Source organism: Temnothorax nylanderi, unplaced genomic scaffold (genome assembly GCF_030848795.1).
Source record: "Temnothorax nylanderi isolate EJ_2023f unplaced genomic scaffold, tnyl_v1.0 TNYL_tig0008_pilon, whole genome shotgun sequence".
In the NCBI taxonomy this organism is placed as follows: Eukaryota; Metazoa; Arthropoda; class Insecta; order Hymenoptera; family Formicidae; genus Temnothorax; species Temnothorax nylanderi.
Genome location: NW_027249070.1, coordinates 868,215 through 925,804, shown reverse-complemented (window position 1 = coordinate 925,804; position 57,590 = coordinate 868,215). Strand labels below are relative to the sequence as shown.

Sequence of the window (57,590 nt, the reverse complement as noted above, 5' to 3'; positions counted from 1 at the left end):
ATACACATGAGTGAAATTATGAATTTACATAGTGATCTACATATCAATCTCTAACTCATCTCGTGACATTTACGATCGTTATACTGAAGCTATAACATTCGATTACGCGCAAGTAGCTTTTGATGCAAATTGGCCGATTAGAAACGTCGTCGCGTCCCATTCACTTTCGCTGAAAGTGAGGAGGACAAGTACATGTATAAGAAGCGACAAGTAAAAGAAATAAGAGACTTATACTTCTGAGACCGCATTATATAAAATTTTACATCGCACGGCGATCGCGTGGCGCACGTAAATGCAATTAGAGGCAAATATTTAATCCAGTCAAACGGCTAATAAAACTGGATTACGATGTAGATCTCAACTTGTTATTATCTTAATTAAGCGGCATATCGAATGAGCCAATCCGACATTCGTGCTCGCGAAAAAGACGAATGTAACATAACAAAATAAATGAGTAACATGCTAAAAAAATGTGCGCGAAGACACAGAAACGGCCTGCCTTTATGTAGTAGAACGAAGATAAGAGAAGTAGTTTGCATTTTATGAATGCACCGCCGCGAGATGCATTTGCGAGGGTAATTGACCATTCACGACGCCGTGAAGACGTAAGTGGAGCGAACACCAGAGTTATCCCTCCGAGATTCACGCGTTTATCGATTAGAAAGCCGACGATAAATGCGTGTAACGAGCGATGAGTATTGGAAAGAGACCGTTCGAGTAGAAATTAATCAACACAACCAAAAATACGAAGAATACTCAATATGGAGAATTTAATGTGTTGCTTTTTTTTTATTAAGTTTTTCCTGAGAAAAGATGGGTTTTAAATTAAATTTATTAACAAAGTGCGAAAGAATTATCAGTCACAGAGATAACACTGCGGTTAAGTAACCACAGATTGCACATCGCGCTTTCGTATCAGTCGTAATTTTTATCAATTTTTATCAATTTGTTTATATAATTAGCGGCACACCGCAGGCAAAGCGCCGTGCAACACAAGTAGCGGATCGAGTGGTAAGACTCTTCAAAGATCGCTTAATCCTATTTGGGACCTACTTTTAAAACGTGCGGGAGAGAAAGTAAGAGGAGCTGCCGATGGAGTGACGCCGGTCGCGTGCTTGAGAAAGTAAAGTCCCTTTCGCGCATAGAGATGTACACTTGCGTATACACTTGCGTCGATATACGCGGCTGTGTACATTCGCCGTACATATTCGCCAAGCCGATCTATATGGGTCGCGAAAGGAAGTTAGTGTGACTAGCGATGCATTAGAGGATTGGAGTTTCATCTTGACTTCCTCATCTCATTAAAAGATTATTTACATTCTACAAAATTACTTTAAATTAAATTCTAATTTATTATGATATACAAGAGGAGAAATCAATGTAATAAAACAAAAACTAAGATGGAAATAAAGTAGATCTGAGATTAGTTAACCGTTTGATATCATATTAAGAGCAATTCGCTTTAGTACTTTATTTAAGATCACCCGTACGTTCAATATTACATTTAACGCACGATGCACAATATTTTACAGAGTTTCTAACAGAGTTAATACATCATTTATAAAGCAATAAGCCTTGCAAATTATTGGAGCAAATACGAGGAGGAGTCTACTCATAATAACACATTTTCCTTTTACGAGGAAGATTACATGCAGATTCCTTTTAAATCGCTCTAATTAACGTCACTCTTATGTGTTGCACATACAGTAGTAGCCACTTAAGACGATTGTTTTACGATTTTTGAGATAAAGAAGATTTTCTTTTCATAAGCTTGATTCCTAGAATTAAACTTACCTAATGTATCTCGAATATAAAGTAATGTTACGCTTTTTAACTTTTCATAGTCTGATCTTTATTAATTTTTAGTCATTAACAAAATTATGTTATGTTATTACTCTTCATAATAAGCGATAAATAATGGATTTAAAATATATGAATATGATAAATTAATTTTAAAAAATAAGAATTTTTTTATATTTCTGATATCATCATGCGATCCTAAGTGGTTGGTCACCATTTATATCCGGTTTTAAAGATATATACGCGCTTATCGTCTGCAACATAGATTCTATTCTAATGACGCGCAAAAGAAGTTGCTAACAAGCTTATCGCATTATAAGTTCGTCAAATATACATCCTCGATTTCGACAGAGGATATACAACCGCATTCATCGTCTGTCTTTTTTTCTCTCTGCGGAAATGATTGCTTATTAGATAAACTCGTTACTCAATGCTCGCCAATACATCAGTGTAATGACGTGTGTTGTACTTACGACGTCATTCTTTTAGCCACGCATCATTTTCGCAATGTTCCTCCGGTTAATATTACTGACGTGCGTTAGCCATTACATTCCATCGATGTTTATCTATTCACGTCACAATAGTTGCCTGGGCATGTCGTGTATGCGCAAAAGACTGTGCAATGTCGCACCGTCGCCTAATTACATCCTGGCATCTTGGGCTTCCTTTAACGTTGCACAATAATACGTGATCCTGTTTTTCCCTTTTTTTCTTCTTTTCTTTATATTAATATTTTCCTATATTAATTGTCGAATTTGCACGCGTCTGAAACAGCTAACAATTTGTGCATCGAGCTTTTAGGAGTTGTGGATTGCATGCGATCCGATATAACTCTAATTACAAAATAATGCCTAAAACATTTTTAAGTACAGGCATTTTACTTAAAAAATACTGTAATTGCTTTTAGACAAGTTTAAAAATAAAAGATAAACGTTTTGATATTCCAACTTGTTTACTTAATTATTACATATTACAAACATGCAACTCTGAAAGATCTAAATTTCTCTTTCCGCGCGGGGTAATAATCGTTATAGAGAGTGATATCTAAAGAAGAGAAGAAGAAGAAACTCTCCAACTTCCGGCGGTGAGAGACATAATTTGTTCGTGAACCTGTCGCGGAGTCGCGATAAACGCGATGGATACACCGGACTTTCGAAGTTCACGGAGAAAGTTATACTTGGTTGACTCTAGAAGCGGGTGCTATAGGCGACTTATCTAGACAAATAAAAGAAGCATCGATGATTTCGCGATCGTACTCTCCGGTTTTGACCAAGTTCTTGCACACCTTGCGTACATTCCCAGTCGCGAGTCGCTCTCTACGACAGAATCTGGTCGAAGAACACTTTCGATTTTAATTCAGCACATTCTTCATGCCGATTTTCCTTTTTAATAGATGCAATTCACTGCTCACGAGCCTCATTAATTAGATTTAATTAATACATTTATCTTTATGTTGTGTTAAAGCAAGCACACGAAAGGCATCGTATATTTGGCGACATTAAAAATTAATTAAAAGTTGAAATGTTACAGCAAAAAGATCGAATTGAAATAAAATTTCTAATTACGAGCAATAGGAATTTATCACTTCGCTGAAACTCGATCTCGCATATTTAATGGTTCATTTTGTCACTCTCACTAATGCGGATGTATAGACATTTCAAGCTTGCTGTGGTCAGCTGGATCGTTTACACAAAGAGTTAGTTCATGTAACAAAATACAATTCAATGTCTTAGTCGGAGGTCGGAGGTGTCAAAAAGGAGAAAGGAGCTAATAACACGTACATGACGTATGTAACATCGCTTACTTTCGTTTTCAGCTAGAATATAATTTGCATAAATTTTTAACGTTTATATACACATAAACCGTACAAGTAACGATTTGTGCTTCCAACTTTTTATAGTATGATTTTTCTATTTTATATTGCTAATAATTGCGTTAATTTTTTGCAACAACTCTATAAGTCAGATATCTCCACGATTCTTTGACTTACAATTAGGAAAATTGTCTGAGATTCTAAAGTTATCGTATACCTATATATCGATGAATCAACTGATGAATCAACGCGCACACATTTTTATCATAAAATATCACTTTCTCGGTTTTTTTATGGGATTAACTCGTCGTTAAAAAAAAAATTGATTGCCACATTCTCGTCTTACGTTCTTGCAATCGCAATATTACCGAAACGGATCCACGAGATCCGTAATTTACACGATCAGCGCGCAGGAATGTTACGATAATCGACGGAAGCCGATCTCAAAAGTGATTAAGACTGTTTGTCATCGTTCGTCGATCGCAAAGTTCTTGAGATAATCGCAATTCGTCTCCGTGCGAATCCAAGCATGACAATAGCACATTAGAGCACTGCTCCGAAAAATAATCTTATTGTAATTGTCCCATCGCCTTTCTTCAACTTGTCACCGACTTTCTCCACCGCTTAAATAATAATTTACCGCGCAACGATTTCCTGATGCCCATCGTAAATTCGCGAGAACGGGAATATCTCGAATAAAACGGCACCTTCTTTTTTCTAATAGATCGAATTGTTGGTCTTAACGAGTTAAGGACTTGTCTAAAATCTTAAATCGACTTTACAAACAATTCCACTAGAGATTTAAATAGCATTAACTCAGATCGTGCGAATGTTTTATTAATTATCTTAATTAGACTATTAATCTATCAATCTGAAGAACGTGGTGGATGCAATTACTAAATTGCATTATTAAATATGTATATAATAAGAACGATACTTTATTTGTAACACACAAATTCAAGTTTCCTCTTTTTCATGCTCTTTTTCAGTAAAACAATGGTCAGTAAAACAACGCTCATTCTCAGAACATTCTCGACTGCAGTTAATTGTCTTGATCTGCTTCCTAAATATTCACAGCGACCCAGTAAAGCGTGGAGAAATATTACGAATCAGAGATGTATTATCTTTTGAACTTTTAATGCGGTGCAACAGGCGAATCAATTTTAAAGTTATAGTTAAAGAAGTTTTATTCTTATATATGACATATAAGACATTCGATCACTGTTTGACTAATTCTTCGGATTAGATGTTTGATAAAGATGGAATTTATTTCTGCGTAAAGATTTCTATATAATATTCGTAATGTATTATACTTTCATCCGTGCTTTTTGGGATATTCGCGTGAACTCTCACCTCAATTAATAAAATAGGGATGTCAGGTGTCTGTAACTTTCTAGCATGTCAGAAATTAGGTACCTACACCTCGTTCATCCTACAGGAGTCATTAACGAACAAAAGAACAATGCGGTGAGAGATTAGACAGACCATCGTGGGTTTTGGTGACACTCCAATGTTGTTCACCTTTTGTAAATTCTAGGAGGTGACATCCCATTTTAATCGCTTGTTTATGATGATCAATATTGTCTATTTATGCCCGATGCTTAAAATAAAATATAAATATACGGTGGCGTTGCAAATGCATTATCATCTTTATATATGAATATATGTGAACATATACCTTAATTTTATAAATCGAGAATTTAAAAAGAATTCTTCTTTTTTTCTTGCTATTTGGGTTGTATATAACATATCTGCTTTTAAATGAGGCATAGATATCCGATATATATGCAAAATCAGATATCATATCTGAGATAAAATTATCCTGGCTTTTTATAATCTTGGAGATGTCTCTGGGATATTCTCATGCGCAATCAGATATTCCGTCATTCAGATATCTTCTAGGTATCTTGGTGATATATTTTGCTGTGTGGGTAGGGAAAGAATCATTCTGGATCATCGAAGGACAATCGCGAGTCCTACCCGTGAGCATCGGTCAGTCTTTTTTTTTAACTCGAATGCCAAGGATTGATGGCGGCGCCGGTGGCTGTCGCCTCGTACGCATAGTGGGGAAACGCTGCGAGAGAGTTTTACGTACCGAAATGAAACTACTCGACGGAGAAAGTGAGAGCAGACGTAGCGGTGCCGGCAGACACCGACGACGAGCAGGCGAGCAGGCGTTCTTCGGGGCCCCTCGACGAGAGAGGATAGAGACATGGTGCGAGCCCTCCACACGGCGTGGAGCTTCGCCACCCTGTGGTAATCGACACGCTCCATCGGTCGTCCACGAAGTGTTGGATTTTCCCATCAAAGAAGAATTTTTTTTTCGGAATCAGATCGAAAGATTGAAAAATCTCCGATGTGGAAGATAGGATCGGTTGTCTGTCGAAAGCAAGTGCAAGTGAAGAAAAAATGAAAGAAGCATACTCGCGACGGCGGCATTTTGAAGATCTGGAAAAGGGGAATCTCAAAGTTTGACGGGAACCCCGATCTGTGAAGAACCCAGACGGCATATTGAAGATTTAGCGGAACCTCGTTAGTCACTGAAGTGACAAGACCTTATCGCATTGCGATAACGCGCGAATACGCGAAGTTAGCTTCTCGTAGTAGTTTCGGAAGTACAACCTCAGATTCTCGTCAGTTGGTCCTCGCTATTCTGGATATATAAATCGCGAGTGCACGGGCGTTTCGTGAGACGTGATCGTGGAATTGGAGGATAATCAACGACGAAGAATATCTCGCGGTGATATTCTTCGAAGCAGCCACCCGTCGCGACGGTACCTTCAATTGTGTTATGGTGCTGAGGACTACCTCGGTCATACGAGGCAGACGAAGAGGTCGCAGAAGAGAGGGCGGCAGGAGTAGTGCCCTGGTGGGTTCCCCTTGAGAAATCGCTCGCATTGCTTTGATCAGCCGAGGAGAAATCCGGGAAGGTCACGTTTGGTGAATCGGTGAGTGCAGTCTCACGCCGATTTGTCTCTCCCTCTCGTAGACTGGTCTATTTTATTTCTCGCGTTTTCTATTTTCTAATCTTAAAACGTTGATATAAGAAAAATACGCGCGGAATCTGGGAATAGTTCGCATGAATTAGACAGAAACAAAATTTAATGAACACTGTAGCTTTGGTGTGAAGATTAGAAAATACTTCTTAAAACTGGAGCAGGGGAATATTACTTATTTAGCAGAGAGAAAACAATTTGAAGGAGAAAAGATTGTGCACTTTTGTAACAAGATGTAATTTCAGGTTTATTTAAGATCGTACAGTTCATTATAGTGTATAGTTCATTATCACGGAGAAACAGTATTAGAGGCAGGTGTTTTCTAAACACATAGTACAACGTACTGAAAGATCTATCTCACGATCAGAAACATGTGTCTTCTTTTTTTTTTAACAATACAAGTTGGTCCGCATAAAGTGATTAACTCAATTTCGAAAATGAAAACTTTCTCCCGGGGCGTTTCTTCGCGCGCTTAATTGTACGAACGATAAATCGCATACACAGAGAACACATCTCAAAGCAGATCAAATTTATTCGATTTATTGTCTGAATCGGCGCGATGGATGAAGGCACGCAGAACGGAATGCTCAGTTTCGTTTTGTTTCATTAAGCTTAATGTGTGATTAAACGGCAGTTACTATAAAAGCGGGGAGAAAGCAAGATCGGCTTCGTGGAGAGCACCTATCTTTCCAAAGAGAGGCTATCAGCCGTTTCTTACATACCGTATAAAAAGTGTGTTAAGCGAAAAGCGCAAGCCGGTGCGTGCGGTGATTTTGATGCATGGAAGCAATCGGTGCCAGATTCTCAACTTGGATTTCAACATAATATGACATTAAGTTTAATAATCGTTATATTAGTGGTTTCTTAATAATAGGCTTAATAATAGAAGGCTGTTAAGAAAAGAATGCTTCAATTGAAGATCAATTTTAGATAATTCGTAATTATATTAAAATTGGTTTTAAAAAAGTATCTTCTTATAACTAAATAATTGATTTTGCGTGACTGGATTGTCTATTAAATCTCCCGCGCGGAGATTTCACCTGCATCCTCCAACTTTATCAAGCAATTGCATTAATTAACACGATTTATACAGATATTTGTTCCAAAGATACAAAATGCTGGTCGACAAACAGTCACGAGAGCAGTACATTTTTCTTAATTTTATACGAAAAGAAAGTTTCGCTGATTTCGGAAAGAAGACACGGTTTTGCAAGAGCGCGTGATCGCCGGTTTAAAGCACGAATTTCGCGTCACATGGCGCCTCAGAGAAGGTTTTTTAAACTGCCATCCTCGTAGGCAGTGAAAGTACTTCCGTTCTTTCTCAAAACGAAACGCGACGTCGCATTGAGGATGCACGCTTCGGTACCGTTGTACACGCGTTGCCCAAACACTTCTCGTGGTTTACGTAACAGAATTTGATAGAAGTCTGAAGAGAGAAACGTGGGCTCCGAAGAGTCGTTGGACGAGTAGGCTTTTAACTCACGTCATTTAACTCTTCTAAGCGTCGCGTCGTGAGAGCAAGTATATATCTTGCAGTTCTCCACAAAGCAAACAACCAATAGAAATATTTCGATTAATCGTTGTTTTGATTTTTCTCCTTCGGTACGCGGTTTTTACATAATTGTTCGCTGAAAAGCAATTGCTCGTTGTTATTGCACATCCATCATCTCCGAGCCTGAAAATGGCCCAGAAACGAAGCCGCTAACGAGAAAAGATTCGTTACACAATGGAAAGTGTTCGTCACGAAAGATATCGGTGAATTAGACCGCGAAAATGCTTACTCTTTTCAAGGCCGTGAATAAGATCAGCAGTTGCGACGTCAAGATTTCTTCGGAGAAGAAACCGGTTTCTATCCTCCGAAAGGAAACTCGGATGTGTTTTCGAAACACATTAAGCACAAAGACGAATTTCGAATATCTATATCGGGTTATATCGGGGTCCGTTCAAGGTTTTTATCTGCGGTTTCTCATCCTTTTGCTTCGACAGAGAAAAGACGAAAAAGAACAAAAGCTGCCACATATGCTATATCCGGTGCGATTACAGCAACGAATGAGCGATTGGTAGATAAGGAATCCTTCCTTTCGATATACGTGAATTTGAAGGTTGAAGCTTGGTCTACATTTTATACAGCTAGAGTATATTATCAGCAACATTAAGAGTTAGCTTTTATCTAAATGGTAATTAAATATGACAGTTTAATAATTGTTGATTTATAAGAAAAAAAATTATGGCAGAATTAGAGCGACAAGTGACAAGTGAAATGATCCTAGAAACGTACTTAAATAATTGTAAATTCCAACATTATCATTGCATATTATTGCTATCATTATGGAGAACCTCGGCTATATGATCTTCATTAGATACGTGTAATGATTAGAATACTTATTGATGAAGTATATAAAATACACAATTTTGAAATATAATATTTTTCGGTACCGAATTCAGAATTATTCTCTTATGCATTACATTATACGGAAAATTAATTCCGCGTCGGTAATAGATACCACTGATACGCTTAATAACGCGCGCACGATGTAATGCGCTTCATTTTTCAGCGCGAGATGCGATATTATTTAGTTTTATTATATAATTCCGGATGCGTATGTGTATTATCGTCGACATTATCGTCGTGGCTCGGCGGCGCATGCAAAGCTTTTCTCCGTAATGCTTGACCGATTCTATTGTTGTTAGCTATTAGGGTGTATGCGATGCGTCCAAGGAAAATCGTAACCGATCCTAGCTCAGCAGAACGTGCACGAGAGAATAATTATCCTTCGATTTGGTCGAAAGTAATGGCGAGCTCCCGCGCGACGCCAGGAGAAAGTGATAGGTCTTCATGTTCTTAACGTTGATTCACATACGGAATTCGATATGCCGCATCGCGCGGGCTGCGCGTGGACCGCACGGGAAAAGAAAAGGGATGTGATCGGAGATCCGATCCATGTGGGTGCTTGCATATACATACGTGCTTTCACTGACAGCTGAAAACGGACGCGGTAAACAACTGATGATATAGAGTTAGCGATTTCATTAACTGTTGCAAAAATTAATTGTCTTTAATTTTTAATGAATTAAAAGGTGAAGTAACATTAATAGTAACAAAAACAAATTAAACTAAATTATTAGCAAAGTATTTAGCATCGAGAGAGAAAAGAAGTATAACGTATATAATATGTCAGTATACACAGAATGCGTGTTCAACATTACAGCTCGATTTCACAATTTAATACACTTTTATCTGTCTTTTACATCCATTGAGATACGCTTGACGGAGCTGGAAATCTAAAAAGAAAATCATAGCATTTCGTTATCTGTAATTCGCGAGAGAAAGAAAAACAACAATGTCGGGAAACGCAAGTTAAAGATCTGGGCAAAGGGGATCACGTTATAGTAATCGAACACTTTCACGGTGAAAATCATCGTGTGCAACGGATTCGCGTGCATTCGCGTGGCGTTTCGCAGGGAACAAAGGGAATAAATAGAGGGAACAAAAGGTGGGAGGTTTTGAAGAACGATGTGAGCAGCGATTTGTAACTTCCGTCGTCGGGGCGGCGGATGGCACTGCGTGAACGTGAACTTCACACTGTCGTGCACGCAAGACGTATACTTTCACTTCTGGTGGATCCATGCGACGTAGAGCCAATGACCTACTAACACATCGAACCGTTCATCTTTTCTGCCACGATTGGCGCTGGCCCGGCAAGGCCGTCCATCAGGATTATTTAATGAACAATTATATCCTTCCCCTTTTATTTTCCTTTTTAACATTTATAACGGTTTGATAGCCGCTCTCGATTTGTCTGCCAAACATGAGGTAACGATCAATCAATATCAATCAAAGGCGCGTGAAAATTTGGTTTTTGAAAGAATCTATCTGGAAAAAATCTATTCATTATATTTTTATCCTTATAATAAGAATCTATTGATTATTTAAGTAATACAAAATTAATTATTTTTTAAGAAGCTGATGCACTAATGTTTTAATTACATGAGCGGTTAAAAATAGAGATTTACAAGTTTCAGGCTTTAGAGGAAGCCTAATGTACGAGGAAGCCTTGCTAAAGTTTTTTTAGCACGTCGTTTTCTCTCGCTAATGCCGTTCGTAGGCGATAGTTTCATTCGATAGAGATGTTGGTGAATTTAAGCACGTTTGGTGAATCTTTCTCATTTATAAATGTCATGATCTTTGGTTCCGGGTGAACCTCTTTACTTTCACTCGTTACGAAGGAGCGTGACGCAAACTGGATTTCGTCCCCATCCTGTCAAGAGGAATTCACGCGGAAGTTGTTTTCCACTTTGTTTCGTTTGCCTCTAAGCGTTGAGTCATATAAGATCTAGTTGTCAACTCTAAATTGCAGATAACAGAATCTAAATTTAAAAGAAACAATGGTTCATTCTTTGCTAAGATGTTGAAGAAACTTTTCGTTACAAGCGATTGTAGATTATATTTTTGAGGAGTTTAGTAAACAAAAGTATCAGTAAATGGAAAAGAAAAAATCTCTAAAAATTATCATCTTCTAAAAACATCCCACGTTATCTACCTCTACATCATTTTTATCGTTTCATAAACGAGAGCATGTGTTCATGGACGGTTCAGTGCCAAAAGAAAGTTCTTCGATTCACCGCGAAACCGCTATTTGTGTGAACCGATAATTATGTGGGTACGAGTAGCGTGGCATTCCTCGAAGTTGGACCAGAATCATCGACGATTCCACTTGGCTGCGAGTTCGAGCGATGTGCATTTCCTTTCGCTAGGAATCAGTTCTAATATGGCGCCCGATGATGATTAACGACTCGTGAAACTCGAGGAGAAAATCCTCGGTCCTGAATTGAGTAGTGACAGATTGTCTAGGATTCAAATATTATAGCATACGGAAAGATCGCTCAGACACGCGTCTCTTACCTGATACCGTTTAGAAATATAAAATATATGCAAAATACATCTTGTTACAATAAATCTTTTTATAAATAATAATTTATATTATGCGTTATATGTTATTTAATTTTTTAAAGTTTAATGACCACTTGATCTTGAGCAATAATTTCTAATCCTCCAGTAAAACGATGGGTGCATCGAGGCCGCGTCATTGGCTTTTCGCTGCAGTCGTCCTGAGTCTTTTTTCGAGCTTGATGGCGAGCGAGGTGCGGCGCTTCAGGAACTCCGATTTCTCGGCTATCGACGTGCGAAGAGATGGGGGGAAATCCAATCGTACCGGGTTCGTGGCAATCCGCCGACGGAGATACGTGCGATATCCGACGGGATCTGCTTATCTCCTCGAGAGTGGTCCAATATCATCACACGGCAGGAATCTTGGGGCACATCCGGTCGCGCGTTTCGTTCCTCAGGCTCAATTCCCCAGTTCGTGGAGGCAGCACAAATCTCTTTGGGGAACTCCCGCGATCGCCGATTACAATAGACCGGTGATGTCCCATCGGACGCCGCGATTGATATTTCGCGACAACGATTTCCTGCCGCCGATCGGAGGCGGCGCGGCATCTTTTTTCCAGCAATCCAATCAGCTGCCAGATTTCGAAGATGACATCAGAGGTAAGAGCCTTTATGGGATAATTCATTAACACTTTAATCTTTATTTCATCCAATTAAAAAACCTACATTTTTATATTTATAGATTAATATACTATCAATCCTCTCTATAATTTCTACTGGAATCTTTAAAATTAATTTTTTATTAACAATTAGAAATCCGTTTTTGTATTGTATTTTTCATCCCTATTATAATTTATTGGTAAATTATAAATTGCACATAATTTCTAATATTTAAATAGTTTAAAATCGTGCATGTCAAATCATGTTCTCGATACTTTAAATGCAGTATTAGAAATTATGGGTTAGAAACTTACACTTAGACATATTGAAACGTTTCAGGCTTTATTTATCGCTGCTTATTATTTTTTGAATGCAAAATAAATACATTTCCCTTTTACTTTCTTCCTTTTCTTCGCGCGCTCGTGTAATCCCGTCACTTCTGTAATTCGGTTTGCTGTGCAAATAGCGCTTCATCGGCGCTTTGAAGTGTTTAGAGAAGCGTGCAAATGCAAATGAGATATTATATGAAACTTTCGAAGCATTTCAATTGTAAACGAACCGACACTTATCTCCGGCGCGATTGAATGAACTAACTCGCGAGCATATAAGCGCATAAGATGTGTAATGCCAGCGCAACAAACCGTAATAATCACTAATTTATTATTATAATTAGTGACCGCGCGTGTACATAAAATATCAGACGGTATGTTTTAAATCTTAAACAGCTATGAATGGAGTTAATTAATTCTTGTGTCAATATTTTTTTCTAATTTTAAATAATTAATTCGATTCTTATGCAGATCCTATGCGAGATTTTTATGCATTTTTTTTTACTAAAATTGAACGGTTTCATTTTTTTGTAGGAAACGGTTTTTTCTTTTGTTTTACGATAATTGCGCTTTTCCAGAATAGCATCTTATCTTTATTTCAGATCTCCGGAAACAGACGCCGGATGATTACCCCAGATTGGAAACAGGTACGTGCAACTTGTCAGCGGAATCACAAAATTCGAATTAGCCGTAATGACGTTACTTCTGGAATTTTTCGATGCCTTCCACAAGTTCGCGATTTCTGCTTAGTTGTCGGTTTACTTGATCGCCTTGGTAACTTCGTCCTCTCGCGTAAACTCGTAAAAATCGGACGGTTAGTCGCGCAACGTCTTCTTAATGGTGCGCGAAACTTATTTCCATTACAGTCGACGACTTCCGTCGTGGTCCAAGACACGGAAATCATTACGACATCGTCGACGTCGCGCTTTGCCGCCGGACGGTAGATCGTTGTCACGCTGAACTGGTACGAGGTCCTTTTACGATTGCCCAAATGTTTCTCTATAGAAAGTCTGTCGGAGAAACGGTTAATATTACCATGTCGATATTTTTTTACACTTACCTTGAGCAGTTTTATCCTAATAGATTCCAGCAAAATCGGTTTAATCCTTTTCTATTCAATACTTTATTTTCGATCGGATTGAGCTACAATTCTATAGTAATCTTTATGTGACGATTTTAACTACAATGATCCTGCTGGAATGAAAGTAGATATATGTTCTTAGATTTTCCAAAATTATATTCTTCAAATAATTTATGCAAATTTAATTTAAAATATGGTCTTTAATTAAAGTAAGGATCAAATAGTTAAAATTGTAATATATTCTTTTGTTTTGCTACGATCGTGCTGGCTTTAAACCAGTTCCTGGATTTTAACTCGCGGCCATTTCGTCTTTCGAAGTTAGACTTGGAGTAATCGGCGAAGTAAGAGAAGAGCGGCGACCTCCTTCCTTCTATTATTACTAATTGATAATTGCACTGAGCATTAGTAATTGGAGTAGAAACTTGATCAGAAAGATTTGCATTCTGTAAAGAGTTTCAATTTCTTGTACTAGCATTAGGGTTACACGTGTTATTCAAAGTGTATTAATATATAATAGTTACAATTATGTCTAGTTAATTAATTAATATTGATAATTTTTTAATTTTTAACAATCAATGTCTCTGATTGTGAGAAGAATTACGTTCTATTGGAACAGTTTCTGTTTTCGGCTAATACAGTTAAATAGATTGATATTAGATTAGTAACCACAATGATGCCTTTCTGCGAATCTTCTTGCGAACTGCGAATCTTATTTCCTCTTCGACCGGACGGAAATGCGGTCGCGCCGCTCATAAGTAGCTCGACAGTCGCTCAGGACGATTACGTAACTTGACAGTCGCGGAAGACAAGAGTTTCCATATTTTCTGCAGAGACGCGCCAACAAAAAAGACCGCTGTGGAAAGGCGACGATACATTGTGCGCGGACGGACGGAGCTGCGAATTTTTTCTTATGTGCTGGATGACTGCTGGCCTATTGGACGGCAGCTGCGGTGGCATTATGTACGCGTGTTGTCAGCGGAAAGACCCTAAAGCTCTCACTGATTATAACCTGATCGAGTCGCCTAGAGATCAATCTCGGCCGCTTCCGCTGGATTTGTACACGGAGACCGCCAGCGACGATCGTAAGTCCTTCCTTCGAAAAGCATGCCGTCCGTACTCTAGCACCGCACTTGAAAGCATGACATCTACTTTGTCTCTTTATTCTTCTCTTTTTTTTCTTTCGACCTTCCACCAATTTCCTGTCGATTGTTTTTCTCTTCATTAATTATTTCAAGACTATTTCACACACTTCACACATTCGCGTGTATTCCAAGCACGCACTCGGTCCCACTTCTTCTTCGCACATTGTTTATCACCCGAGAAATTGCACAGTTTCCTTACCGGATGCTTCCCATTTATCGTCTCGAATCTTTTCTTTTCTTTTCTTTTAATATCACGATTCTTTCTTCTTTGACATACACATATTTTATGTTCCTTTGGCCTTCTCCGTTTTCTTGATTTGCATGCACGTGATATACAGTCCAAGCATATTAAATAAAATCGCATGAATTTCTATCTTCCCATGCATGGTTGTCCGAAAATGATTTTTATCAGTATCGTAACATTGTGTTTTCCGCACAATTATCCGTCTAAATTCCCATAAATGCCTATTAACGATTATGAATGGCCGTCTCCTTGATCTCGGTCCCTTTGCATTTTTCGCGACGAGATAAAAACGGTCTTGTAAAAATCAAGTGTCCGCTTCAACGAAGAAGTACTATCCTTGCTGAATTAATGAATGAACAGCTACACGATAGAAATCGTAGATCAATTCTTACAAAGGGATAATACAAACTCTTGAAATTGGTAGAAAGTGCAGCAGGCGAATGGATGTAGATATCATAACAGCTGTCGTCGTTCATGGATTAATTTTCTAAATGGTGAAACGTGTTTTTCTGCATCGCCATCGGCTCATAAAACTTTGGCAATCCGTGCTCCGTCTCTTTCTCATAATCTACGTGATAAACGCTTCACTGCATTCATCAACAACCGTTTTTCATAAGGGATCACTTTATATAAAACGATGCACTAATAAGCGCATGAATTTGTCAGCGACTAATTATAATTTAAAAAAAACATCTTTGTAATATTCTTTGTAGTTTCAAGTAATCTAACGAATCCAAAAGATTTTGATTAAAAAAATAACGGTGTCGCATGTTTACACATGTATGGTTACATAAAATAATTATCATAATAGTTGTCAAGGAAAGTAATTTCAAACTATTGATTTTATAATATATTATATATCAATCTACGCTTATGCTCTTATCGAAATATTTTTTATCAACAGCTTTGACTTAAGGGCTTGTATGAACAATCATGAATAATGTTTTTCTTTTATCTGTCGGGTAATGTTTGAGTAAGTGATCAATGTAACGCTGAGAGTTACTCAATTACGTTGAAATTACTTGGTTACGAGCAATGCAGGCCAGGGTCCAACATTGAAATCGGATAGAAGAAGCTATTAAAAAAATCATCGTATTACTCCAAGTCCAATTTCGGCAAGAGAAGAACGGAGAAGAAACTTTTTTGTCGCTGTCGATTGCATGCCTTCGACAGTTCGCGTGTTCGACTCCAAAGGCGTTGATTGTTATGGAACTGCGCTTAAGCGTCATTGTGCGTTATTGTAATCACAGGTTGCGGCACACAGTTAGGATTGCCAGATGTTCTGTACACATAGAATAATTGAGGATTCTTATTTGTTTTATTTGTCGCCAAAAAATGGCTTTGCGATTAACTACTTCATATATAAGCATTATTTTACTACAATTACTGTCTACAAGAGTTCTACCGTTCCTCCGGAATTAATTTACTTGATACCTACGTTCTATTTCAGAAACGAAAATTTGGCAACTCTAGCGCAATTCGTCACGCCAAATAATTAGACCCGACAGCCACGCTATATATAATTATAACGGCGACACTTTAATTGCATGCGAATCCAGGCAATTGCGTTTTGCAGGTTGCGGCATACCGGTCGTCTCGAAACAAATCGCGCAGAGGAGGATTGTCGGCGGCGACGACGCCGGCTTTGGCAGTTTCCCGTGGCAGGTCAGACACGATGGCAATGCTGGATACCTTAGCTCGGCTTTCGAACTTATCGTTAAAATTAATTTCTTGTTTTAATAGGCGTACATACGTATCGGTTCCAGTAGATGCGGCGGTACTTTGGTCAATCGGTTTCACGTTGTCACCGCTGGGCACTGTGTTGCGAAGTGAGTGAGAAATAATCTGTCTGCATATATGTTTGTTTTACATATATGCAATTATTAAGCTGTAAATATAAGTCGATACTAATTAGCATATTTAATAAATTTTTTGAATGTCAGAGCGTCGGCGCGACAAGTCCAGGTCACCCTCGGCGATTATGTGGTAAATTCCGCGAGTGAATCTCTGCCAGCTTATACTTTTGGGGTTCGAGAGATCAGAGTACACCCTTACTTCAAATTCACGCCACAGGCGGACAGGTACGTTCGCATGTGTTACTAGTTTATTATAAATAAAATATGAATACTTCGAATGCACATCTGTCAGCGCTAAATAGAGTAAACTTTGTCGCGATTTCACATCTCCCATATTCATTGTTGTTTATCAGGTTCGATGTGGCTGTGCTTCGATTGGATCGACCGGTTCACTACATGCCTCATATAGCGCCTATATGTCTACCGGAGAAAAACGAAGATTTTCTGGGACAATATGGTTGGGCCGCGGGATGGGGTGCTTTACAAGCAGGTAGCGTTTTACTTGTGAAAAAATTGTGTTATACTTATCCATTAATATAATTTTAAATTTCATCTCTCGCCTTATAAATTTTGGATCCAATTACCAGAATATTATTTCTTGCAATATTAATATAACAAACATTGAGTCACACATATTTGAATGGAAAAATACGTACCCTACACTCAACTCTAATATTAATTTGCTATAGATAATTAAAATCTTGTTATATATTTTTGTCAACTATTTATCTCATTATACGAATTACTTTATTTAGGTTCTAGATTGCGACCCAAGACGTTGCAGGCTGTAGACGTGCCCGTGATCGATAATCGCCTCTGCGAGCGGTGGCATCGGTCCAATGGCATCAACGTCGTCATTTATGACGAGATGATGTGTGCCGGTTACCGTGGCGGCGGTAAAGATTCGTGTCAGGTAAGCGATTTCATCATCGTGGGTGTGTACTGTTTGAACGATGAATCGTCGTTCCGTTCCCTTGTTCCTCTTCTTCTTCTGTCTCTTCTTCTCCAGTATGTTTTCTCAGGAGTATGAGAAAGCCATTTAATTTTCAGGGTGATAGTGGAGGTCCGTTGATGTTGGAGAAAACTGGTCGATGGTATCTTATCGGTATCGTCTCCGCAGGTTACTCTTGCGCGCAGCCAGGTCAACCGGGGATCTATCATCGCGTAGCCAAGACCGTTGACTGGATTACATATGTCATAAATTCGTAGCGCGTCCTCAACCGCGGGAGAATTATTCTCAGAAGGATCTTGAGAATTCTGAGCCGCGAACTTTGAATGACACAAAGTTCGGGCATCCTTCGTGTCGGGAAATGATTTCCGAGGTCTAAATCACGTTTGAGAAATCAGTGTGACACGAAGACAAAAGCATTTAACGAAAGGAATTATAATTTTAATTGACTTCGAGAGAACGGACCATGTCTAGCGAAATTAAAGCCATTTTATTTTATGGGAATGTAAAAGTAATTTAGGGTGAAATCCACGTGTCGTAGACGTTTTCGTAATAAGCGATTTCGTGTTTCCGTCAATATTGTTTCGAAAGTGAGTAAAGGCTTGACGTTCCCTATTAAGTGTAATACGATATTATATAAGAAGTATCTCTATTGACACAAGCGGGTGGCGCAAGTGTGTTGTAATTATAACGTTGTGAATGTATTGTAAATTAAGCGTGTATGATATGCGTATGAATTTGCGCTTAATAAATACTTTGTTTTTGATTTTATTATTGATTGCATTATTTTTTTCAAACAATTTCAATATTCTTAACTAATTCTATAATAATTATATGTATAATATTACAATTATAATTTGATACTATATTACCAAAGCAACAGATATAATATAAAATAACTTATTTTAATGTCACTGTGATTTCCTTTCATTACGCTACAGAAAAAGCAACGATGAAATGAATAAACAGTGTCTACATTAAAAACATATTTTATTTGACAACCGCTACTTTTCAACACGAACTATAGCGTCGTAGGTAAACCTACGCAATTAAGTATCTATATCCGTTGCGCATATTTTGTAAGTACATATTTTTTTTATCTTGATATAGTTATTTAACAGTACGTAATCGGCTCCGAGTAGCGACAATAGTTTATCGCTGTCGGTTTAGCCTATTTTATAACGTCGCATAATATTCAAGATAATTCCATTACTTAATGTAATACGCCTAAATATGTCACCAAACTCCTCGCACAACATCATCTCTGGTTCAAGTCAAATTTTTCATCGTGGAATGACTTTCGAGATGAACGTTTAACAATATTAGCAACGAATCAATTTCGCAATCACATTGAGCCACAATCATCATTCCTAATTATTTCTCGAATCTCATCGTTTCTTAAAATGCAATGCGCATATGTTATGCGCTATAAATTACTTATGTACAATCATGCTATTTGAATAAATACAAATAAAACTCGGGGCTATAAAAAATGCATCGGGGAAACAAATCGGGAAATAGCGGCCAGATAGTTAATGTCAATTTCGTCCCAGCTAAACGTACTTTGGAGGATTAAGTCGCAAGTTAGCTTAAGTATTCGTTCGAATCGCAGTGAAAAAAGATATTATCACGCTGACTTATTCTCGAAGTTCACGCTTCACTTTAAGTTCATGCGCTAAATGTTGTCGTATAAACATTTATATCTTTAAAACATAATACCCTACGCTCCGTCCAGAAGGTTCTGCTTTGCATATCATACAATATACAATATACAATTTACAATTTACAATTTCTCGTTTTCGAAGATAAATAACAATAATACTTTTCTGCTTCCGGATTCTAATAAAAGAAAGGAGGAAGAGGACTAGGGCATAAAGGAGGAATGGGTCAAAAGGGACCCTGGCCTGAGTCGAAATATAAATAATCCTAAGTTAGAAAGCGATTTATACGATTAGGAAATTAAATAATAATTATATAAATTACATATTGATAAATGTAATAAATTACATATGCAAATACGCAACAAATTACATATTAAATATTATAATTACTTCCAAGCGAAAGAGGAGCTGTTCTACAAAAGAATAATGAGATAATAAAGTCTAATTAAATAGCGAGAGATCGCAAGTAATGACTAAACAGCTTTAATGCCGTTCTAATGTCCGGTTTATTCCTACATAGTTTAAGTAACGTCACTAATCCCCAAGTCGTGGATACTATTACTGACTAAATACATCGACTCACAGAAATCGCCTGATCAAGTATGAAATTCAAGTCGGGCGCCATTCACTTCTTACATAAAACGAATTATCATCATAATTGATATCAAATACGTATTCTGGCTATCACAAATACCGGATGGAAGGAGAGCTTATCGAAAATTGAGATTACAAGAGCATCAGGCATTCAGAACACGAAATTGCTGTGTCAAAGATCCGGGCTTTTCAGATTATGTCTCATATCGATCGTAATTATCGCTTCGATGCCCTAAATGCGTCGATTAGAAATGAAGATTGAATAATATTCTGAATTAATTAGCTATTGGATTGATTTCAAGGTACTCAGCTACCTCTCGACCGATCTTTCGAGTGCTTTGAACCTCAGGACGGCAGGATATCTAATTCAAGCACGTTCTTGGTGTTGGACACTCGATCGTCGCTCTTGTGCACTAAGACATCCTTGAAGTCTCTCAGCTTCTGCGGCTGAGGGGTTGCGTTAGGATTTCTGGGAAGCGTGGCAATGGGATTGGTATTGTGATTCATGTAGGGTTTCTCGTAACGATTGATGCCATTTGCCGATTCCGAGTTGTGTCGTCGTTTTACTTTAGTTTCTGCATCCGGTTGTTTCATCGACAAGTCCTTGTCCTCGAAGCACGGCACCGTCTGCATCGACACCGTGTTTCGACAATCGTCGAAGAGGGATCTGGGATTGAGAGTAACTTCGCGGGCGGAGCCGAAGTGTTTGAAACCGGCGCAAATCGGCGAGGTATTCATGAAGCTGGTATCGGCGGGAAGGCATGACTCGGTGATCCGTTTCTCAATTTTGATCTCAGTGACATTCTGCCGAATTAATAAATTCGGCGCTACTTCCGGAAGTGGCTCCTGGGAAATCGGCGGCCACTTGGAATCGCGCGCCATGTCTCGTTCGATGGCTAGGAACTTCCGTCGAGATTTATCCACGTCGTGCCAGCGATAGCGCAACTTGCCGAACACGAGGTACTCCACAAAGAGATACTCAATCAGTAACGCAATCACGAAATTTACCACGCCATAGCCAACCAGAATGAAACGGAAGCCCAGATCGTTGGGCAGAATGAGCTGGAACCACGTAATTAGCCATTCGAAGGGGCATATCGCGAGATAAATGGAGAAGAGGCTAAGGAAAACGAAGGAGGTGAGTAGGCCGTAATTGGTGAAGAGAGACTTTCTGTACGGTGGTCCTTTGGAGAACGCTACCGCCAGAATGATGTACTGCATAGAACTGACGATGAAGACCGTGTAATTCTCCATGCAACCCACGTCATCCTTATCCTCAGTTGCGATTGGGTTGAATGGCACGAACCATGGCATCTGACGCAGATGCCAGAGACTTGTGTATTGGAAAATCGCGACGATCAGAAGTTGGGTGATCAAACTGAGTATCGGCGATGTGCTAATGAGGCTGTTGAGCGGCGCCATTTTCACCAACGGGCCCTCATAGGCCTCGGTGCGACCGAAGAAGAAAGCGAATATGGAAATGATGAAGAGATCGATGTACAGAAACTCGATGTCCGTCAAGTTGGACTCAATGCTGTAGAGGAGCATCACCGAGATAAATTGAGTGAGCGAGTAGGAAGCCATGTATTTGAAAATGCCAAAGGAGGTCACCAGCGCGGCGCGACCCTCGCGTATCACCGTTAGAACACTGGAGATGTTGGTCTCGCGACTGGTGAAGGGCGAGGCGACGGAAGATTCCGTGTCCGATAAGGATATCCCGGTGTGCGCCGCTTTCAACGCGCCACAATCGTTAGCACCATCTCCCACCATGGCTGCGGAAAAAGAAATCTTGTATCAGATTATTAAGATTTATTGCGAGTTATCACATTTATTTGTCGTTCCATTAAAGGTGCGTTGTACTTTTGAACATAGGCTTTCATTATGCACTTACCAACGTAGTATCCTAAGGACTGTAGTTCTTGAATTAACTGCTGCTTCTGATCGGGCGACATTCTTGCGAAAATGGCACCGCGGGTGACCACTTTGGGTATTAGTTCTGGGTAATACTGCTTCATCAACGCCCACGTTTTTCCCGTCAATGCAAATACGTATTTATTCTTTAGGTATTGTACACTGCAATTATCAGATAAATCGTAAGTTTTATTATTACCTATATATATTTATTTTAATAGATCTCGCGATGCTGAAAAATACTTACTCGTCCGATAAATAATTGATATCGTCCTCCAACTTGGTGTTGCCGAAAGAGCCGCTCTCGACGGTTTCCAAGCTAACCACGCTGTTCAAATCGGTCATTTCGCTAAGATCGGGCTGACCGTTCGGTGAAGTCGGTGATGGTTGACTATCGCTCTTCGTGAAATAGATTTGCGGTTTCAGCTGATTCTGCTGATTCGTCGAGACGGCGACAACCGGCGTGCCTGGCTTCACAATATCGCAATCTCTAGCCACAGAGAGTGCGGTCAACATATTATCGCCCGTCACCATCACCGTCTTGATGCAAGCGGTGTTCAGTTCGGCGATCACTGGCGAGGTTTCGGGTTTCAGTCGGTTCTCCATAATTATAAGCGCCAAGAATGTCAAATCAATCTCGGCGGCTTCACGACTTATGCGTTGCACTTTAGCATACGGAAGACGGTTCAGAGATTTGTGCGCGAGGGCGATTACTCGATAGCCCTCGGACGTGTATTCTTGTAGAACGGCCGCGAAATCTGAAGGAACTAAAAAAAACAAGTAGAGATATTATAATTTTAATAAAATTAAAATAATAAAATTAGATAACTAATTAAAATTACACTGAATTATGCAATCGTAAAAACTTACTAGATTCTGCTCTTGAGAGACTGAGGATCATCTCTGGACTACCTTTGCAATAAAGTTCATAGTGATTGGCGCCCAATGTCCTGGTGATCACGCTCATCCTCTGAAGACTCGATGTAAAGGGAAATTGCCGTACAATGCCCACTTCCAGTCCTTGTTCCAGTTCCGTCGAAGAATCACCGAACGTAGCGTCGTGGAGGTTGCTGAGAGATATTCCGTCCATTACGTCGGAAGACACGGAGTTTTGTCGACTGAGCGTACCGCCCAAATCGTTGGGCAGTTTCTTGAGAAGCTTAGAGTCCTTTGCTGGCCTAACGATCGTCGGAAAAAGCATGGAGAATTTAGATGTATCGGATACGTCAGGTTCCTCCAGCGTCCAACCAGTGGATTCAAACATTTTCAGATCGAGCGGGTCTCCTACCAATTGGTTGTCGATTATCGTGATTCCGTGGCATGTAACCATGCCGATAAGAACCTCGGACAACGACAGACTAGCGATGTCCTTGACAGGCAACTGAAACTTTCCGTCAGATACGCTCACCACACCCCACATATCCAGACCGTCTTCGGTCAACGTTCCAGTCTTGTCGAAGCAAATGCAATCGATGGATCCTGACACGTTAATCGTTCTCGGGCTCGTGCAGTATATTTTATTATTTTGCAATCTACGTTGTGCTACGAGACGACCGACCGTCATGGCAGCTGGTAATGCCGGTGGCACTACAATAGTGATGAGATCTAATGCTTCCAGAGTAATATGACTGCCGTGAACGCCTCTCATTATTTTCGTTACGATTGTGTAAACGACGCCGATGCTGGCTATGCACGCTAACAATATAACGAATTTATACGAGTCCTGTTCAAACTTGAAATCCACGGGCGGAGGATACATGATGGATCGCACAAGATCTCCTTTGCTGGTATTGAAACCTGTCCTGATGACCACAGCCAATACCTAATGTCACAGCACAATTATTTACATTTAGAAAAAATTAAAATATAAAAATAAAATATATATTTGTGAAGTTTACCTTCTCACTACCGTAATATCTTGTCTGTATAATTCTGGTACCGCAGAAAAGCGTATGCCTAGCATGTTCTTTGGTATTATATATCACATCGTTAGAAGAAGGAACTGGTGTTTTCGTGACAGGTACAGATTCTCCCGTCAGCATGGACTCGTTGAGGATACAGTTGCCGGTCAACAGCACGGCATCGCATGGCATTAGGCATCCATGAGACGGAATGACCAAGACGTCACCGGGTACCAAACGTTCGGTCGGCACTATTGCGGTTTGACTGGTCGTACGATCTCGCATGACCGTGGCGACATCGGACGAATGCACCGTCGAGCGCAAATTATGCTGATTCTAAGAAGAACAAAATTCGATCAGTTTAATCATGACACGAAATAACAACTAGAAAAAAAGGAGAAGTGACTCACTCGTCGCGTCTGAAAGACTGCCATTATAATTCCGGCGCTTGACATCGTGAGAATGACCATGGCATAGTAATAATAGTCGTCTGCGATCCACAGACAAAAACTAAATAGTTGGAAGACGTAGAACGGGTTGAGCACCTCGAGGCAGAGTAACGTGAATATGCTTTTCACCGGAATCACGATCTCGTTGTTGCCGTAAACGTTGCGCCTGTCGATGTAAATCGTCCAGTTAATTAATTATCATAATTGATACGTTATGACGCTAAGTTCCCGTTAAAAGACGTTGGAATTGTTCGACTTTTTTACCTCATGTACTGCTCCTGAGAACTGAGACCTTGTGCTTGATGTAACGTGGACGTAAGAACGTCGGTGTCGAGGCCACGCAGTTTCAAGAATTCCGATCTTTCCGGGTCCCAAACGTAGGTCAACTTCTTACAATTGAAGATGGTTATGGATGGCACCTCTAAAAATATTTTCTCGTGATAAAACTATCCTATATTTGAAAGGCACAGATCTCAAAGAAGCATACTGATTCTGACACTCACGTTTGAATTGACCCCCGGAAAGATGCACGGACAACATCGGGGAGGTTTCCTTCTCCTCTCTGGCGGTTATAACACTGCCGTCCCATGCTTCATCGATTAGAGATTCTTCTTGGAAAGATTTATTACTGTGGAATAAAATAATAACTAACGATATCGATTTCGTTGATGCTGTTGACGTTTACAAGATGCATTGAAAAGATTACTAACATAATCTCCTGAGCGGTCAAAATCCTCAACTTCTTCACGTAATGACTCGTGTGTTTTCCTTGAAACTTCTCGATCAACAAAACGGTTTCCGCTTCTTCCAAAGAGCACTTGGTATGAGTGGCCAAAAGCATGAGACGTGGCACCCAATGGAATATCAGCCTCAGGAAGCCTCCGGTAATGATAATCAGGAACCAGATAATAACGGTCCGCACGCGGTTTCGTCTATAACTGTAACGGATAATGAGCGGAAATTAAGTGGATTACGAAATTCAAGGAGAATTCACCTACGATTATGTGCATACGCAATATGAGTGACCTACCCGTAAATTTCCATCTGGTCCTCTTCACCGGGATTGATATAATCAACGCCATTCTTCAAATGTAGAAGGCCGTTGGCTCTAGTACCTGAAATGACGTCAATATCGTTACAACGAGGGGTCATTCGCATGCCGATCGTCCTGAACGTTCACCAATCGCGAACTTAGTCCGGGTAACGCTTTCTCCGCGACGTTTCGTAAGATTCTGTTTGTTGTTAATGATGCGATGTGAGGCGCGTGCAGAATGTGCCGAGTTTCTGACGACAACGATGCCGCTCGTGGCCTTTATAACTCCGATCTCGTCAAATCACGAGGGGAATGAGAGAGAATGGAAATTGTGCGGTCATCGTCGAGGATAATCGCGGTAAAGTAGCGAGGTAGAATGGGACAACGCGTTTATTTAATGTCGAGCAGTATCAATGACCACGAAACGAATTTTGTCGGTAAACGAAGAATGTGATAAATATTTTAGAGAATACAATAGAGATATTTCTTCCTTGTTCCTTACCCTCCAGCAATTCCGTCTTTTGCTCGCGCTGATGCTCGTTCGCGGTAGCTGCGCTGCGACTACCGAAAACACTGTAAGCATTTCTGGTGAAGCTCAGGTTTAACTTGTTCGGCGTAGGCGGCATGCTCGCGATTAAGAAAATGCAGCTCAACCGAAAGGCGATTCAAGGGAAACTGGACTAAAATTCTCGAACGAACGGAATTCTACCTTTGATAAGTGCTTACACTTGATGCGGTATCTGTTTTTCTATATCTTTATCTTTATCTTTATTTTTCTCTCTTTCTTTTTGTCCTCTCTATAATTCTTTTGAGAATCGTAATTGTCAGATGTAATTATTAGAGAATTTTTCCGTTAGACTCTCTCTTGACTCCTGCCTCCTTTGTTTCCCTTTATCTGCTCTGTCCTTTTTACTACGTATTGTAATTTAACACTAGCCTTAGTACCTAACGAATTATTGTCTGTATACGGGCGCTCCTCGAGGCTACCTCGGATCGCTCGATGTGAGACAGAGTTTCGTTATAAGCTATGATTAAAAATTCAGCCGGGACATTGAAACACGAAGACGAAGGGGAAGAGGGAGAGAATGCCGAAGATGACCGGTGAGCTACGAGGTACGACGTGGGTGCCGTTTGAACGTTTTTGCGCTCTTCGGAACGTTAACCCCGTCTGCTACCGACACCGATTGCCCGCCATTTCGGGATCCCTCTTCAAGGTCCTCGCAGCGGGTCTTAGCGGTGCGTTATCCGGCATCTGGCCGGCATCGAGCTGGCACGGGAGATGCGACAATGACGATGACGACGACGACGACGACGACGTCCTACGGACTCTGAAAGCCGTCTCGTGGCTGTGCCAGAACCATAGACCGATGTCGGTCGTCGAGAGAGTGGCAGGAGAACGAGGATGCTGATGAGCGAATAGCGGTAGTTGGTGCTATCGCTTCGGACCTGCCCTCGGCTTCCTGGATTCGTGTCAGTCGCCAGGGTCGGTGAGCTTTCGCCAGCCGATTCGTGGCGTGATCGCCGCTCGTTCACCCTCGCTCATACCGCGTTTCAGGTACACCAGGTCCAAAGCGCCCCTATCTGCGGAGCCGCTTCCCCGTAGCGGCCGCGGTTGCGGCTGCGGTGCTAACGCTAGATCGCGGTAACGGCTCGCCGCTTTTTTCTGCGTTCCACCTTTGGCCCTCGAAGACGACGATCCGTGATCTCTGCGACCGCACGCGGCCGCTACACCAGCTCCTACCGCCTCTCTTATGTGCTCGTGCCTCCCTTGTGCTGCTCGTTGGCGCGATCGCAAATACATTACGGGTTATAGGAGTATCCGGGGTTGCCGTCGGGATATCTCGATCGGCAGAAAGATTGTGACAGCTCGCGGTTTTTCACACGCGCACTACGCTGGAATTTTCCCCCGCGAGAAACGCAATAGTCTCAGCTTTTTTCAAGTAGACGAGATTACTGGATACACTCGATATCAGCTCACTTAGCGCGTGACTAAGTTCTCCTCTCCGATCAAACCAATCAATACGAATGAGAATTGCGCGATATTATCAGAATCAGTGCATTCTAAGATTTCCCGAAATCACCGATCTATTAATAGATCGCGAATTACGTCAACGATGACGTCTCAGTTCTCGGCAATAAAAAATATGCGTGACAAATGAAGAGATAGGAGGAGAAAGACTTCTCTACACCGAACACCAACAGATTTAACACTTTTTTGCGAATACGATTGTCCTCGCGGAAAAAACGATGACTTCTCCTTCGGCGCGATTTTTTCAGATGATCCGCTTAAACTCTTCACTCTCCTCGGGACTTCTAAGTACAGAGAACACAGTGCGATAGTTTGTGTCCAGCATTTTACTCATAGTGCCGGTATACGTTGCCGCTGGCGCGCAATAGGACGTCCCGATTTCGATCACCCGCAAATTAGGAAACGGAAAAGAAAACGCCACTCTCCTGCGAGAAATCACTTTGCGCGCGGGTGTTTTCTCGACGCGGCGCTCATTCGTGGTGTTGCCGCCACCACCCTGGGATGCTGTGTCTCGCAGATGGATCGTTCTCCGTCTCAGACTCGAAAATCTTCTTTTACCACAAACTGCGTGCAAATATAAGGCAATTTGCGAAAACGTGCTCGCACTAAAATGGCGGCGCGGCGCCGTCGTTTCGGAGTTCAGCTCCGAAATTGCCGACTCCGGCCAGGCTGACTGGCTGCTTAGCTGACTGGCTGCGTAGCAATTTCTCGTGATTGCTGATCACCGCTGTCACTCGCTGATCGCACAAACGACGAAACTTCACCAGAAAGAGACCTTCTTCATTGTGGAACACCGACGAACACGCGCTGTTGAACGGTGCGACGGAGAGCCGGGGTTTTGTCTGCTCTGGATTGCGACCAGTCTCTGAACGTGAGCGAATCGAATAAATTGCTTGCCACAGAGACCGACCGAAAGGAAGACTTGCGCCCTGAGTCGTGGCAAACTCAGCTACAGGAACGTGTCTAAATGGGGCGCTTTGTCGAGCGGTAGAGCCTCGAGTTGAACGGGGTTCAATGCTCCGGCAGGGACAACTAAATATCTACTGGCTGCGCAGCGCCTTCAGTCCGCGCATCATGAGAAATGCGATCAATCACGGTTTGTGAAGGTAAACACTAGATAAGTTTTATCTAGCATTTGTGTGCAATTCATTTCCGTAAAACCGATTGCGTGGTTTTCAAATTATGAGAATTGAAGTTACCGTACGGTTTATCGTACAAAATGTTGTTTCATATGCAATACGCCGTCTACAACGTTCAACTGCAATAGTTATCGTTTAACAAATATCGTTCGCAGTTTAAAATATACGGCTTACATCTTACAAGTTTATCGCAATTTTTATCGCTTGGAATACCCTTTTGATCTTTCAAAATCATAGCTTTCTGTCTTTACGGAGCACTATTCTCACTTAAATCGCACTTCTTATCTTTTACGATATATCGTGGGTCGTGTCGCATTTAAATGAGTCTAGATTAACATATTTTTTTCTACCATTCATAGATAAGTTCTTAAACGATGATAACGGAAAAGCATAATTAAGAATCAGTAAATTATTTCACAAGGACTATTCTTATTCGTTTATATCAAAATCTCTGTCTTTGCTTCATCTGTAAAAGACACTTTGAAAGTCTGGAAGCTAGAACATGCGTTGCATTTCCTTTGGTTTCTATCCTTGTGTAGCCGTACCTGGGATCCCCCTACCATCAGCTGCTCAACTTATAACGATGACGAACGTCGACATCATCGTCGATGCCGACCATGACTCATTTTTTCGTTAGCGCCGGCGCGACCGAGTTTCCTCGTCACCGTTCCCATTAATTACGGTTCTGATTTAAGTTATCAACTTTCCCTTCGGTCATTATTCGACTTCCGGTTGCAGGTATACATTTACATATCCATATACCGCGTACTAGGCCCTACTAGCTGACACCGGCTGTCTTCCTCGATCAGACCTCGTCTCCTCGTCTTTTACTCCGCCTGCTGTTTCTGCCTGCTATTTCCCTTTTGTTCCCTCGCGTCCCGTGAGATCCCATCGTTGGAATATCGAACGACCAGACCCTCGTGGTCTATACCTCATTTTAGCTAACTCATCACTGTCCGAACAACACGTGCTCCATCACACACACACATACTCGAGCATTTAAAAACCTGCATTCTTTGACTGACAAATAAGTCACACCTGCCATAAAACTTCGCAGTAATTTCCGTTTAAAGGCATTTTTAACAATACAAATTTCATAATTTTTTTTATTAAATATATTTTTGTGTTTAGATTCCTATCTTTCTATATTATAATTATTAATAATTTTTTTATATCTTTTTACTTTTTAAATTGTTATTACTAATTTTTATTTTTAACATTTAGAAGCATTTTAACATCAAGATTTTATTGGTATTAATCAGTCATACTCGCATCGGTCGCAGATGTTGCAAATATTTAATATTATATAATTTCTCAATCTGCACCGCAAACGTATTCCCATTACAGATGCATGGTTTTTCTTACATAGTAAACAGATAAGTATTTATAGTATTTATATTCGCAAAGTATGAAATCAAGGTATAAAGTCGTTACAATAAAGTTATTTTGTATTTTACCACTTATCTACACGTAAGATCGTCCTTGTAATAAACTCTTTCGCGCTAATTATTATCATGGAATTCAAAATCCTTGATAAACCGATGAGTAATTGATGATTAAATATGTGACAAGAACGAGTGGACTTTATCGCGGAGCACAATTCACACAACAAATGAAAGCAAAAAGATTTTCGCAAAAAAAATTTCTCAGACCACAAAACTTTTGGGTGAAGATAACGATTAGTGCGTCTCTTTAATTGAAGCGTTAAACGGAATTAAAGACTCGTCAATATTAAAACGCCGAGCGAGACATCGTTAGTAATTGAGCAATATTACTTTTGTCTAAGCGGTCGCGACTTTAAATGATGCAGAGGTCGAGGACAACGTTGCTAGCAGAATTTGTTGTTTCAATTCAACTTGATTTCACACAATTAAATATAAGTGACGGCTATTTTAAAACTTGTCATTATAAATATGTGCATAAATTTTGCTAACATAATATCACTGATATCTAGCTTTTAATTAAAAAGAATATTACGTAGAGATACGTTCTTTTGATCGGCTAAAATTTAAATTTTAGATTGTCGACAACTTTCTATTTACTTATAATGATACATTCCTTGTCTCGTTGTTGCGCCATAATCAACTTCAAGATGCAAAATAGAATTGCACCATAATCAACTCCAAGCTAGAATTGCCGGTTATGTAAGATTACACTGATTGATGTGTATACGCATGCTGCACATATACGAATCTTGCATGACCAGTTAATTAACTTGGTTTTTTCTAAAAGTTCACTCATTATGAAAGATAGGCGGGGAGAATAGAGTAGAAATATTTACGTAACGTCTCATAATTTAACACTTGTATTTAATACAAAAGACATCAAGTATAATTATGTTAACGACATTGTAACGACTGCCACTATTTGACTGTCACATCAAAATGCACGCATTGTGATAAATATCTTTAAAAAGATTTATATCAAATGTACTATTCTTTATTTTTCAATATACTTAAAAGAACGAGCTTTTAATTTAACAATAAGATATTTTGTGAAGAAATTTTTTATATAATAATTATATAGTTAATTGAGAAGAAATGGCTAGATATAATAGTTATATAGATATACTGAATTTACGATATTTACGTGTCTATATGCTTTACGTAAAACAATTTTAAACCAGATTAATATCTTGTCTCATAAATCACGTGCTTTAGTTTTACGCTTGGGTAAACGGATTGAAAGTATTACCTTATCTTTGCAGTTTCTTGCAAAAATATGACTCCAGTATAATTTGTCGCCAAGAGAATTATCACGTTTCCTTTCTCAAGCTAATATCTCGTTTTAGAATCTTTTAGCTAACTCATTATTATCCCAAGAGAGAGATAATTATTCTAGATAATAATTTACTCAAAATTGACACAGAAAATTACACACAAATAATAAAAAAAAATACAATGCGACAACGTGTGCTATGCTACGTGCTTTTCATAGGATTTCAGTCACGTATTTATCATAATATTATTCATATAAGATTTGATGATTATTCAAATCGTCTATCGAGCAAAATATGTAATTTGAAGAATCGTACAGGTGGTTGCGATACAAAATTGTACTACTTAAAAGTTTAACGGTGAAAGTGATAATAATAATTGATGTTACTGAAACGCTAACTATCGTGTTAAGAATTCCAGACACGAGGCCGATAACCAGACGCATATTGACGAAGCAAACGTTCGATACCGCGCGAGACGGTTTGACAAGGATAACGAGACCAATCTTTCGTCTCATAAATCATGCTTCATACTTTGATAAGTTTCATATTTAGATAAATGATCTTGGAAAGTCTTACCATTCGCTGTATCCATCTTGCCGTCGTACGATGATCAACAGTGAATTGCTGTGAGTTTTCTTGCGGTTCTCGGCGATCTCTTTCTTTGTGAGATGAATATATCCTGTCCTCTCACAATCGTGTTGCAATTCTTACCGTATTGCATTTGCAAACCTATTTAGCCAATCCTATGTGACGTCGAGTAGAAAAGAATATAACAAGATTTGTAAGAGTATAAAGAATGTCTATTTTTTCAATATATTAACCAGTCCACAAAAGTTAATTCTAGTTACACTTTATATGTTTAGAACGATTATTAAGCTCCGTTATTTCGTGTTTCGAAATGGTATTGATAAGTCCCGCTACTTGGAATAGAGAGAGAGTTATGGAATATAGAATCTCAAAAATAGTCGTAAACCAAGTGATTTCTATGCATCGCGCTAGATTTGACAGGTTCACCGTCACTTCATTGGAAATGTGTCGCAATAGATCTCCGATACACTAAGCTTCTCTCGATCGCGATCTCGCGGTCGCGCGATCGAGAAAGCGACGACGGTGCGCGACGGCGCATCGGACAACACTGCGCTCTTGCCGATATATCACGTCGTATAGTATGTGCTACCGCCACCATCGGCCGAAAGTCGTTTTCTCTTATCGTTATGAGCCATTTGCTTGCCAGCCGATTTGTCAACGATCTAGATTTACGTATGATAGCATCGAAAGAAACTTTTCGAAATCGTGTCTTCCTGAAATTCTTTCGCGATTAAAGATAAATATTAATCGTTACACACACTTTGAAATCACGTACTAAAGATAATTCATTCATCTAGATTGATATCAGAATTAAGATTTTATCTTCGGCTAGGATTATAATTGAACGTTTGAACTTATATAAATGGTTATTTTTGTTAATTTTGTCAACACAAATTAGGCAATCTCTATGTATGTAGATGCAACTATCTATATCTATTCTTTTGATGAGTTCCTTCTGTTATTTGCCAAATTTCTTATATTTTTCAAGATTTTGTAACTCTTATCTATTATCTCGTTTATATAATTAAAAAATGTAGTGCAAACAGGAAAATTTCTGATCTATATCAATCTATACCAAATGAAATGTTTTTTTCTGAAATATTATTACTTTATCTACAGATATAGAGCAAATGCTGAAGTTGAAGCTCAGCGAGAGAAAGAAAATGGAAATTAATGAAGATTATCTTTGTTGGATGAAGATAGATAATACAAAAGTTCTCATAATATAAAATAATTGCGAGGAATAAATGCGAGGAAATAAAAAGAATGAGAAGATTCGTGTTGAATGGAAAGATTTCGAACTTTTAAGTATAACGTCATATGGCGCAATAATTTTTTAACGATAAGTATATTTCCCGAAAAAGGGAATAAAGAATTTCCATGGAAATGGAGGAAGAACGTTCGTAAGAATCTTATTGAGAAGACGTAAATGTTGACCATGGTGGTCTTTATTCTCTAAAGAGAATAATACAATGCGTATTATGTCGTAGAGGTCGATGTCATGTCGAGACTGATATTCAGACTCGAGATTATCATTTATATACTTTTATCGATCGGGATTTATATCTCACTAAAGCGTCACTCCGTATGCTTAAAGTCGAGTAAACGTCCCGATTGTTATGCAGCTATTTAAATAATTAATTAACATAATAACAATTAAATATATATTAGAATTTTCTCCCATCCCAATCTTTCCACTTTCTCACACACGCTCTTGTGATTCTTTTTTCATCTTCAATAGCGATAGAATTAATTTCGAAATATTGGGTTTACATTTATTTTTAATTCGTATGCCATTTTTAAAAGTTTTTTTTTTACTATAAGCTATAAAATATGAAATATAAAGGAGATTTTTGTCTCTCCTTTTTGCTCAAACAATTATAAAAATGCACAAAATCATTATTACGTAATTTTGTAAAAATAATTATCAATAAATATATCAACAATTAATATCTCACGATCCAATTATCGTTACGTAAATAAATACGTGGAATTAAAATCAGATAGCAGACTAGGTATCCCAATCGTTCGCTTATCAAAATATCTATACACTATGAATCTCAACCGACTACTGCGAATTTTTGCGAGCGTGGCGAACGAAGGCGACACTCGTGCAACGACGAATTCCGCTTCGATGGGCCTAGAAGTCCTTCTTCTTCTCCTTACCCACCAGAATGTTGTCGTGGTAACTGATCTCTTGTCCAGCGACAGCGGGATGCAAGTAATGCGGTTCCACGTCAATCTTTTCCTTCACGTCCGAGTCCAATACAAGGGAGTGATGCGGTCCGTGATGAAGGTGTTGCTGCTGTTGCTGTTGGTGTTGATGCTGATGCTCGTGTTGGTGCTGATGATGATGCTCATGCTGGCCTTCCTCGTCCTCTTGGTTGTACTTCTTAAACATTTCCTTCAATTTTTCCAAATCGACTTCCTCCTCGTATTTAGAGAACAATTCCTTCATACGTGATTCGTCCAGTTTCTGCGAGTCTTTCAATTTCTTGACGAGTTGGAGGGTTCCTCCAACGGTTCGTTCATTGGTTTGCGTTCCGTCTCTCGTCGTGTTCTTCGAGGCGTTTAAGTTCGGGTCCAGCAATAAATCGGGCGTTTCGTGCGCCACGTTCACATTCTTGTCCAAGTTTTCCTCCGTCAAGGACTGCAGCAAGGTGTTGTAGTCCGGCTTGATCTTCGAGGTCTCCATGCAGGAACTGCAGGAACAGTTTGTGATGATTTGCACCTTCTTTTGCATGGTCACCGGATTATTCTGCTCGTCTTTGCAATCTAGTGTAACCTGAGAATAACACGGAATAATTTCTAATAAGAGTATGTCAAAGAAATCGAATACTTTGCAATATTTTTAATACTTTGCTAATTTGTACATTTATATAGTAATTTAATTTTTGTCAAACTTATAGTTCAAAAAATTATAAGAAGCGAAAAAAGTGTGTGTTATAAATCGTATATACTTTCAAAAATACGATTATCTAATAAAATGCAACTTTGTTATGACCTAGTCAATCAATTTTATCAAGTGCATAAAGATAAAGAGGATAAGAGTTAAATCCTTTTAGCTTTTAATCAACGTTGAGAAATATTCTTAGATTCTTACATATATAAGTTATTTATTGCAAGAAAATAACAGAAAGCAAATATGGCTTAAGCGATAAAACATTATTGAGTTTCAAAAACTCACAATCTTTATATTGATAGACTCACAGTATGCCAAACGCTATCCAGAGGTTGACAAGAATCGCAATAAGGTCTTATGAGATCACCAGGTGCGGAGGGTTCACTGTGAGGGACCATGTATGAGAAACAAGCGCCGACGCATACGTTGTTGTCCAATTCCTGCGAAGAACACTGAGGCCATGTCACTACTTGCTTTATAGGTGTCGTCTTGCACCAGCTATGCTTATCAGGATACAGCACGATGTTGTGAACCTAACAAAAATTTATATTTTTTGTGAGTTTAATCAAATATATAAAAAAGCTATTAAATTAAATATAATTTACAAAACTATTGTTTCACAGAAATTCTAATCAAAGAAAATACACTCAATAAATGGATTGGATAATTTTAAGATAATGTTAATGAAGACAAACCTTGTGTTCACGATGAGCACTGAGTAGAGCAGAATGCATCATTAACAAGAGCGTCATCGTGAACAGCCGCCATATCGTCCCCATGATTCCTGAAACAGAACAAAGAAATTAAGAATATCTTATATGGAATATCTTACAATAATATAATTTGGTCAAATAATGAATAAAATAATTAAGATATTTAGAAGCTCGGTCAATATTATTTTTTCTTTACGACTGAAGATATAGGAGATACGTGCGACCACGATTGCGAAATTGCAGCAGTGGAAAATGGAGCAGCGAAAGGAAGAAAGACTTTAATGTAAATTTTAATTTCTTCTACAAATCGATGGAAGCACTGCAGTTTGCATCGGGCATATTAAGTATTTGGAGGATTATTTTTCCAAATGGATGATCGCATACGATGTCATCTGAAGTCGTTGAGATAGCGTACTACTTAACTCGGGTTTTCAGGTTCAATGACTGATTGAAATTGTGTCATCAAGATTTACCAGTACGATGTCTTGTTTATTTCTTTTTACTTTTGTGTGTATTCGTAACATTTATAACTTTATAAATCATTATATTCAGTGTATTGACGACGAGGAACATATATAGATTTTAAAGTTGTTGTGAGAAATGTTTAACTACTAGTCTCTCAAAGTAATTGTGAAGCATATAAGTATGACGGAAAGATAGCATCCGAATAAATTACTTTGGCCACTGAGAAATTAATTAGATGGCTCGCGTGCGACCACCAAGTATCCGTAAAAAGATGCATCGAAAGTTATGGTCAGCTCGTTTCGGCGCCAAACGAAGGAACGGGTTCTCGTTATTGGGTGATGGCGCGATGCGTTTCATTCATAGATCGTTAAGGCTGATCCCCGATCTCAATGTGGCATGCTCGAATTTTAAGTTTCCGAGATTTCGAGATAAAGGAAGTTCGTGTTTCCTTAGAGCTTGGCGCATAGGCAAGGGAATTCGTCGTGGATGTCCCCGCCATAAATAGCGGCGGATTTTAGGCACTAGCCATGGGAACGCGATGCACTCCTTCCGGCGATATATATATATTTTTTAAAGCCAGGGGAATGTGTGGCGCCTGAAAGAGAGAGACAAAAGATAAAGGAACGTGGTCTCCATTTAAATATAACAAAGTAAAAACAATGAAGATGAACATTTCACAAATAAAAAGAGTTTACTAATGTAAAGAAGAAAGAGAAAGAAAAGTAGAGGAAAGTTTAGATATATCTCGTTTATAACTTGTTTCTTTTGCGCGACTTAAATATAAAAAGAGTTACATAAATGATAGTAATCGTAAAGAAGCGAAAAAGGGTAAATAAAAATAATGGTATAATAAAATCTGCGACAAACATATACATATGTGTACATTTAAATATACAAATTTTTATTGTTCTGAGGAAGGCCAAGTAAGGCGCGAAACGTTAACGAATTTGTATACTATATTGAATGTATTAAATAATTTTCTTTAACACCTGATAATTGCTCGAAATTGGCCGTTTGAATTTATTTAGTTGTTGCTTTGTCGAGCGAAACATTTGTTTATACAAATTTTTATCTATCTAATATAAAAAAAATACAGCTTTAAATACATGCGTATTATGAACGTTTCGATTTATTAAGGGTTAAATCTTTCCCAACTACAACGACATTGATATGAATGTTGAACCAGGAGGTTCGTGGTTCCAATTACGCGAATCCTATTGTTTTTTCGGGTGCACCGAAAAAAAGGAGTACGGAAATCGAGAAATCTCGCGATGTTGCATGGATACTCGTGCCGTCCTTCGAAGGATTCACGTCCTCGTCGGGACTCGCGAGCTGAATTCCTGACAACGGCAAGAATCTTGTCCCTCGCTGGACAATTGGTCGCCGGCATTTCCAGAGAGAGGATCGATTTTTCGTCTCCCGCCGTCTTGTTCACGATGCATTTCGATTTCGAACCTATACCTCTGCCTTTCTTCGTCGCTTCATTTTCTGCTCGTTCTCCTCCCCCCCCCCCGTTCTCTTCTTTTTCCTTCTATTTCACAACTTCCACTATATCCATCCAGTCCTATGAATGCGTTCGGTTCACAGGAAAGATCTTTTTCTTCATTCCGCAACGCAACCCTTCGTTCTCCTTTATTCTCACGTAGAATCTCTTTGATCTTCTGTTTTTTATTTCAAGTTCTAAGAACTATGGTGCAGTCAGGGCTGCAGACCAATTTCGTGAATTTGAGAGAAACCATTGGAATATTAGAAACAATCGAAAAGAAAGTGTGTAAAACGAAAAATATAGAGAGTAGCTTTTTCAATTTCTTTTTATAGTTAACGACATACAATTATTGTTAAACGCGAGACAATAGATTGATTTCTTTCTCTCGATAATACTGTTGAATTTATCGTATCGCAGGGATAAATCTTATTCTTGCTTGGGATCTGTTTACAGGGTGCAACTTGAGAAATACGAAGAAACGTATCACGTTTCAAAAATTAGGCCTCTCGAGTAATTCTTGTTGAATCACCCTGTATACTTTAAGGCCGCGAAGGTGTGGGCAACACGGCGCGGCACGGCCGCCCGTCCCATTTCTACGAGCGGAGATTTGAATGACCGAATAGGATGCAGCAGGGACGTACTCGAGTAAGATGTTACGATTAACAATGATCACTGACATTTTCGAAATTACAAGATTATCAAACCTTTAGATTTATAAGCAAATTACGTTTTGAAATAAATTTACGTAAAATATATATATTTGATTTGATAAAATCGATATATACGCTAAAATAAAGCTAGTTTCCTGGCATCGCTAGTAAAATCGAATTTGATGCCATTCTATGTGAAATATTTAACTTTGTTATAAATTATTCTTACACTTCGGAGTATCGATCAATGTCTTTCAGAGAGTTACAGACAATATTAACGGTAACTAATTAAATTAATTGTCTCTTTAAATCTATGTATATTTTCTCTCTAATTAAATCTATGTATATTTTTAAGAAGTTTATAAATTTAATTACATAGATTATTATATTCGATCGATGTTGCTTTATAACTCGGAAGTAGTCCTTTCTTTCCTCCTCCAAATTTGCATGTTATATGCAACGCTCTGCGTTGTGGTATTATATTGTTCTTAAGATACGAATATATACTTGAAGTTCTATATTCCGCAACATGGAATGGCTACGGCCCTGCAATGGCCACAGCCAGAAGTCCAAAGCTCTTTGTTGCTGCGCCACCTTCTCTTCTCGCCTCTGGGTCCGTGTCGGTGGCACGGAGGACCTCCGGCCCACCTCCTTCTTCGCCTCTATCTCGGTCCCGTGCCTTCGATTTGCTCGTGTCCTCGAGATACCGAGAGAAGATGAAGAGAGCAAGAGAAAGAGAGAGAAAGAGAAAGAGAAAAAGAGAAAGAGAGAAAGAGAGAGAGAGTAAGAGAGATGCGCGGTGGGAGGGAGTGAAAAGGCAATAGGATAAAAGCGAAGAAAGAAGGATGAAACGAGAGAGAGGATCTTGCGCCCAGCCGCGAGATTAATTTGATTTTCAAGCAAATTTGACGCGCCCCCGAACCTAGGCGGTACCGGCACAAAGGGTGCCGCGCCTGTCCGCCCATATGTGTGCCCCATCGAAATCTCCGACGGTTTTCCATCGATCCTCCTGATCCTCCTGATCGTTGATTCTTCTTTATCTATCCTCCGTCGACAGCGCGGTGCTTGACGAGATGATGCGTTCGTTATAAAAGCGCGATGCGTATCACAAGTATTTTAACGTTAGATATTAGATCGTAAGAAACTGAAACATCAAGATAGTTAACCATATACATCGATGATGTCAGCAGCAAAGAAGACAACGCAAACTTTCTTTGCGTTCTTTGCAACTTTCTTTTCACGCACATTTTACAGCAAAAGGTTTTTAATAAAAATAAAATCGCGTAATACTTATTTATTTTTTCTTATTCCAATAATTACATGAAAAATAAATTAAAAGAAAATAGCTATTATATTTTTGAAAAAATGCTCATTATTCGCTATCTATAGCTATATGCTTCGCATCGCAATATTAAAATACAACAAGGGATAAAAGGAGAAAAGAAGAAAGAAGGATTTTATCTATTGGTGAAAAGTATTCTGTGATAATACGTTGTCGCATATTGATCAAAGTCATACAAGTTTCTTCTACGATTAATTTCCTCTCCATAAAACTACTACGCCAACCACCTTCGCCAGCATGCTTTCCTCGACCGTAAGCGATAATAGATCGCACGTAATTATATTTAATCCTGCATGCGGGGTCGCACGGTTGCTCAACGCCGTAATGACATCGTGCTGTTTTTCTCGTAATGAAATCATCCATGCAGCGGTAGAAAATAATATTATTCCTTCTTCTGGTGCCAAGTTGCATGCGCGCCGATCAACCTGCGGTCCGTGTATAATACTTGGCCGGGACAGAAGGATCCGGTCGTCTCGAAGTTCAATCTCCCGAACTTAATGATCCGGTGCATGGCCGAGCGATCCGGAGATGACGGCGAGTGATATATCTATAATTAGGTGTCTCGGGTTTTAATCTCCCATTGGTTTTAATGAAAATCTCCACCCCCCGTTTTGACATACCCTAATTTCATATTTCGTTGGGACGCCGGCATGGTCTGGCGTTTTTTCCTTCTTTTCTTCTATTTTCTTCTCTCTTTTTTTACTCTTTGAGATATTGGGATACCGTGAGCGAACTAATAGATGGCCCAGGGGTACAGGGTGAGCTTGAAGAATAGAGAAGGAGTAAGGAAATAAAAGAGAAGTCGGTTGCGCGAGGGTGCGGATCGCGCGAGAATACCCGAAGGAAAGACAGAGAAGGCGAGGTAGGGCCCGCAGGGTACGAGAAGGAGAACCAGGAACGGGCGAGTACGAGGGAGACGGACGGCGCCGAAAAAAGGAGTTTGCCAACAGCACTGGGGGATGCCCCGAAAACACGCTGAACGTGTGGCGCCATTTCGGTTCCTTTTTTTTCCTCTATCTTCTTCGTCGTCGCTGATCCCTCCGCGATTCCTCGTGCTTTTGTTTCTTCGCCCATACTAATTCTTCGCGGGCTGCACGGCGTGCCCGGAACGCGTGTGGGGAACCGAACCGGAGTCCGTGAGAAGGGGACAGAGGGATGGGGACGAACTAGGCGGAAGAGGACTTACACGAGCTTTGCTCCATTCCCTCGTGATAAAGTAGCTCGTGTTTAAAATATGTCGATTTTTCTTTTGTTTTACTTCTCTCTTCTTGCAAAAAAATTGCATGCAAAACGTTTCTTACAAAAGTATCTAAAGAAAAATCTCTTTAATTGTTTAATTGTCCATGCTCCAATTGTTGGCATTAAAATATCGTCGTTTCATTTTATTTTATAGATTAATTCTGCATATACTTTCGAAAGCATATACGTTTGCTCTAAAACACTTGAGCTCATTTTTATTTCACAGCTCTAGCTTTACGTTGAATTGGAGAAGGAGGAAATGAAGGTGGAGGTGGCAGTCAACGAGGTGGCCCCGCGTAAGCGCAGCACACGCGACTCGTGTGCGCGTTACTATAGGAGCTCCCTCGGCATGGTGTGGTGGCCCCCGTGAGCGCAGACCACATACCTGCAAACGAATGCTCTTAAAAGGGAGGGCAGAGCCAAAGAACAGGTCGTTAAAATGTAATGACATTGTTGTTTTTAATGCTCGCCTCTTTAAAACGGTCTCTTTCGTCTTCCTCGAGCCTGCCAGCTACTTCTGGCGCTACCAGCCCCCCTCGACCCGTTTACTCGTCCGGCCAAAACCCCTTTAGCACTCTTCTTCCTTTCCTCGTTTACGTGAAAGACAAGGAGGAACTAATTGAGGAATTACCCATCCTTTTTCTATCGACGCTGTTGCTTAGAAATATCCAGTTACATTGATTCTTCTGCGAAAGCACTTTTTAAGCTTCAAAAGAATATTGTGGAATGTAAAATAATTCACAAGCCACCTTTAACAAAGAATTTATCTTAAAAATAAAAAGATATATTAATAACATAATATAACAATTATAACAAAGACTGCTAAAAACTATTTAAAAATTACGATAACATTTTTAAAAGAAAAAGAAGGAAAAAAATAGAAGAGGAAAAGATAAATAATAATTTCTATTAGAAGATTTAATCGTATTTTCAACAAAGCTTTTATTTGATGCCAAAAATGAAAGTATTCAAGAGAGAATACATTTCCATGTGCATACGTTTTATTCGTGAAAGATATTACAACGCATAATCGACGAAGCCGATTTGGAATCTCGAAACGTTAATATTCTCACCTTGTCGGACACCTATAAGACCGACCAATTAAGTCGGACGGTAGCTGTGAGCTGTGGACCAATCGTGGACAGTCTCCGTTAGAAAGGAACCGATTATGGGTTCGCTACCGCGCAACAGTTTAGCTTGGAACTTAACTGTTGCGTCTAAGAAGAGCTATCATTAAATCCGGAATAGGGGTCCGAGCATTAGGATTAGTGGCCGAAACGTTTTGGATAGGCTTCTGTATCGCTCGAGTTCGTCCCCGGGCCTCTCACCCACGAAGGAGGAGGACCGCGATCATCGTAATTCGATCAGCTGGTATTGGGTTCCTTGTTCCTCGAAGCGGAGGTACCAGAGATTGTACCAACGCTCTCGGAATACTCGAAGAAGAAAGCGCAAACGCATTACGGAAGATTTTCAGCCATGCCTAGCTCGATCCGAATTTAGAGATCCTTATCTTTAAATCGTTAACAATAAAATCGAATGCTGGGAATTAAGCTCTCTGACGTTTCCAGAATCCTCCATCGATGCATGTATTTAGAATTCCGGAGTGGTGAGAGTGCGTCTATTGTCGCGTGCACGCGTTCGGGCGTCGGCGCGAGAGCATCGCGTATATATGCATACATACATTACATACGCGGGACATACATGCATTCATGCACATATACATAGATGCACATGCACACAAATATGCACGAACGAATGCGCTTCGAATTTCGCAAGAGACAGACGAACTCTCGCTGAACGCAGACTTCGCTTTCTGAGAGTCAGCATTTTCGGAGCAGCTGGAGAGCAAGCCTGAATCGTAGCAGCCGATGAAAAGAGTCGCTATCTCAAAATATACATAACGAGCGAGTTGAACTCGCTCTCTCGCGGAGGCTCGCGTCGTGATCTGACTTCAAGTGCGCTAGGGAAGTCTTGGCTTTTCTTCAGAGAGACTGTCACTCACCTCGGTGTACACGTCACCTTCGTTGTCGCTGTTTCGCTCGCGAACTGCGCACCAACAGGCCGCCGGTTTCCTCGCGTGAGCACACAGAGCAACAGGTATTCTAGTCGCTACTCGAGCGACTAAGAATCTCGCGTCTCTCGCGAGAGGACGGAGAAAGGAAGAGAGAAATCGCGATCGCCGGATTCTCCAATCGGTGAGGCAAAATGCGCGGAACCGTTCGCGGGAGTGCGTACAAGAACCTCGACCTTTTCGAGTACTTGGAGGCTTCCGATACCACGAAGCTGAGAGCCGAACCGAGCTAAGTTGAACACGAAACTGTGCTGCCGATCTCTCGTGTTCCGTTCTCCTCCTCTTCCCGCTTACCCGCCGCCTCCTTCTCTTCTTCTTCCTCCACCTCCACCACCGGGTTCTCTCCTTCAGCTCCTCCTTCTACTCGCGGTACGCGTTCGGTTCCCGTTCCGCGCCGCGTTCCCGTTCCATTCTCCCTCTTCGTCGATCTCGCGCCTCGGCATCGACGTTCTCCGCAGGTGCGACAGAGCGGAGAGAAAGGACGACGGGGCGAGCAAGGCGAATGCGAGGAGGGGAAGAGATCAACCGTGAGCAAGGGAAAGAGATCTCCCGACTACCACCTCTCTACAAAACGCGTCGCGCGTACTGTAAAAAGCATATCGCCCGAGGCGTTACACCGCGAACCAGTAAAACTTGTCGTACGCTGATATCGCGCGTTCATCGATCGTAGCGCGAGAGACCGAGCTGCGTGCAATTGCCGGTCTCGGAGCGATGTGCGGCGCGAAGGTGATGAAGAGGAGGATTCAGGGATGGCGAGTCGGACGCGGCGACGCGCGCCTTCGTCGACGTTAACGAGATCAGTCTAGGGCTGCCGCCACGGTCTGCGAGAATTCGGCGCCGGGCAGCTACAAGCTGCTTCCCTCTTTTCTATCACAGTCTCTCATAATCTTATTGTTAGCCCTCGGTTTTTCTCAATATCCATCTACGGCTCTTCGAAGTTTATAATTTTTAGACGACATTTTACCTACAATTATTTAAATTTACAAATGTGTTGTATCTCGCAGATACGCATAAGGACCCTACAAATGTAAATGTGCCTACTTAAATCGTCTTGGAAACAAAATCAGGAATTAAATTACGAATTAACGACCAAATAAACAAAAAGAAAAGACTTTGTTTGTACTGTGCAATTTTTCTCAAACTTTGCGTTATTTCGCCGCTTAGAGCCGTTTGATCCATTTTATCGTTGGTCCCAGAGTCTCTTTTACGTATCGTAGCAGGTCCTTGCACTTTTGTTCCGTATCCGTATCTTCGGAACTACCCCAAATGATCAGACCATCGGCGCCGAGGCTGGCAATCGTGCTGAACGCATTCTCCGTATCTTTCTGTGCAGATAAATCCTCGGAATCGATACCGGAATGTCTTGATTGATGTTGGAACATTTCAAGGAGCTTGAACAGGCTTACCTTACTCAAGAAGTTATTTCTGTGATCCTGATACTTGAACCAGTAATAGGGAAGAATTTTTTGTTTGCGCGGACATTTTTCCGCGATACGTATCGCCTCTGACACTCTGCCCTTCACGAAGCCCACTCGATCCTCTTCTTTGATCTCCTGTCTCAAGTATACGGAAGGCAAGTGCATGTCCTCGAGCGTGAAGAGCCAAGACATTCTACGAAAATTGTTGCCTATGATTAACGCCGATATTCTGGATCCTCGACCGTTCTTTTATCGCTTCACGCGATTAGATAACGCCCCGGTAACGAAACTGCAGGTTGGTTTTTAACACCCTGCTATCCTCGACATTGACCTATTTCGGCATAAACATCGTAATCTTAATACGCGATCCATAATCGTTTTGTATCCGGGACATCATTATCGTAAATCAGCCGGTGAATTAAACACTGTGCTCATAAATTCTTTTACCCGGCGGTAAAGCGACACGATAACACGACCCTGATGCTAAGCTACGGAGATCGCGAGATCATCTCGAGATTTGCCCGTTCCGTGCAAAGTGTAGTGACGCGCTAACATATATACGTTACTAAATTATACACACGCTATCAGATGTTGAATTATTGATCCTCCTCGGACGTATTACTCACCCGTCGTTCTCTACCATAGTCTGACGATTGCAGTGTGAGGTGCGTTGGCCAGGAGTCTGATTAAAGCAATGTGGATAACCGTAATAGCCCCATGTGGCCTTAGGTCGAAGCTTCTTTGCCATCTTCAAGGTCTCTTCCATGAATACTCTGCCGTATTTTTCGAAGCGACGCTTCGCTTCCTTTTTGATGGCTCCGTCGCTCCAATTGGGATGTTTCTCACGTTCCAGCTTTATGGACAGGGTTTTGTAGGGTTCGAGAGAGGCCCAATTTTGTCGGAAGATCGGCCGCCAGCTCTCGAAGTCTATCACGCCAATACCGCTAAACGACCCATCAGGGATTTGCTTGATCAAGTGCTTCTGGAACATCTCGAGATGTTTCTTCAAATCCCCTTCTTGAGGAACGCCACCGTTTCTTTTCGTTACGATTCCTGAAAATACAGAAATCAATTAAAATCTTTCAGAAAAATATCTGAAATCAGATACTTAACCTAACCTAATCTGATTAGAATTATTAACAGATATCTGTTATGTAGATAAGATTATTAACAAATATAAAAATGTTCCCAAAACACGTCTTTTATAGATATCTTTGAACAATTTTATTCACTGATAAAATGCTTTTTCAGTAACTTTTAACTTACCAGTTTTATCGGTTAACAACGCTGGGAACATTCCAGGATCATAAAGGATCGCGATCTCTTCACCGCGAAATTTATCCAACGTGTTTTGACGAATTCCAAAATCCTTGAGATTCTCGAATATCACGTCGTATTGATTGCACATAAAGCTGGGCACGTTCCAATAAACATCGAATTGCGACGGGTTGCCTGCCGCGGGGGTCGTTGTACCGAAGCTGGACAGAAACACGAGGTGACTCGAGAGCGTGGACAATGACACCCATTAGATAAGATATTTTCGGTCGGATCCTTTCGGATGCCTCGCATTTATAGGATCTCTAGGATTGGATTAGCAACCCTCTCGTATTACGTAGCAGTATATTTAGTTTAAAAAGACGTGACGGAGTATTTAAAAATATAATTTACTTACAATGATGCAAGTGAATTTAATAGATATTTTAATATAGAATCGAGAGATATTTATAAATTAGTTAAAAAATGTTATATTTGATAGATATCAAGGAAGGGCGACAAATTTGAAAACTGATAAAACTAAAGTACACTCAATTACATATCTAATACGTATGCGAGAAAGTCAACGAATTATTTGAAAATAAAAACTAAACTATTTCTTATTTTTATTTTATTTTTTATTCTTATTATTAATCAAAATTAAGCTATTTTTGAACGAGTTTCGCGATTTTCAGAGAGTCGGGGAATATATAGTATTCTTCAAGCAAAATACCCGAAAAAAGTGGCGGCCGCGACAGACACAAAGGCAAAGATCAGAGAATATCGGATTAGTAACATCGTGATAGTCTGGTCCGCGTTTGAATGATGAAGTTTCGCAGAATACTATAGACTTCGGTGGTATAACGAGCCACTCGTTGGTGAATTACAAACTGACGTTCGAACGTCTCGGAAGTTTTGCGATATCGAGGCGCCACTAATTAATCAATTGGTAAAGTGGTGCCAAACAATGGGGGTCCGCGTGAGAACGAGGACCCTCCCACAATGATCAGACGTTTACGTCGTTAGTACACTAAGTGTGCGACTGAATTCCGCTCGATTTCAGGCCAGTATTTATTCCGCATCGTGTGTCTCGTGTCTTCCCCACCTACTCCTGCTCGTCCACGCCTCGTAGTGTTATCTGGCTCCGGGTATTGTTCGATGATTCGACGTTTCCGCTTTTTGCACATATCCCTCCCCTCGTTTTTTCCCTCTTTCTTGCTTATTATTATGCCGCAGTACAAAGGACACGTGAGCGCCCGCGAGTAATTATTGCGCTCTCGATGAGCATCTATCGACATTACTATTAACACGACTCGCGATCGATACGAGCGTGTCTGGTCAGGAACTTCCTGGATGATGAAACACGATGTAGTCTCTCGCGAAAGAAACGTCGTGTCTCTTTCTCTCTGTTTCCACGATGAAAAACTTTCTGTCACTTTAAAACGATCAGAGTTAACAAGTAGTTAACAAGTGATTATGACGGCCACTTCCCACAAAAGGAATTTCTTCGAGGTTCTTGTAATCGCAAGAAATATTTTATTATAAAAGCATTGAGAAAAGTGTAACTTCAATAAATGATAATATACGTTAAGAGACATGTTTTTGTAATTATGTCTATATATACAGCTGTCATAGGGTACACAAATATTTGATATATAAAAATATCGTAATTATCTTTATCGTTACCAAAAACAATTCGTATGTTCAGTTGCAGAAATTTTAATGGAAAACGTAACTTTGTGAAAAATAACTAAAACATACTTCTTTTTAATTTCATGTCATAAAATTTTTTTTTAAATATTTGCGATTAATTAAAAGAGAAGTAGATAGAAATCTAAAAATATACAAAAAGAGTACTGCTTGAATTAATAAGTGATTCAATTGATAAATATCCGTGCATCCGGGTATACACACACAAAAAAAGCATTACCATATTCAATTATAATATTATTTAGCATTTAGATATTATTTATGCAACACTCGGCATAAAAAAAAATATTGACGAAGATATGACAATTTTGTCAGACCATGTATCTTGTTATTATTGGTTTCCTCGTAAGAAAACCACGTCACGTTTGCAGGTATTACAGCAAGCCCTCATTTATTGTATCCCTGACTCAGTTTTTCTGGCCATCGTTTAGCCCCGTTGCATTAACTAAGGGCCGTCGTTTATATCAGTTAATTAGTTTCACTAGGAATTTGAATATATTTAGATGCAAATTTTTCGCTGCTAGAAAAAACGGCTGTAAACAAGCAATAGTTATATTCGGCCCATATCTACCGATCACTAGAGATATCGTTCGATCGACCGTTTGTAGAATATGTTCGTTCAAGGTGGAACGGCATCGGTGTCCTCCTGCCTGCTCAACGTCATTGATCGATCGTTTGAACATACGACGGGTCTACAAATTTATCGAAGGTCCGTCATTATTCGGACGTCGCCTTCCTATCTAAAAGCGAAATGTAAATTTTAACCGGTTAATCGCTACGGGTACATCACTAGGTTTTCTCTCTTATCTTCAGAAAGACCTTGCGCGTCGGCCGTGAGTTAGGCTGTAACACGATGGTTTACTCACGATGCTCACGATAATATAATAAAAAGGATACTGTTGCGCAATCTTTGTGTCTTGAGACATATAAAATGTAAAAATAAATCTTTTATCGATTATTCTACTATAGCTATTTTTCTACTAAAAGCAGAAAATTTATAACGTGTGACGTAATTATTCTACGAATCCGTAACTTCGCGAGATAAAACTTTATTCTTTTGTTGGGATCGACTGGTGTAATTTTCTGAGGGAAAAAAAAACTTATATACATACATACATACATTTATATACATATATGTATGTATACAATGTATACATAGTATATTCCCTGTTCTTTTTATCAGAACTATTAATTTCTTAAAACGAGGTTAAAGAAATACATATATTTGATACTGCAATCAAATGGGTGTTTTTCCTTTTGATATTGCTCGAAACTGGTTTTTTTACATGTGTGTTTCATGTCTCACATATCTAATCGAGACTAGGAAAAAGAATCCTGGGTTATATAACTCTGAAGTGAGTTCTACAGCCGCTATATATAGGGAGCTTTCCAGCAAGTGACACAAGCCGACACAAACGTCGTTCTATCTTTCTTTTTTGGCAATAATTAACAAAGACAAAACGATACCTGTGTCGACTTGTGTCGCTTGCTGGAAAGCTCCCATAAGTTGCTAATAATAAAATTAACAGCGTGAAAAATGCTGAATATATATAACCAATTCTTTACGGATATGGATGCGTGAAATTAATCGGGACAAGATAAGACATTAGAAATTCATCAATTCATCATTTTCAATAAATGTCATATTTTATTTTTAACTTGTCTGTCACTCACACTCCGGCATACGTTGTCGTCTAATTAGCCGAAAAGGTGTAAAGGAAAAACGGATAAAGAGTTATCTGGCGTCTAAAGGCTTACATGATTGAAAATCGAAAATCCTCAGATGATTACGGAATGGCTTCCCGTATAATTGCTATTAATTATGCTATTAATTATGCATAATGCTTATCTACATTTGTTTCGAGTTACACAGATACGTATATACACGTGCGCTGTACAATGCACAATTTATCCCGATCGTGTATAATCCAATCTAGAATCTTCAGAGGCGCCAATGACAAAAACAAGAGCGATTTTCGAGGGATTATCCATTCTGAATTATCCATCTTGTAGGATCGGTTGCCGATCCTTCAAGAAAACTCAGAATCGTTTCGACCGCTATAAATACGTTTACGTAGTCCTATTGGTAAGAAAGATTAAGGTTGCCCTTATCTCCATCTAACAACGCTGACTTTATTGCGTTGCTATATGTCCCCTGTTTGCTCATACTTAATCGCTATTTCTCAATCTCTTGCGAGATCATACATGCAAAAGATCTTCTTTCTTTTTTTTATACAGCGATTCTCTGAGCTAGAAGTCTACTGAAGCACAAGACCGATTTTGCCGGGTGTCATACTGGGACAACGCCAATTGTATAGATAATATTGAAGATTGCCATCGCCAATCCCAAATTTGAGGGGCTCTAAAAACTCCTTGTTGTCCATGAGATCCAAGGCATTAAACACATCAAAACCCAACTACAAATAAAGACCATTCTGTGTCACATTCGGTTCTTGTTCGAGAAGGCGGTACATATAGGAAATAAACTTACGTCACGCGCTGATATTAAAGCATCCATCATTAGTTCGAGCCACGGAGTTGTGCTGGACACATTGTAGAAACTATACGCGGCCTTGAGGGTTTTGTGTGTCTGATGATGCATAATGGAGCTCGGCAATGTATAATAACTCACCATATCGGTGATTTTCCCTTCCTTCTCCACAACGAAGCTATTAATAATGCCGGTTTGCGGCAGAAACCAATGTTCAAACTCTTCGAATGAGAATACCGGAGCGAGATCGAACTTCTCTAGATACTGTAAGACAAATATGAATATAGAAGATGGATGTTAAAATGATCAAATGTGTCAAAAAGTTCTGTTTACACTTACTTCCGTCAATATCTTATGCGCTTGTGGTATATCCGTGTAAACCAGCTTTCTGAAACCTGGTACTTTTGTTGTCTCTGGCAGTTTATATAGCTTTAAAGTCCTCTGCATCGTCATGTTGCGAGTAAGATGAGAGAACTTGATGTCAATTAATTTCTTTGGATTTAATGATCGATGCCAGTACCTAATACGTACATATCGATTAATTTACAGTTAATCAAGCGCAATAGATTCTCGCAATAGATATATTTTTCTATACTGACCTGCATGTCGCGATAGGTTTTGGTAAAACGACTCCGGCAGTGTACACAGCTTGAAAGATACCCTTCAGATTTACTCTCCTCGTAATTTCGCGTATCAATACAGGTGCTACTCTCTTTGATCTTAGCTTCTTATGCACGCACAGAAAATTGATTTCCACCATCTTTTGAGAGCTGAAAATATTTTTAAAACATATTACGAAATGGAGCAATTACGCAAGCACACTTTGTGCAAGATACTTACTGATTGTAGACACGTAGAGTAGCTGGAATAGCAGAAATAAAACCGACTAGACGTCCGCTCTTGCTTACTCGCACCCCACAATGCCATTCTTTGCACCAGCCAGGAGGTTGCAGCGCCCATTTCAAAAAGTTAGGAGGATAATCAAATCTGAACATTGCGTCATCGTCTTCGACGTAGTTCTCTGAGAGTAATGTGTACAGTTCCGATAAGACCAGAGGATCATCTAGGTTCAAAGTATCCCACTGAAAATCTGCAGGTAGCGAATACGGCTCCGCCCTAATAGATGTCTTATCGGGTTCGATTGGCTCGTTACGTACAATTTTCTCATCTGGAAACCAGTAACATGAGTTTAGAGAAAAAATAACAATAACGTACAATTTTCTATATGCCTTGATAGTTTACCCATTTTTGGTACAGGCTGGGTACTCCAAAATTGATAAGGCTTTTGCATCGCTTCCTCCTGAGTTTTGGCAGGTTTCTGTTGCATATTAAAGACCTCCATTGCCATCTGGATATCTTTTATAGAGATATTGCACGCGCTAGGCATCTCCTGGTCTTCTTTATTATTGTTATGATTTTCACTAGCTGCGTGCGCCGCCTCTTTCTTTTTTTTCCGAGCTTCTCTCTTCTTGGAGCTGTGATAAAATAGCAAGTTTCTTAATGCAAAGCAAATAACTTTCATAGTTAAAAGATACGTTTAATAACATTAGACATTCAAAATTCAATTAATTGTATATAATCAATATATCAAAACCTACATATATAATAAACAATGAAAGATATATGTATAAAACAGAGGGAAATACATAAAATTCGTTTATTTGCACGTGTACAAAAGAAGCGACAATTAAAAAGCGCAAGGCTACGGCTCTCTGTTGTATTGATTAGATATCTGTCGACAAATTACATCAGAATGATGATTACAAGCCACTGACGGGAGCGAGCAGCGAGATGCGGAGAGATCGCTCCGAACTGAATCCAAATCATAATCAACTCGGGACGACCGCGTTTTATCGCAAATCGCGATCGGAAAATCGTCTGGAAATATTCGCCGAGAATTACGTGGCACGATTCAATAATTCGTAAAACGAATATAGGTTAAGACGGGGCGGCGAACTGCGAGGCGAGATTCGTTACGATCGCGCCGCAAACGGAGTCGCGAGTCCCAAGCGGAACGAGAGGCGTTCGTCCGTGGCGTACCTCTTGTTCCGTGCATCCTTCTCGTGGGCCTCATCCTTCTTGGTTTCTCGCTCCGCGGCCTGACTCTTCTCCTCCATTTTAATATAGATTTTCGTCGCAACTCGCGCGTACAGTGACTGAGTGACGCTGCTGGAAAATATAGCCAGATGGAGGGACCATTTCCACGATCCACGCACGCGCGATCATGCACGTATTAGCAGACGGCTGGGTGTCGCTGAAACGCATTGCACATGTTGGGCGTTATCTGTACCCTGAGACCCTGAGAAAGGCCAATTCCGGCCTTTTTCGTACCTACCGCCAGTACATCCATTTTCGAAATTGCATATTAGATATTTGACATATAATATAAATATATAAAATAAGTTAATATTTATCGATACGTGTAAGATATAAATATTAAACTGATCCTCAACCAATTACAATCGAGAATATTTATATCTTTTATGATATGCGCGATCACGATGTAAACGTAACGAATTACGTGAACGAGCGAATTACATGTCTGTTTTTGAACGACAAACGGAATTGTATTCGTGGACATGCACATTTCAGCTTGGTCGCACTCTCGATATTCATACGCATTTCGAAGCAAGCTCGCTCCCTCGTTCGCGATTGTTTGCGTTTCAGTAAACACGAAGAAGGAATATTCGGCGTACGTTTAGCTTGCAATACCCAGTAACCAAATTTCTTTTCGTTCACGAGAAAAAAGGAATTACACGACCGACAACGTTTCACACCGATTTTGAACGAGTGACGTACCTTGCGCGCGCGGCGCGCGCTTCCGCCGCCGCACAGGTCAGGCGAGCCGTCGAACGCGATTGGCTCGCGAGTCGAATCCAGCCAATCACGTTCGGCCGCTCGCGGCTCTCGCCGCCGCTGCCGCCGCCGCCGGCCGCCGGCCGCCGGCCGCCGGCGCAGTAGCCGTGACGCCGCGGCATACCACTGTTAAGCCTTGTGTACACGATACTAGAAATCAGTCCGAGTTTCGGTTTAAGCCAATGAAACTGCTGCTTTTCTGTAAAAGCTGCAAGTTGATTGGCTTAAACCGAAACTCGGACCGATTTCTAGTATCGTGTACACAAGGCTTTACCAGTCGTACTAGGCGCGCGACCGTTGAATGACTCCGTCGATTTCGGAGCAGCGTACGTTCAAAGTCGGGCCGCGGACGGTTGTTTCTATCGGCGAGACGGCCTTGATACTTGTTTTCGTCGACGCTCGGAGTACCGTCACCTGCGGATATTACTCAGTCATTCTCCCGATAAATTTCGAACAGGTGTGGTGTTTGTGCTCCGTGCTCCGTGCCGTGGCCGGCAGTGGGTGCTGTTATTCGGAACGCGCTCGTTCGTGCGATTGGCACTCCTGCTCCTCGTTCCGCGGGAATAATCGACGACGCGCTCAATAATTTCGCAAGTGTATCAAGTGTCGTGAATGAATGTGTCGCGCGAATCGCTCGCTCGCTCGAGACGGAGACGTCGAGGCACTCGAGGCGAAGGTACGGCAATTGTGAGTGATTTGTAGTTTCGTGATATTCGTGGGCGATAATCGCTCGTCCCGCCCCGCCATATGTCTGGACTCTAGACTCTCGAATGTGCGGAATGTGGCATTCATTTACGCGGCATATCTCGTGATTCTCGTGTCGTGCTTTGAACGCTGTGCCGAAATTGTGCGATTATCTCCGATTCTTCTCGAAGAGCGGGAGGAGGGCCGACTGCCGAGTGACAACGTGAAATCGTATCGTGATCCAAGTAAGTGATTCAAGTAATAGCACGCTGTGATACAACGCTCGTTCATTAACATTTCGTACATTTTCGTATATTTCGTGCCGCGTAAGCGTAAGTTAACGGCCCACGCAGTCGCGACTCCTCGTTGTGCAAAGTATTAATAGTACAGTTTTACATTCGCGAGATTTACGTGCGCGCCGCTCGATACCGTACTGTGCGTGCGATATTTAATTTTGATTGTGTTTTTGATTAATCAACTGCGTGTCTTTAGTCTTTACTAACCGTCCACTTGATTCGCGTAGTATCTCGCGTCAAGATCTTCAAACATTTCGTCGTCATTAACGCGACGCAGAGTGATGAACGCGGAACGAATCGAGGCAATCGGCGTCGCGACTCTTTCAAATTTGTACGAAAAATCTATGGTAGAAAATCGATAACTTGATTTTATATATATATTACCAGCTTTTATATTTCACGGTACTTCCTTAAGTACTACCTTCCCCTGGGGTACGACCTTGGCGAGGTGGGAAGGCCCAGTACCCAGTACGAGGATTTTACCCAAGCAAAACTCTCGTTCTGCTTGGATAAAAATCTAAAGACGGGGAAGCTAACGTACCCTCGTCCGCCGATTTAATTGAATGAACGAACCGCAGCCGGTTCGTCGCGTTTGCTTCGGGAGTGCCGTTCAAGTAATCGGACTAAAGGACTTTTTTAAACGGGAGTGCCGTACAGTATCGCGCGAGAAAGACTTTTACTAAAATTAGTCCGCGCGCGATTGTAGTTTATTATCCGCGAGTGTTTCTCGCGAGTGTCCTGTGCGGTGAAAGAAGGAGGCCTGACGTCCTGAGAGGAGGAGGAGGTCTGAGAGAGACATCGGGCCCCGGCGGAGCAACCTTGGGGTAAGTATCATCTTTTATCTGCATAAAATTAATAGTTTTTCCTCATTTATTCGGAGTTTTATTTCGATAAGCTAAAACTAATTAGAAAAAAAGAAATTATTTAAAAATTTATAAAAATTTATTTTTGTAAATATTTTTTCCGGAAAATAGATAATTATATCAGTGAATCTAATTGAAAGACGAATTTAGATGCGCGTAAAATTATGTGTATTTTTTGAAACATTTATCATTTTCAGCGCCTCTTTAATTTATATCTTTCGTTTTTGTTACAGTATCATCGTAGTTACGTGGCCGAATTACTCCGCCCGTTGCGCATCGGATCGGTGAGTGACGAATTTTTTACAATAGTATGGGGTAACAAATTTGTGAGACCTATATTAGATATATTTATGTATTGTATCCATATAATAGTACTATAGATAAATGCGACTTCTTACAAATTCGTTGCTCTAAAATGGATAGACTAGATCAGACTAGGCTAAATAATTAATCCTGGAGCATCATCATTATATATTTATCGATTTATTGTGCTTACGGGAGAATGCATCCATAAGCACATACGTTATGTCGATGCATTATTTATTAATGCATCTAATGTTATTTGTATCGCAGAACATGCGAAGTATACCAGTCGCCTGAAATTTATAGGTAATTATTTAAAGAATATAGCCGGGTTTGTATGGGAAATCTGCCCCCGCGGCTTTTTCGATTTGCACTTGGGGGATCGATTTGACATTAAATAAAAATAATTCAGCTAAACTTTTAGCTCTTTATCTCAAACGATTTTCGAGATTTTCAAAAAACTACTTTTTTCGATTTTATTTTTTTTTCAATAGTAAAATTCAAAATTGATGAATGGTGATTTTTTTTCTAATTCTTAGGAGTAAAAGGGATGAAAAAACATTTTCATTATGAATCTCAGGTGGAAAGCCGATTTTTAAGAACAGAAATAAAACTATAATCATTTTTTTTACCGTGTTATTTAAAAGTGTCCACCGCCAAACTTTGTCAGAAAATGTCTTCTATACTCCTTTACACTCAGGAATTTTTTCATTTTTTTTGAAGTGGTGGAACATTATGAAAAAAAATAAAAACTAATTTTTTTTTTCAAAATCTTGCGTTTGAACGCATTAAAACTCTTATACTGCTAGAGAAATGTATAGAAAATAATTTTTCAACTGAAAAAACACAACTTACTTTCAAAAATATTTAAAAAATTAAGAAATGCATTACTTCAAAAAATAAAGGACATTAAAAATTTTTGAATTGACATTAAAAATTTTCTTTTTCACGCAAAAATTCATAGAAATAAAAAAATATAATGTTTCTGTACTATTGGCAATAATTTTATACCGTTAATAAATAAAAATGAAAATTCTTATTTGATAAGTTATACTATATTATTTATTTTTAACAATACGTATCATCAATTATTTACATTCAATGAAATGATTTCACATTAGATATATATATAAAAAAGACTGTTTTGAATAACGTCGGTTAGTCTTCGTCACTGTCTTCATTCACTACAGCATTAACTTTTTCATTTATAAACAGACGACTCAATATTTCGGCAGGTCTGATTATTTTAGCCAAATATCGAGCGTAAGAAAGATAATATATGATAGCTGCAATATGAGAGCAGCACCCTACAGTACGCCTACCATTAGCACAATCACAACAATATCGACTAATCCTAGAGATCTTATTCTTATCTGGCTGATAATCAACAAAACAACGGTATGTTTTTGAGTTAATATGCCGAGACTTTACTTGTAGTTTAATAATATTAGGTTTTATTTTCACATACTGAAGTGTTATTGTTCCGTCTTCATTCATCATCTCAGCTAAGTAAGACACAGCTTGAGACATTTGATATGACCCCGTAAAAAAAATCTTCAGATCTTGTTCTGTTAACTCGGGAAAATCTGTCAAATCGTCTGAAGTTATCGTACTAATATTATTAAACTACAAGTAAGGTCTCGGCATATTAACTCAAAAACATACCGTTGTTTTGTTGATTATCAGCCAGATAAGAATAAGATCTCTGGGATTAGTCGATATTGTTGTGATTGTGCTAATGGTAGGCGTACTGTAGGGTGCTGCTCTCACATTGCAGCTATCATATATTATCTTTCTTACGCTCGATATTTGGCTAAAATAATAAGACCTGCCGAAATATTGAGTCGTCTGTTTATAAATGAAAAAGTTAATGCTGTAGTGAATGAAGACAGTGACGAAGACTAACCGACGTTATTCAAAACAGTCTTTTTTATATATATCTAATGTGAAATCATTTCATTGAATGTAAATAATTGATGATACGTATTGTTAAAAATAAATAATATAGTATAACTTATCAAATAAGAATTTTCATTTTTATTTATTAACGGTATAAAATTATTGCCAATAGTACAGAAACATTATATTTTTTTATTTCTATGAATTTTTGCGTGAAAAAGAAAATTTTTAACGTCAATTCAAATATTTTTAATGTCCTTTATTTTTTGAAGTAATGCATTTCTTAATTATTTAAATATTTTTGTAAGTAAGTTGTGTTTTTTCAGTTGTAAAAATTATTTTCTATATATTTCTCTAGCAATATAAGAGTTTTAATGCGTTCAAACGCAAGATTTTGAAAAAAAAATTAGTTTTTATTTTTTTTCATAATGTTCCACCACTTCAAAAAAAATGAAAAAATTCCTGAGTGTAAAGGAGTATAGAAGACATTTTCTGACAAAGTTTGGCGGTGGACACTTTTAAATAACACGGTAAAAAAAATGATTATAGTTTTATTTCTGTTCTTAAAAATCGGCTTTCCACCTGAGATTCATAATGAAAGTGTTTTTTCATCCCTTTTACTCCTAAGAATTAGAAAAAAAATCACCATTCATTAATTTTGAATTTTACTATTGAAAAAAAAAATAAAATCGAAAAAAGTGGTTTTTTTGAAAATCTCGAAAATCGTTTGAGATAAAGAGCTAAAAGTTTAGCTGAATTATTTTTATTTAATGTCAAATCGATCCCCCAAGTGCAAATCGAAAAAGCCGCGGGGGCAGATTTCCCATACAAACCCGGCTATATTCTTTGGCAAATATACACGGAGAAAAAAATAATGTTGTATCAACAGCCTGAGTCTAATTGGAAATAATCTTGTTAATTCAATACATTATGCTTTTGTTTTAATAAAATAAAACAAGATTATTTCCAATTAGACTAATGCTGTTGATACAACATTATTTTTTCTCTGTGTATATTTTATTGAGGACGAGCATGTCCTAGTAGACAGCGCACTGGTCTATTGAGCCAAAGGTCCCGGGTTCGATTCCCGGTAGAGCTAGAAAAATTATATTCGCTCGTTCTCCTCTCGGAAGGCAATGGCAAACCACCGAAGAGTATTCTTGCCA

The 57,590-nt window shown here is 39.6% G+C and overlaps 5 protein-coding genes across 6 annotated transcripts; 1 reads left to right on the top strand and 4 right to left on the bottom strand.

Moving 5' to 3' along the window:
- Nucleotides 1-11,600: 11,600 nt before the first annotated feature.
- On the top strand, nt 11,601-18,530 carry LOC139783624 (serine protease filzig). Its single transcript, XM_071722778.1, has 9 exons — nt 11,601-12,157; nt 13,089-13,133; nt 14,398-14,649; nt 16,530-16,618; nt 16,697-16,782; nt 16,897-17,034; nt 17,163-17,299; nt 17,565-17,722; nt 17,860-18,530. Exons 1-9 carry the CDS (start codon nt 11,674-11,676, stop codon nt 18,016-18,018), a joined length of 1,548 nt encoding a protein of 515 aa, XP_071578879.1. The 5' UTR covers nt 11,601-11,673; the 3' UTR covers nt 18,019-18,530.
- A 201-nt stretch (nt 18,531-18,731) lies between these two features.
- On the bottom strand, nt 18,732-33,069 carry Anne (anne boleyn). Of its 2 annotated transcripts, none has more exons than XM_071722771.1 (11): nt 31,771-33,069; nt 25,305-25,389; nt 24,985-25,212; nt 24,778-24,902; nt 24,539-24,695; nt 24,236-24,440; nt 23,823-24,161; nt 22,795-23,746; nt 22,172-22,691; nt 21,905-22,086; nt 18,732-21,785 (listed from the first exon to the last, which is right to left on the bottom strand). In XM_071722771.1, exons 1-11 carry the CDS (start codon nt 31,784-31,786, stop codon nt 20,359-20,361), a joined length of 4,236 nt encoding a protein of 1,411 aa, XP_071578872.1. In that variant the 5' UTR covers nt 31,787-33,069; the 3' UTR covers nt 18,732-20,358. The 2 variants fall into 2 exon arrangements, with proteins under 2 accessions (XP_071578872.1, XP_071578867.1); XM_071722766.1 differs by lacking the exon at nt 31,771-33,069 and adding an exon at nt 25,810-29,492.
- A 143-nt stretch (nt 33,070-33,212) lies between these two features.
- LOC139783652 (uncharacterized) lies at nt 33,213-43,426 on the bottom strand. Its single transcript, XM_071722804.1, has 4 exons — nt 42,582-43,426; nt 35,380-35,468; nt 34,993-35,217; nt 33,213-34,567 (listed from the first exon to the last, which is right to left on the bottom strand). The coding sequence occupies exons 2-4, from the start codon at nt 35,461-35,463 to the stop codon at nt 33,923-33,925; spliced, it is 954 nt and encodes a 317-aa protein (XP_071578905.1). The 5' UTR covers nt 35,464-35,468; nt 42,582-43,426; the 3' UTR covers nt 33,213-33,922.
- Nucleotides 43,427-43,573: 147 nt separating this feature from the next.
- Nucleotides 43,574-48,547, bottom strand: LOC139783640 (hyaluronidase). Its single transcript, XM_071722799.1, has 5 exons — nt 46,056-48,547; nt 45,335-45,546; nt 44,695-45,121; nt 44,057-44,261; nt 43,574-43,975 (listed from the first exon to the last, which is right to left on the bottom strand). The coding sequence occupies exons 1-5, from the start codon at nt 46,118-46,120 to the stop codon at nt 43,811-43,813; spliced, it is 1,074 nt and encodes a 357-aa protein (XP_071578900.1). The 5' UTR covers nt 46,121-48,547; the 3' UTR covers nt 43,574-43,810.
- A 110-nt stretch (nt 48,548-48,657) lies between these two features.
- Nmt (N-myristoyl transferase) lies at nt 48,658-51,725 on the bottom strand. The gene is made up of 7 exons (XM_071722789.1): nt 51,564-51,725; nt 50,766-50,998; nt 50,364-50,691; nt 50,123-50,293; nt 49,863-50,043; nt 49,524-49,787; nt 48,658-49,449 (listed from the first exon to the last, which is right to left on the bottom strand). The coding sequence occupies exons 1-7, from the start codon at nt 51,638-51,640 to the stop codon at nt 49,291-49,293; spliced, it is 1,413 nt and encodes a 470-aa protein (XP_071578890.1). The 5' UTR covers nt 51,641-51,725; the 3' UTR covers nt 48,658-49,290.
- Nucleotides 51,726-57,590: the final 5,865 nt, after the last annotated feature.

Excerpts from the sequence above, each read along its gene's own strand:
- LOC139783640 (XM_071722799.1), bottom strand. The coding sequence starts at position 46,120 with ATGTTACTAATCCGATATTCTCTGATCTTTGCCTTTGTGTCTGTCGCG. Across the intron at positions 45,122-45,334 it reads GTTGTTAACCGATAAAACTG|GAATCGTAACGAAAAGAAAC; the intron begins GTAAGTTAAAAG and ends CTGTATTTTCAG. Across the intron at positions 44,262-44,694 it reads ACTATGGTAGAGAACGACGG|AATGTCTTGGCTCTTCACGC; the intron begins GTGAGTAATACG and ends CAATTTTCGTAG.
- LOC139783624 (XM_071722778.1), top strand. The coding sequence starts at position 11,674 with ATGGGTGCATCGAGGCCGCGTCATTGGCTTTTCGCTGCAGTCGTCCTG. Across the intron at positions 16,619-16,696 it reads TTGGCAGTTTCCCGTGGCAG|GCGTACATACGTATCGGTTC; the intron begins GTCAGACACGAT and ends TTGTTTTAATAG. Across the intron at positions 16,783-16,896 it reads GCTGGGCACTGTGTTGCGAA|AGCGTCGGCGCGACAAGTCC; the intron begins GTGAGTGAGAAA and ends TTTGAATGTCAG.
- LOC139783652 (XM_071722804.1), bottom strand. The coding sequence starts at position 35,463 with ATGGGGACGATATGGCGGCTGTTCACGATGACGCTCTTGTTAATGATG. Across the intron at positions 35,218-35,379 it reads GTGCTCATCGTGAACACAAG|GTTCACAACATCGTGCTGTA; the intron begins GTTTGTCTTCAT and ends AATTTTTGTTAG. Across the intron at positions 34,568-34,992 it reads TGGATAGCGTTTGGCATACT|GTTACACTAGATTGCAAAGA; the intron begins GTGAGTCTATCA and ends TGTTATTCTCAG.
- Nmt (XM_071722789.1), bottom strand. The coding sequence starts at position 51,640 with ATGGAGGAGAAGAGTCAGGCCGCGGAGCGAGAAACCAAGAAGGATGAG. Across the intron at positions 50,999-51,563 it reads AAGGATGCACGGAACAAGAG|CTCCAAGAAGAGAGAAGCTC; the intron begins GTACGCCACGGA and ends ATTTTATCACAG. Across the intron at positions 49,450-49,523 it reads CTTTAATATCAGCGCGTGAC|TTGGGTTTTGATGTGTTTAA; the intron begins GTAAGTTTATTT and ends CTTTATTTGTAG.
- Anne (XM_071722766.1), bottom strand. The coding sequence starts at position 25,933 with ATGCCGCCTACGCCGAACAAGTTAAACCTGAGCTTCACCAGAAATGCT. Across the intron at positions 23,747-23,822 it reads GATATTACGGTAGTGAGAAG|GTATTGGCTGTGGTCATCAG; the intron begins GTAAACTTCACA and ends CTGTGACATTAG. Across the intron at positions 22,692-22,794 it reads TCTCTCAAGAGCAGAATCTA|TTCCTTCAGATTTCGCGGCC; the intron begins GTAAGTTTTTAC and ends TGTTTTTTTTAG.